Raw genomic sequence first — 71,314 nt, forward strand, 5'->3', positions numbered from 1 at the left:
AGCAGAAGTACAAAGCGGCCTTCTCAAGCAGAACCTTCATTCGGCTGCCGAGCCCTCGGACACCCTTAAGAGGGTCTGGACTACTCTCCAGTAGGAGATCTCAGCTCGTCAGGAGCTCGACTAGAAATCCGACCTCCGTCTCAGTCCCTATCAAGCGGTGGCCTGCGTGCTGCGCATACATAACCACGCACTCAAAATTCCATGGGCATCGACGGAGGCATAGCTAGCTTGTGATCCACGGCACGGCTCAACCGACATCAGATACAAACATACTTTCACTTTTGCTTGTTTTATTTCAGGTTTTAATCCCACATACCCCATCGGGTGGTCTGGTTATCGGTCCTCTTGAAGGATAAACACACCAAGATGGCGAGGAGCACAAATATAAAGGGACTTTTTAGGTGATTCCATTAACGATAACTCTACCTGTCTTCCAGGACCCACATGCAGCTCTTCCCTGGTTTCGGCATGTTAAATAGCCTGTTGCTTATTGCACTACTTGTATCAATGCGCCTTAACGTACTAATTACATTACAATGAAAATAGTTTGTAGCTGGAGTTGTAGGACCCCAGCTTTTTACCTTTACATCTTTTTTGTTTTCTTTCTCTCTTTTCTTTATTTTTTCAGTTTCCCTGTGGATAACCCCATCAGGTAGCACCCGTACACTTGGGTACGTTTTGATGTTTGCCAGGGGCTTTATAGCACCCCCACATTACGGCAACAAAAGTACGAACACTTCTTGTAAGTATAGTTCGGCACCCCGAATTTAGCATTATATGCATTGGCTCCGAATCATGTCTTTGGTCAATACTTGGGTTGCCCGGCTCCTGAGCTTGCTATCCTACGTTCCACGACATCAACTAGGGTAGTAAAAGGGAGAACTACTGTGATTGTGCCCTGGTCTAAACCGGATGAGCACCTCAGTAGAGAAAGCCAAAAACTGACTGTCATGATGCGGTGAAAGCCGGTCAGCTGTTTGGAGGTCTCAAATTGTTGGAGGTTTTTCCGCATTTCACGAAGGATCGGTACTTCCCAATCACACGCTGACAGCACCCTGGTTCGTATACCAGGGGCTGCGCCTATGTTTTATTATAGAACTCCTATGGCTAAGTGAGGGTGTTCAAGCTGTATAGTCTAGTTGCTTGGTTCGTTGCGCTAAACAACTCCTTCAAGGACCATATAATTGGATCAAGATTGTTTAGATACCATCCCGAACACCTCCGTACTACCTACGTGAGGGCAGAAGCCGACGACTGGCCAACCCTCATATTTCATACAACACGGCCGCACAGGAGGATACAATTAAAACATAATAAAAAATTATATTACAAAGCGGATTTGTTTTCATCATACAAGGCAAAATATGAATGTATTTATTCGAGAATAACATCCTTCTCGCACTGTGTTGCTACAAGTCAAGATCCCTCCAGGACATCCGCACGCTCGGGTGTGCGGTGTGCTCCTTGCCCTCCGGCGGCCCCCGGGCCACCTCGACGGCATCCATCTTCGCCCACCACATCTTGCAACGAGCGAAGGCCATGCGGGCACCCTTGATGCAGACTGATCGCTTGACGATGTCTAGCCGCGGACAAGCCTCCACCACCCGCTTCACGAGGCCAAAATAACTGCTAGGTATAGCTTCGGCTGGCCATAGTCGGATTATTAAATCCTTCATGGCCAGTTCGGCCATCCTATGCAGCTCGACCAACTGTTTCAGTTGATCGGCAAAGGCCACCGGATGTTCTGGCAGAGCATACTGCAACCAGAACAACTTCTCCGGAGAATCCCCTTCCCTGGCTCGGAAGAACTCCGCAGCATCGGATACACTGTGCGACAGATCCACAAAAGCCCCTGGGCTACTCCGAATCCGGGTTAGTAAAAGGTACTTCCTCTCCGCATACTTGTTTTGCATGTTAAACGCCTTACCCGCTGCGATCTTCTTCGCCTCCTAGATCTCCTGGAGAGCGTATCAGGCCTCATTCCGTGCGGCCTCCATGCTCTGACGAGCTTTGGTAAGTTCTGCCTCTCGAGCCGACGCCTCGCGCTCCAAGGCATCACACTTCTTCACCATGTCCTGGAGCTCCTGCTGGACCTCGCCGACCCAGTCCTTGAGCTTCTTACGGGCGGCTTGCTGTTGGACAGCCTTCCCCTCAGCTTCGTCCAGGGCCTTTCTCAGGGCCTCGACCTCGGTCGTCGCTTCTATACAAATCATGGCATTTTGGTCATCGCATATCATTTTCTTCTTTTCGAATATATAACAGATTATTGCTTACCTTGCTTCTTCTCGAGCTGCCACTTCACTTGGCTCAGCTCTCCCTCGGCCTCCGCCGGTTTCTGCTTCAGTCCAGAGACTTCGGCAGTATGTGAGGTCGCGGCCAGCAATGACGCCTGTAGTTAAGAAAATTTTAGTTAGTTCCCTGACGTCGGAGATTGATCCTCTGTCTGGTTTTTTCTTTCCGAACACCGGACAGTGTCTCAGGGGCTACTGTCTACATTGGGATTCTCTCCTGTTGGCATCACTTACCTCAAAACCTGTCAGCAGGTTGCCGCAGGCCTCGGTTAGTCCGCTCTTGGTGGAATGAAATTTTCAATCACCGTGCCCATAAGGACAGGGTGCTCATCCATAATGGAAGCGCCTCGCAGCACTCCCGGCAGATTGTCCGATGCCCCTGGTTGGACAGGGGCCACCGGCGGAACAGGCATCCCCCTTCTTTCAAAGGAGGGTGCGTGCTGGATTCCAGAGCCGCCTCGGTCTCCGGAATTGAGTCCGGTTGAGGGCCGAATTGTATACCGCCCTCCCCGCCAGTCTCCGGGGGATTGGTTCCCCTGGGTGTCCGGCGGCGGGGGTTACGCCTTCGGGCGCCTCCTGAGCCTCTCCCCCGCCGGGAACAGTCCTTCGGGACAACACCTCCGCATCATCCCTATTCTTAGGGGAGTGTGCGGCTGGAGGGGAGTCGCTGGCCATCGCCTTGGAATCCAGCGAGCCTCCTGACGAGGATCGCGGAGGGCTATTGTGGGCCGGACTACAATAACACAATCAATCGTCTCAGCACAATAAAGAGGGGAAATTCATGGGCAGATAAGGTGTTAGTACTTATGATGCGGCCCGAGACTTAGCGCGGGGGCGTCTCTCCAGACTGTCCTCGACGTCCCATGCGGAGTTATCCGTGAGGGAGCCCTTCCCCCTTTTGGGCGCCTCCGCCTCCAGAGTTGCGGAGGCTGCCCTCTTCTTCCTCCCCCTATCAGGGGGAGAGTCGCTCTCCTCCTCCTCCTCCGTGTTGTCTTCACCAGCAGGGGAATGGGCCTTGTCTTCGAACGTCGCGTCCGAGGTACCCTTGCGGCGGAGGCCGCTTCGGGCCCCCTTGGCCTTCCCTGTGGCCTTATTCTCTGGTGCCTTATAAGGTGCCAGCTCCAGCATCTTTGCTAAGCGTGGGATGACTGGCTCCTCGGGCAAGGGAGCCGGACACCGGATCTACTTCACCTTCTTCAACCAGTACTGAAAAAGCAATAGTAATGGAAGCTTAGATATCATCGTTGAAACAAGCAAGTAAGGGATGTGTTGAAGTCAACATACCTCATTGGGAGGGTGATTTATGTCGTGACCTCGGTCCGAGCCAGTGGCCGGCGGTATCTCGTTGCCCTTGAAAAGCAACTTCCAGGCATCTTCGTGAGTCATTTCGAAAAGCCTCATCAGGGTATGGTGTTTCTTAGGGTTGAAATCCCATAGAGGGCGGCTTCGGCTCTGGCAGGGAAGGATTTGACGCACCAACATCACTTGGATTATGTCGACAAGCTTGATGTCCTTATCGATCATACTTTGGATACGCGTTTGTAGTGCAATCAACTCGTACGACGAACACCAGTTTGGGCTCTTCTCGACCCAGGAGGTGAGTCGCACGAGGGCGCCGGAATTGAATTCGGCAGCCGCGGCCCAGGTGGCATCGCGGGGTTCGGTGATGTAGAACCATCACTTCTGCCATTCCTTGACAGATTCCACGAATGTGCCTTTTGGCCAGGAGACATTGGTGAGTTTGCTCACGATGGCGCCCCCGCACTCTGCGTGTTGTCCGTCCACCACCTTAGGCTTCACGTTGAAGGTTTTGAGCCACAGTCCGAAGTGGGGGTGGATGCGGAGGAAGGCCTCGCACACGACGATGAACGACGAGATATTGAGGAAGGAGTTCGGGGATAGATCGTGGAAGTATATCCCGTAGTAGAACATTATCCCGTGGACGAAGGGGTGGAGTGGAAACCCTAGCCCGCGGAGGAAATGAGGGATGAACACTACCCTCTCATTGGGCTTTGGTGTGGGGATGATTTGTCCCGGGGCTGGAAGACGGTGGGCGATTTCCTTCGCCAGGTACCCTGCCATCTGAAGCTCGGCGATTTCCTCCTCCTTAACTGAGGAGGCCATCCATTTGCCTTGACCTCCGGATCCGGACATGGTTGAGTGCTTTCTCGAGACAGGGAAATGAGAGCTTGGGCGTTGGAGCTCAAGAACGGAGAGGCAGGAAGAGAGCGTGGGAGAAGAAAGGGGAATCTTATCTCCTTATAAGGGCGGTGAATATCGAACGCCCCCCCCATTCGCCTTAAAATTCGCCTGCTCCCAAGGGCTATGTAAATGGCGCGGTTGGGTTACCCACGCCCGTATTGATGAGAATCCCGTAATAAGGGGACACGATCTCTGCTTTGACAAGATGTGCCAATGACAACCACATCTCGAAATGTGGGACGAAAAACGGTTCGAAATTATGACCGGACAGGCTTGACGCCGCATTACTAAAGTTGTCAGCAGATTGGACTTATGTGTTATTATATTCTCTCTGTGGTTGTGTGCGATGTGTGTTACAGGTCTGGACACGATCAATTCATCTGGAGACTATTCGGGAGTTCGGAAGGAGGAACCCGCCTTTGCAATGTCGAAGACAGCACTACACGTCGGATACCTTGTCATTGAAGCCAGGTTCAGGGGCTACTGAGGGAGTCCTGAACTAAGGGGTCCTCGGGCGTCCGGCCTGTTATCTATGGGCAGGACTGATGGGCTGTGAAGATATGAAAGACTGAAGATTGCACCCGTATCCGGATGAGACTCTCCGTGGCGTGGAAGGCAAGCTTGGCGAACAACTATGAAGATTCCCTCTTATGTAACCGACTCTATGTAACCCTAGATCCCCCCGGTGTCTATATAAACCGGAGGGTGTAGTCCGGAAAGGATATACTCAATACCTTAGTCATACGGGCTAGACTTTTAGGGTTTAGCCATTACGATCTCGTGGTAGATCAACTCTTGTAATACTCGTATTCATCAATATCAATCAAGCATGACGTAGGGTATTACCTCCATCAAGAGGGCCCGAACCTAGGTAAAACTTTGTGTCCCCTGTCTCCTGTTACCATCAACCTTAGACGCACGGTTCGGGACCCCCTACCCGAGATCCGCCGTTTTTGACACCGACACCCATTATATGTGAACGTAGAGCTTATCACACCCGATCATCATGTGGTGTCTCGACACGACGAACTTTGGCAACGGTGCATACTCAGGGAGAACACTTGTACCTTGAAATTTATAGTAAGGGATCATCTTATAAAGCTACCGCCGAACTAAGTAAAATAAGATGTATAAAAGATAAACATCACATGCAATCAAAAATATGTGACATGATATGGCCATCATCATCTTGTGCCTTTGATCTCTCCAAAGTACTGTCATGATCTCCATTGTTACTGGCTTGACACCATGATCTCCATCATCTTGATCTTTTATCAACGTGTCGTCACACAGTCGTCTCACCACCTATTGCTTTTGAAACAATTGCTATCGCATAGCGATAAAATAAAGCAATTACATGGCACTTGCATCTTATTCAATAAAGAGACAACCATAAGGCTCATGCCAGTTGCCGATAACTTTAACAAAAACATGATCATCTCATACAACAATTTATATCTCATCACGTCTTGACCATCTCACATCACAACATGCCCGGCAAAAACAAGTTAGACGTCCTCTACTTTGTTGTTGCAAGTTTTACGTGGCTGCTACAGGCTGAGCAAGAACCCTTCTTACCTACGCATCAAAACCACAACGATATTTCGTCAAGTTAGTTTTGTTTTAACCTTCAACAAGGACCGGGCGTAGTCACACTCAGTTCAACTAAAGTTGGAGAACCTGACACCCGCCAGCCATCTGTGTGCAAAGCACGTCGGTAGAACTAGTCCCGCGTAAGCATACGCATAATGTCGGTCTGGGCCGCTTCATCCAACAATACCGCTGAACCAAATTATGACATGCTGGTAAGCAGTATGACTTGTATCGCCCACAACTCACTTGTGTTCTACTCGAGCATATAACATCTACGCATAAACCTGGCTAGGATGCCATTGTTGGTGAACGTATTAATTTCAAAATTTTCCTACGCACACGCAAGATCATGGTGATGCATAGCAACGAGAGAGGAGAGTATCATCCACGTACCCTCGTAGACTGTAAGCGAACGCGGTTGATGTAGTCGTACGTCTTCACGATCCGACCGATCCAAGTACCGAATGTACGGCACCTCTGAGTTCAGCACACGTTCAGCTTGATGATGTCCCATGAACTCTGATCCAGCAGAGCTTCATGGGAGAGTTCCGTCAGCACGATGACGTGATGATGGTGATGACGTTGCTACCGACGCAGGGCTTCGCCTAAGCACCGCTACGATATGATCGAGGTGGATTATGGTGGAGGGGGCACCGCACACGGCTAAGGGGTCAATGATCAACTTGTGTGTCTATGGGGTGCCCCCTGGCCACATATATAAAGGAGTGGAGGAGGGGGAAGGGCCGGCCCTCCTACGGCGCGCCCTGGGGAGTCCTACTCCCACCAGGAGTAGGATTCCCCCCTTCCATGTAGTAGGAGTAGGAGAGAAGGAAAGGGAAAAGAGAAGAGAAGGAAGGAGGGGCGCCGCCTCTCCCCCTAGTCAAATTCGGACTAGGCCTTGGGGGGCAGCCTCCTCTCTCTCTTTCCCCTAAAGCCCAATAGTGGCATCCTAGCCTTCTCTCTATTTCCCCCTAGTCAAATTCGGACTAGGCCTTGGGGGGCAGCCTCCCCGGCGAATTCCCGTAACTTTCCGGTACTCCGAAAAATACCCGAATCACTCGGAACCTTTCCGATGTCCGAATATAGTCGTCCAATATATCGATCTTTACGTCTCAACCATTTTGAGACTCCTCGTCATGTCCCTGATCTCATCCGGGACTCCGAACTACCTTCGGTACATCAAAACACATAAACTCATAATATCGATCATCACCAAACGTTAAGCGTGCGGACCCTACGGGTTCGAGAACTATGTAGACATGACCGAGACTCATCTCCGGTCAATAACCAATAGCGGAACCTGGATGCTCATATTGGTTCCTACATATTCTACGAAGATCTTTAGCGGTCAAACCGCATAACAACATACGTTGTTCCCTTTGTCATCGGTATGTTACTTGCCCAAGATTCAATCGTCGGTATCTCAATACCTAGTTCAATATCGTTACCGGCAAGTCTCTTTACTCGATCTGTAATGCATCATCCCGCAACTAACGCATTAGTTACATTGCTTGCAAGGCTTATAGTGATGTGCATTACCGAGAGGGCCCAGAGATACCTGTCCGACAATCGGAGTGACAAATCCTAATCTCGATCTATGCCAACTCAACAAGTACCATCGGAGACACCTATAGAGCACCTTTATAATCACCCAGTTACGTTGTGATGTTTGGTAGCACACAAAGTGTTCCTCCGGTAATCGGGAGTTGCATAATCTCATAGTCATAGGAACATGTATAAGTCATGAAGAAAGCAATAGCAGTAAACTAAAACGATCAAGTGCTAAGCTAATGGAATAGGTCAAGTCAATCACATCATTCTCCTAATGATGTGATCTCGTTTATCAAATGACAACTCATGTCTATGGTTAGGAAACATAACCATCTTTGACCAACGAGCTAGTCAAGTAGAGGCATACTAGTGACGCTCTGTTTGTCTATGTATTCACACATGTATTATGTTTCCGATTAATACAATTCTAGCATGAATAATAAACATTTATCATGATATAAGGAAATAAATAATAACTTTATTATTGCCTCTAGGGCATATTTCCTTCAGAACAAGGCGTCAAGTGTCATTCTGAAGCAGAGCCTGAAACTCCTGTTCCATTGCGGCACGCCAATGAGGAATACCCAGTGCAGCCGGAAAATGGTGAGGCTCAGCCGTGGGATCCGCCTCAATATGAGCCATGCAAGCCGTGAGCCACGCGATAGTCCCGTGAGTGTGTTTCTTTGGCTGAAAAACACCTTTGTGGTTGCGTGTGCGAGGATGAAGAACAGCAGCAGCCGACTGTGCTGGCGAGGCCGGGCTCGGCACAGGCGACGGGATCAGAGGCGAGGCCGAAGGGGCCTGCGAGCCAGCGCCAGAGCCTCCTGGCACCGGGGAGACACGCGGCGTCGGGCCAGGTGTGGCCGGCCCATCCAGAGCCAGCAAACCGGGAGGCGTCAGGCCCTGCGAGGCCAGCCTATCTGGCGCAGGAGAGCCAGCTACTGGGCCGGACGAGGTGGCAGACGGCCCAGCCACCAGGTCAGGCAAGAGCGACGCCCGCGGGGCGGTGTCCACCGAGTCGGGCGAGGGCGACGCCCGCAGGGCGGCTACCGCTGAGCCGGGTGAGGGCGGCGCACGCGGGGCGGATGCACCCATTTTGCATGCCCCATGCAAAAGATCCACGTCCCGCTCCGGAGCATCATCTGGCACCTATTCATCAAGTAGTTCAAGACGAGCACCACGTCCAATACCTGCAGTATGATTAGGAAGCAACACAGGAGCATTTGCAACATCCACAAATTGATCAGGCGAAGATATGGTGGAGTGGACAGGTGGCATAGAAGTTTCAGAGTTGTTCGGAAGTGCATGGAAAGGGAACACATTCTCATCAAAAACAACGTCATGAGAGATGTAGACTTGATTGGTGGGAACGTGCAGGCATTTGTACCCTTTGTGAAGGGAACTATACCCAAGAAAAACACACTTTTTAGACCGAAACTCTAATTTATGTTTGTTGTATGGACGCAAATGGGGCCAACATGCACACCCAAATACTTTGAGAAAAGTGTAATTTGGGATTTCATTGAGCAAGATTTCAAGAGGAGTTTTCATGTTTAGAAGTCGTGAGGGTAGCCTGTTTATCAAGAAACAGGCGGTGGAGAAAGCATCACTCCAAAACTGAAACGGAACGGAGGCATGAGCTAGCAAAGTAAGGACATTTTCTACAAGATGACGATGCTTACGTTCAGTGGTTCCATTCTGCTGATGTGTATGAGGACAAGACACATGATGCGAAATCCCAAGCTTGTTGAAAAACATGTTGAGGTTGTGATACTCACCCCCCCCCAGTTGGATTGAACATGAATAATTTTCTGCTTAAGGAGATGCTCAACCTGTGCTTGAAACTGAATAAAAACATCAAACACATCAGATTTTCGCTTAATAAGATAAAGCCAAGTAAACCAGCTGTAAGCATCAATGAAACTGACATAATAATTATGGCCACTAACAGACGTTTGGGCATGACCCCATACATCAGAAAACACAAGCTCAAGAGGATGTTTCACAACATGACTAGACTCTGAAAACGGAAGTTGGTGACTCTTGCCCTGCTCACAGGCATCACAAATTGTTTCGGCAGTTTTATTGGACACAACTGGTAGTTCATGACGATGTAGCACATGACGAACTATAGGAATAGCAGGGTGACCAAGGCGGGCATGCCAAATGTGTAGGTGACACACGAACACCGCTGAACGCCTGAGGAGAAGACTGTAGAGGAGGTGTGGTCGGTGCGCCAAGTGCATATAAACCATGGCGAAGACGGCCACTAAGCAGAACGGCCCTCTTGTCCCGATCCTTGATAAAGAAACGAAAAGGGTGAAACTCAGCAAGGACATTATTATCATGAGTAAGTTGAGGAACAGATAACAAACTACGTGTAGCAGTGGGAACTCGAAGAACATTAGAAAGATGCAGTTTGTGAAAGTTGTGTGCAAGAAGTGAGGCCTGACCAACATGGGAGATGTGTATACCTTCTCCATTGGTTGTGTGCACCTGATCATGACCGGGATATGGTTCCTGAGTGGAAAGCTTGGCCATCTCGTTGGTGAGGTGGTTCGTGGCTCCCGTGTCTATATACCATGTAGGATCAATGGAGTAGGAAGGAGTGCGCCCATTATTGCCCAGGCCGAGGAAATCTTGCTTGTAGCGTCGATGACACCGGGAGGCGATGTGGCGCTCAATGCCACACAACTGACAGGCCTGCTGAGCACCGCAGCAGGGACAACAAGCCATTGGCCTGGAACCGCCAGTGATGGACGGCGGGGCGGCGCGGGCCTGCGAGGATGAGGCGGGCGGCTTCCCACCAGGCGACGGCGGCTTCTGTGGCTTGCCGCGGGTCGCGGCGTTGGCAGAGATGAAGCTCGGAGAAGCACGACGCGCTTTGATGCGCTGTTCACAACCAAGAAGACGCGCATATAGCTCTCGTGGCGGAAGTGGCGCCTCACGACCATAAATATTCTCGACGAGATTGTCATAATCATCATCAAGACCATTGAGCACGTGGGTGCTGAATTCCTTATCTCCAAGCGGCTGACCAATCGAGGCCAAGGTGTCGGCGAGACTAGACATCTTGGTGAAGTACTCAGTGATGGAGAGACCGCCAAGTTTAGTCTCCCCCAACTCGGTGCGTATAGCATGAGCACGCGTCGTAGACTGGGAGGCGAAGCTGCTGTGAAGTGCCGACCAAGCATCCCGAGATGTCGCGGCGAAGATGACCAACGACGACACGCTCGAAGTGAGCGATGACTGGATAGCGGAGAGAATCGCCTGATCCTGAGCCACCCACACGTGGTACGCCGGATGATACGACGGTGGACACGGGATGGAGCCATCAACGTACCCCTCCAGGTAACGGCTTCGGAAGAGAGGTAGCACCTGAGCCCGCCATGACAAGTAATTATCCGGCGTAAGCTTCACCGGAAGGAGGTGCAAGAAGTAGAACGACGACGGCGCAGCCATATGATCCGCATGAGGCTGTGCCGGTGGCACGTAGCAGCCCATCACAGGATCCGTCTCCGGGCTGGTGGCGAGCGCCAGGGGTGCACCAGCATACGGCGACGAGGGGTAGGCACCCGCAGCAGCGAAGCCGATGCCCAAGCCAGCCGGGGCTCCGAGGGGCACAGATGGTGCAACCCCGTAGACCAGCGAGGATGGCGGCACCCCATAAGGCTGAGGGTGCGACGGCCCGGCGTAGGCCGGCCAGGCAGACGAAGACGGCGGCGGGGCAACAAAGGTTGGAGCAGGGGCACCGTACTAGGGAGCGCCGTAGAGCGACGGGGGAGGCGCACCACGCGTGGGTGCAGGACCGCGAAACTCCGGCGGCCCAGAAGCGATGGTCAAGGAAGGCCCGCCAGATGCGATCGGCGGAGGCAGGTCACCCGTCCTGGTCGATCCAATCAGGGAGCTTGCGGGCGGCTGCCGCCAGGCCGTAGCTAGCAGGTAGGACGCGATGAAGGGCGACGAAGGGGCGACAGCGGAGGCTGGCGCTTGGGCCGACGCGGCGGCAACGTTGGAAGAGGCCGAGGCGGCGGCAAGGGCAGCGAAAGACATCGAAACCCTAATCTGATACCATGTAAAACATAGAGTTTGGGAAACTACTCAACACCCTAGACAGGGTGTGACTATCTCATTATACCAAAAAAGGGTTTCCCTCGCTTTATATTATAAAGCATCCCGAAGTTAAGCTATCTAATTATATAGGGGTATCAAAGGGTACAACACAATTACAGACGTATACAAGAGTCTACATATATATATAGTCTAAGAACTTCGAGAAATTTTCGCTTATGTAACACGTAGTTAATGAGAAGTAGTAACATAATATGTTACTGTAACATAGCGCTTTCCTAGACCAGGTGAGTCTACAAGTTATTAAATGAAGCCATATAGTATAACACTACTTCTATATTACTTTGCACTATGAAGGTTATAACTTATACAAGTGTCATATGCATGACACTAGTTTAAATTACTTCCCACTATTATCAGCCTAAGAGCATCTTCAACAGCCGCGCCAAAAGACGCGTGCGCGTGGTAAATTGGCTTTATAGCGCGCGCGGGACGTTTTCGCGCGCTCCAGCGATGGCGCGAAACTAGCGCGCGCGGGAAACGATTGTGCGCGCGGGGGAAAAGGCGGCCGCTCGCGCGCTACATTTGGCGCGCCGCGTCCGACGCGCCTATAAATTGCAGCGCCTCCGCCACTCTCTCCATCGCCCTTTGCTGCTCTCTCCGTCTCTCCATCGCCCCCTGCCGCGCTCTCCCGCCGACACGCCACCACCGCGCCACGATGCCGCCTCGGCGCCGGGGAGGTACGGGCTACCGCGGCGTCCGCGTGCATCCGTCCGGCACCTACTCCGCCGAGATTCGGTCGGGCGGCGGCATGCGGCTCCGTCTCTTCGACACCGCCCAGGAGGGCGCCCGCGTGTACAACGCTGTGGTGTGGCGCCTCCTGCGGTCCCGTCAGGACATGAACTTCGCCGACGTGGCGACGCGGGAGCGCGCACAGGAGTTGGCGCCTTTCCCGCGGCTTCTCACTGACGAGGATCATCGCAAGCACCGGAGGCGGGAGCATCGTCTCAGGCTGGCCGGGATGGATGAGCAAGCCATGGCGCTGTGGAGTCATCGCTTCCCGGAAGACACCAACTAGGAACAGTTCTTCGCCCAGAGGAGGGCGAGGAGGGCGAAGAAGAGAGAGGAGCGAGCCGACTATCGCGAGGACAAGCGAACGTGGAAGGCGGTCGCTAAATACAACCAAGCGCTAGGAGATGCATCCTCCTGGAACTCCGGCGACGAGCGGTTCCTTGACGCCTACGCTCCGACGTCGGAGAAGGACATCACTGAGACAGAGTCCGAGTCGGACGAGTAGTAGTAGGAGAACTATCTACGAAACCAAATATGTAGTAGGAGAACTATCTAGAAAATCAAATATGTAGTAGAAAAAACTGAAATATAGCGCGCCCGCTGTAACGGCGTGGGCGCGCTTAATTTGCAGCGGCCGCTGAAGCCAGCGCACCGCTGCGCGCAAAAGCTGGCTAACCCGGTGCTGTATCGCGACTTTTAGCGCGCGGCGCGTTGCGCGGCTGTTGAAGATGCTCTAACCACGGTTCTCCCCGGGCCGTGGCCGCGCCACCGTGACAACAGTGCAAGAAAGGACGAAGCTGTCGTCAACCAGGTCGCTGCTCACGGTCACCGGCGCAAGAAGTGTCCGGACTCGCTAGACAGGCACATGCAGCTAAGCCATCATGTAGTAGGAGGCAAGCCGCCAAAGACATTTCGTTCCCGTCGAACCCGACACGAGGCGGCATCGACGTAAACAGATCCGGTACCGATACACCGGTCGATCTGCCTGGCCCCGGCAACAGCGAGCCCTGTCCCCCGCGGCGGTCTGCGCCTGAAGAGACGCGCGTATGCACGCACATCCAACGACAGTGCAAGTTGCAGAGAAAGAGAGATCGTATAAATTTGTGTAACCATTTGGATCGCGACGTCGAGCTTGGGTTACGTGCATGCCGACCATGAGCCACGTCGTCCCAACCAAGCTCTGGCTCACGGGATGCCACTCATGTGAACCGCGAGCTCGAGCCGGCGATCTTTTCAGCTAGCGCGCGCCCATACGTGCCAGCCGTGCCCTTATCCCCTCGGCCGCGCGCCCGCACTATATAACCCCACAACCCCGCGCGCTCCACGAAAAAACTCGTACACACCGCGCCACACAGTTCGACACGTTGCCACATTTAGCCACGTACGTGCGCTCGTTCCGGAGCCATGGCGCGCACCGTTGGCTGCCTGTGGCTGCTCCTCTCGTGCTGGTGCGGCCTCGCCGCCGCGGCGCGGCCGGCGGCGCCGTCGGCCGCCGCGGGCGTGGGCGGCGGCAACAACGCGAGCTTCGTCAAGGCGTGGTGCGCGGGGACGGAGTACCCGGCGCTGTGCGACGCGACGCTCTCGCCGTACGCGGCCGCGGTGGGGGACAGCCCGGCGCGGCTGGCGTGCGCCGCGCTGAACGTGACGCTCGCCGGCGCGAGGAACGCGACGGCGGCCATGAGGGGCATGGCGGCGGCCAGGCGCCTGCCGACCGTGGCGGCGGAGGCGGCGGGGGACTGCGTGAGCATGCTCGGGGACGCCGTCGGCATGCTGAGGCAGTCGGTGGAGGCCATGGCGCAGGTCGGGGCGGAGGCGGAGCAGGGCCACCCGCAGGAGAGGACGGTGAGGTTCCAGGTGGACAGCGTGCGGACGTGGGCCAGCGCGGCCCTCACCGACGGCGACATGTGCATGGAAGGGTTCCGGGGAGAGGCCGCCGGCGGCGGCGGCGTCAGGGAGGCCGTGCGCGGCCACGTCGCGGGCCTCCTGCACCTCACGGCCAACGCGCTTTGCATCGTCGGCGCCATGGCCAACCAAACGGCGCCGCCATAGCCGCCGGGAAATATACATGCCTTGTGTGTGCTTCATCTCCTTTTTTTTTTTGCCATTGCCACGTGTTAGAAGCTCGAAGTGTGACATGTTTTCCCTTGTACACAGTACGTGCAAATATCTCGTGTACGTGTGACCTGTCGTCATGGACTCATGGTATGATCGTACGGCCACGGCCACGGCACACAAGGCCTCCGACATCATCTGCGTGCTCGTCCTGCGTTTTACTTGAACAAAAATGAAAGATCTAGCTTTGTTGGTCCAGCAAAGAAAGTATAGAGATTATAATAAGGAATGTAGAAAACAGGGGGATGATTCTTGGAATCAGGGTACACTGGAACTTACTTCATATTAGTCAATGTGTACGTGCAATGCACATTAATTTAAAAGTACTTCCTCCGTTACGGTTTAGAAAACACGCTTGAAAATTTTCTAGGACCTAGGTGGTTATCTATTGGTTGTGAGATGGGCTAAAAAATAGCATTCACACTACGCATGCATATAGAAATAGTATACGGAGTACTAATTAGCTACTAGAAATAAATGTAATGCGCCATAAACCTTGTCTATTGTGGAAACGCACGCAAATTTAACTGTGCCTTCTAAACCCTGACGGAGGGAGTATATTAAGTGCATGCGGATATTAAGTATGATATTATTCGCGTGTTATTATGTGATTAGTATTATTTTTTGCATGAAATTAACTGCACGCTAAATGTGTTGAGTGCTCGACATTGAAACAGTCTATGTCGTCGGATTGACATGATTTGATGGCCGAGATTAATTGGATATGTCCTTTTGGGTCTTTTTATATTGGTATATAGATAAAACTGAAAACATGTTCTATGTATTGAACATTTCCGAAAAGATCATGTACTCCCTTCGTTTTTTTAGTCCGCATATAAGGTTTGGTCAAAGTCAAGCTTTGTAGAGTTTGACTAACTTTATATTAAAAAATATAAACATTCATAATATAAAATCTATATTATCAGATGCACCATGAAATATATGTTCATTCTATATAGTTTTAGTATTGTAGATGTTCATATTTTTTATATAAATTTGATCAAACTTTGTGCAGTTTGACTTTGACCAAATCTTATTTGCGGAGTAAAAAGAAACGGAGGGAGTACATATGTATTGGTTTGAAACGTGCCCGTGTAAGCTTTCGTAAGATAATATGACTGTTTGCGACCTAGGTAAAAAAGAGAATGATATGGGTCAAGTCATTTTCATACATGTTGCAAATGATCATACATACTATTTTGTGAAAACTTACATGGGATAGTTTTAAGTGAAGACTTAAAAAACATTGTTTTTGCTATAAAAATTTAAACGAGGTAGAGAATGATATCATTTTGCATTAAAAGAAGTAAATTCATACAGCTCGGAATCATCATATCATTTTGTGAAAATTTACATGTGTAAGTTTTGACTCAATACTGATGTGCATTATTCTTTTCAACAAGAATTAATAATACTAAAATATATTGCATCGGTTAAGAAATAATTGGCGTGATTTTAGTTCAAAAGTTATTTCCTAAAGGGGGAGTATGTCTTTTGCCAAGTTTTGGAAAATGAGTACGTCGAATGATAATACCGACAACAAAGATCTACAATAAACTTGGCATTACATGTAAAAAAAAAATCAAAGCCAACATCTCTAAGCTTCATTTTTCGTATCTTGATATCTCTTATGATAAAACTGCAGAGTGAAGTGCACTGTAGGTCCTCGAACTATTTCAGGAGTGTCACGTAGGACCTCGAACTATGAAAATCGTCATCCAGGTCCTCGAAGTGCAATAAGTGTGTCATTTAGGTCCAAAATCTCCCTCACCCCCCCCCCCCCCTAACTGCCAAGCTGCCGCCGTTAACCGTGAACACTGAATAGTAAACCGTGAACACTAAAATAGCGTTCTAGTTCAAACATTATTTCTGTATGTGATGAACAGTAAAAAAAATTAAAAAAAATGAAATTCTTTGGCATCGAAGATACACTGGTGCGTGAACAATAAAAATGTTCATTAATTCAAAAAAATGTTCGCGAATATGGAAAAGTTATTCTTGACTTTAGAAAAATGTTCACAAACAATAAATTTTAAAATATCTTCGCGAACTACAAATATTGTTCGCGGGTATGGAAAAAATGTTCGCGACTTTAAAAAAATGTTCGCGACTTTAAAACAATGTTAACAAACTTTTTATTAAAGTCACAAATATTTTTCCCAAATTCATCGTTCGCAAACATTTTTTTGAAGTAGCGAATATTTTTTCCAAATTCATCGTTCGCGAATATTTTTCTAAGGTCACGTATATTTTTCCCAAATTCATCGTTCGCGAACATTTTATTAAAGTCACAAACATTTTATTAAAGTCGCAAATATTTTTTTCAAATTCATCATCCGCGAACATTTTGTAAAGTCACGAACATTTTATTAAAGTTGCGAATATTTTCTCCAAATTCATTGTGCGTGACCATTTTTTTAAAGTCGCAAACATTTCATTAAAGCCATGAATATTTTTTCCAAATTCATTGTTAGCGAACAGTTTTGGAATTAATGAACATTTTACTGTTCATGCACCAGGTTATCTTCGATGCCAAAGAATTTCAGATTTTTAATATGTTTTTTTTCTGTTCATCATGCCAAAGAATTAATGACCATTTTTTCACGTTTAACACCGCCAACTGGCGGTAGGGGAGATTTTGGACCTGGATGACACACTAACTGCACTTCGAGGACCTGGATAGCGATTTTCATAGTTCGAGGACCTATGTGATACCCCTGAAATAGTTCGAGGACCTACAGTGTACTTCACTCAAAACTGCAGAAGACCAACCTAAATAAGATGGGTCAATCTCATAGTTTTTGAAGAGGCCCATGATTCACTCACCCGGAAAAGGTGAAAACGCCTTGTGACATCCCTTACAAGGCAGGTCGATAACCGATGGTCAAAAACTCAAAAGTACAAACCATGAGAACCATAGTAGATTGCGACGACAACACCAAAGGCACGTCCGTGCAATAAATACTATGTGGCTACTTGGTTTGGTACCAAACATTGGCTTGCCAATATACAGGCAAGCCAAAAATTTGGTTGGCTGCCAACTTACTTTGTCCACTTTTTGGTAACCAACCAAAGCATGCCCTATCGGCCTACAAAGAGGGAAGAGAACCTACACGCCAGACGTTGATCCGTGATTCTTCTTCGGCAAACAAGTGCTCCTCTTGCCTCTCGCAGATTCCTCATGCAGCATGTGAGCCTGTGATATGACTGACGAAACTCACCTCGTCCACTTCAGTTGCAGTGCCTCTCTTGCCGTTTTACGACGAATACGAGGGCTAGCTGCCGAAAGAAAGAACTTGCTTCCGTGCAAGCAAGTGCTCCTCTGCGCATTTCCTCCAAGCAATAATTCCACTTTCCAGTCAACTTCTAATCCACAGGGCATGAAAACGCAACGCAATGAATGGGCAAGTTAGTTCCATGTCGCATTCAGAATCATCCACACAACGGTTAACTTGCGCCTTCAGTTGCTATTGCCGTCAGCATCCGAGAGAGCAGTGGCAACCATCGGCATCACAAACATTTATAGAAACACACAGCACACAGAAAACGAGACATAAAAGTTCTTCAATTAGCCTTTCAGCCACCACAAAAAATTCCTGACAAGTCAGAGAACAGAAGAGGGGCTAAAAACAAGTAAACACATGATCGTCATGGAGATTTTGCGCCAATTGCCGTTTCTTTAGAGGTCTACAGCATTCCATCCCACGGGTATGAAAACTCGGTCGGTATTCCTTTGTACTGATAGGGCACAGCTACGATGTCATGGCCTTCATGAAGTTCTCTTGGGAGGAGACATGTTTTGCAGGAGTCTGGTGGTTGTCGCGATGACCACCAATTGGAGCAGGACACCTAACCAAAGCAATGAAGGGTGATGGAAACCTGAAGTTAGCATCACATATATTGTCGTCAACAGATGAAAGGAGCAATCTATAACTTACCAAGTGCAACACGGACCACATCGAACATCTCATAGCTTGTAATGGCTGCTGTGTTTTGCTTCGTGATCTAGAAAGAACCGGATGCTAGTTAATGAATGTATTCATATTCTGGAGGAAGAATTTGACTAACTTGCTAAACAAAGACAAACACATGCAGCAAATTGCCAACATGGAACTGCAAAGTGCACAGAGAATGCATTGGCTGTATTGCTGCAAAGAAGTGAAGTGAAAGCATAATACTGGCCTTGATGATTTGGAGTTAGCAAATGAATGTCTTAAATTGCCATCCAAAATTTTACAAAAATTCAAATTCCAATGCAAACTCAGATTTAGCTCACAAGAAAAGCCAGTTAACGGATGAAAAAGAAAGGAAATGCCAAATGGATATACGTGAACCCGAGTGTTATTGTTGATTGGACTTATAAGGATTAAGCTATATATGTAAAATGATATCCCTTTAAGCTAGCTCAGCCATGTGGATAGTGGCAGTCACCTTTCACATGGGATGAGGGCAAATGGGCAATCCTACATAACATCTTTTTTCAACAGAAAAGGGAACTACTTAAATGTATTTTTTCTTCTGCCAGATAAGCTTAATTATCTCCTCACCTGATTATCAAACTTCTCAAATCTGCTGATGTTATTTATATGCTTTATATAGTCATTCTCATTCTATATTGAGGATAGTACATCTTTGTAGCTGAATCATCACAAAAGACTTAAATTCCCCTCAACTGTTCAGCTTCTAGCAGGTGATTGACGTTTCTGCCACATATATTGGATTCAAGTCTAGCGCATAAATTGTCAATTATGTGGGACTAGACAGCATATGCAGGGCCTACAAACTACGAGTAACAGTCTAGACAAAGCAGGTTCCTATCTCAATGAAGCTGAAGAAGATTGAATTCATGGGTTTAGAGGTACTCAAGTATGCAAAAAAGCAGAACCTTACATGAAACAACTTCACACATATTACTTGCAAAAATATTTAGGTACTAAATTACATAGTCCAAAGTTCAAACCTTCACGAACAAGTCTGAACGAATAATGCACGTCACAGAGAATGCAATAGCAATCGATGACAAGCTTGTGTACAACCGAAGAAACACTGCCACAGTCCGCCTCCGCCCTGTGACACACCAAACAACATGATCAGCTCAAACACCATCATCAACAAGATCAGCTAGAATGCAATCAACAATCTGACAAGGGTAGTTGGATCAAACAATGGCATAAAAGGATGCCCCACTGCGGAGAACCGAATGGAGTATTGAAGATTATTTCTTCAGATGTCCACTGACAAAGTACATTTGCAATTTGGCGGGAGTAAACTTAGGATACCTACAACCCCTTAATCATTTATTCAATATATGTCGAGAGACGGTAGGGGCTGGTCAAGAAAAAGGATCAGAAGCTCATACAGTGCTGCAATTTGCTTGTCGGTATGGAAGGCCTATAATAACGTGTGCTGTATACAGTCATACTTGTTTAGCCTAACATGATTGTCTTTGAAGCGTTCAAGTGGAACTGTGGGGATAGTACTATCTAAAAAATTACTAGGAAGGGTTTCATGCGATGGATGCCAATCAATATACAACTTGAAGGCTCTAAACGAAGCTCATGAGTTAAAACAACCACGAGAACAATCGAAGTACTGAAGTCTCCTAGTTTCCCTAGTCCTACACAAGGAGTGACCTGTGACCATCGTCGGCGACTTGGCAATGCTTTCTCTGGATTGTCTATAGACTTTTTAGTACAGTGACACCAATTATATAATTTTAACTCATAGTTTTAAGCTCCCCTTTTTAGCTCAGTGATACCAATTACACAATTTTTTAGACTTCCACTGAACTATGAAGTCCTTTCTTTAACTGAAACTAGTAAAGGCTTTGTAGGATCTCATGGCAATTTTGTCACTAAAACCAGATTCAGATCTAATGTTTTGGGCAAAAGACAAGGAAATCTGCAAACACAAGCTGAAAACAGTTATAATTGACTCATCACCAAATTCCCCCAGCAGAATGGCCAGCAGCCCGGCGGCCAAGGACAGCACGGCGAACTTGTTTATCTCCGTCCCCTTCGACAGCGACAGCAACAGCAACGCGCCCCCAGCGACCTGGTGCAGTGTCTACAGAAAGCAAGCCACGACGAGCACTTGTCAGATCAAGAACCGCAACGATGACAAGGATTATGAGCCAGCGCGCCGGTCCGTACCTGCACGAGCATGAGCCGGGCGAGGCGGGATCTGCCGTCGGCGACCCTCTGGTACCCTGCAATGGCGCGCGAGGATCGCGGATGTTTTTGGGCTGGATTAGGCCTCCCGAAGCGGACAAGAACAAGAAATATAGTGCGGGTTTGGGGTTTTGGGGCGCTGGACGCTTACGGGAGTCGACGACCATGCGGTAGGAGAAGTCGGAGCCATCCGTGCCGGACGGCCGGCCGCGCCGCTGCTGCATCGGGATGGACGACGACGACGGCGACGGCGGTGCTCGCGGGGAAGGAGAGGACTGTCCAGGCAGGAGGCGCCTCCTTGCCTGCGAGTCTTGTAGACGGAAAATACGCCTCCTACCAACAGACTCGTAAAAAAGGGGAATGCGCCTGCAGTGCTATTAAGCGTCACACGATCAGAGACGCGCACAAAACACGACGGCGCAGTCTCCGCCACACTCGCAAGTCGCAACCACCTGTCCACTCCGCCGCCGCCTGAGCTCCGGCGACGGAGGAAGCCGCCGCCATTCCCACAGAGACTGTCTCCATGCCTGCCCCGCCCGACCAGCCCGCAGCCACTAGCGCTGGGGATGCCTCGACTGATCCTACTGCCGCCGCTGTTTGCGACGACGTGCACGACTCCAAGGAGGTCGTCCTGCGGCGGTACTTCCTCCAGGAATGGGAGCTGGTCTCCGCCATCCTCCGCCGCATCGTCGCCGCTGGCGGCGTCGCGGAGCCCGCCGACGTCCACAGGATCCGCTCCATCGTAAGCTCTCTCCCCCACCCCTTCTCCGGATGTTGCCTGTCGCTGAACCACAGATCCCAACGAGAATAATGTCTAGCCCTGTAAGCAATGCTAGATTCTGCTTGTCTGATACGGGTCACGGAAGAGCTTAATCTGTTTCAACGTTGATTATTAATTGCATACACAAAATCCGAAGAGATTATGTAAATTTTCAAGCCTCGTGGTCTTGGTGAAATGGCAAACCCTCGTTTGGATGCCTTTGTTTCAATGAACACTCGATGAGTGCTGGATAGTATAGGATGCAGTTTAAGCTGTTTAGTGGACTAGCTAGCGAATTTGCACTGGAAATTGGTTGGGTTTGTCAATCTGTTAACTACAATTTATGCCAAACCCTTCATGTTTAAAAGCTTGTTACAAATTAATGCCATGGTTTTTGTTGGGAACCTTTATGTTTAAAAGCTTGATACAAATTAATGCCATGGTTTTTGTTGGGAACCTTCATATTTAAAAGCTTGATACAAATTAATGACATGGTCTTTGTTGGGAAATAGATGGACAAATATCAAGAAGAAGGTCAACTTCTCGAGCCATACCTAGAAGACATCATCTCACCACTTATGTCGTTGGTTCGATCAAAGATAATGGAACTTGGTGCTGCCACAGATGAGCTCCTTGAAATCATCAAGCCTCTGTGTATTATCATCTACACCCTGGTTACAGTCTGTGGGTATAAGAGCGTCATCAAGTTCTTCCCTCATCAGGTTTCAGATCTAGAGCTTGCGGTTGCTCTCCTTGAGAAGTGCCATACAATGAGCTCAGCGACGGCTCTTAGGCAAGAGAGCACAGGAGAAATGGAGACCAAGTGTGTCGTTCTGTTGTGGCTTTATATACTGATCTTAATTCCATTTGATATCTCCTCCGTTGACACGAGCATTGCTGCCACTGATCACGTGTCCGGGTCCGAGGTTGTTCCGCTTGTGACAAGGATATTGGACATCTGTAAGGATTATCTCTCCAACTCTGGTCCAATGAGAAGGATGTCCGGGTTGCTGCTTGCAAGGCTGTTGACTCGCCCAGACATGCTGAAGGCTTTCAGCAGGTTATCCTTTACAGCTTATAGCCATCATGCATAGACATTTCAAATTGCTAAATTACCTTCAAAAGTGTCCTGTCACCGGAGTACTGTCAAGTTTCTGTCACTACTAGGAACTTTTTATTGTCTGAATTGAATGCAAAAATGTTAATATATTTACCTAACCATGTCTTTGTAACTTATGACATATATAGTAGAGGAAAATGTAATGGATTGCCTCTATTTTGTCTTCAGTTTTATGGAATGGGCACACAAAATCTTGTTGTCTGTCACAGATGACTTTGTGGATCAATTTAGGTCCATTGGCATAGTGGAAGCTTTAGCATCAATATTTAAGGTTTGATGTTGCCGTTTTTTGTTTCTTTCTAACATCATACTGCATATGTTGTAGAGATATCTGTTCCCAACTTAACAATTCTATAAACACCATATGTTTCTTTTGGTTCCTCCTGTTGCAGATTGGTAACAGGAGAGTGCTACATGATGCCAATTCTGGTATTTGGAACGACTGTTCATTTGTGATGAAGACTAATATTGCCATCAGAAGTCCCCTCCTTAGGAAATTTCTGGTCAAACTGGCACAGCGAGTTGCTCTCATTAGCTTGGCTCCCCGTACGCCATCATGGCGCTATCAGGTTTGAAATCTTTAATTGTTAACCTTTGCTTAATCAATATTGTACAGGTTTTATTAATGCTTACTTGCTTAGATATTCCCTCCTTTTCTTTTTAGTTTGCATATAAAGTTAGTCTGAAGTCAAACTTTGTAAAGTTTGACCAACTTTATAGGGAAAAATATCAACATTCACAATACGAAATCAATATTATTAGATGCATCATGAAAATAATTTTCATAATATATAACTTAAGTATTGTAGATATTGATATTTTTGAATATAAATTTGATCAAACTTTGCATAGTTTGACTTCAAAAGAAAATTATATGCGGAATCAGAAGAAACGGGTGGAGTACATTTAGAATATATAGATTGTTTTGTGTGTGTGCAGGTTCTTTCTTGAGTAAAGTTCTAGGCACACTGTAAAAATTGTTTACTGCTGGTGTACCTGGTATTCTTACGTTCAATCTTCATTACCTGGTTTAAACAAAACATGTGTCCGATATGGGTGTGCAAGCTCATAAACTATATGCACAATCCAGAACTCCAAATCACATTTTTTTAGAGCAGTAGGGTGCAGAGCTACTGAAAATATATTTCAAAAAAAGGAATCGGTATTCCACAAGATGTACATGATACAAAAATTGCATGAAGGGCCAAAAACTATCAACCTACATCCTACATGATGTACCTAACATCTTTGCAGTGATCGCATCCTACTCATGGAATTCGTTTGTTAAATCTGGAATTCTGGATGTGTGAAGCGTCCATATGGTAGCAGTTGGGTAAGAGCTTGTCTAACATACTGGAGATCCAACATCTGCTCAGTTAAGACATAGCTTGCTACTAACTTAGCATCCAACTTTTGTGGGGTTCTGCTAACTCTGGGTAGTAAACAGTTTACAGGAAGGTGTGTTGATTTAACATTTTTTATTCAAAATACTGTATATTTCTTGGGGTTACTGGAAGTTCTTTCTGGGACAAAGCCTGTCAAAACTAATGTGGGGATTAACTAAGGACATATAAGCTAGTTAGCTGCAACATGTACCAAACTACACCACATCCCTTCTTTTCAAAATTGCTGAGTGCTGGCAGTGATTTAGCTTTTAGTTTCTGAGATGGCTAATGCAGAAGAATCATTTAATAATTGATATCATGCTTTACATCTATCTTTTATCGGATGCATTCTGTGAGAAATGTTTGCTATTATTTTGTATCTGTTCATCAGTTTGTTCTTCATTGTTCTACCATAGTGCTTACTGGTTTTCTGTTATGCAGTCAATAAGTAGTTCACTGGGTGCAAACCTTTTAAGTTCTACTGCTGCGTCTTCAAGTGGATCAACCCGACAAGTGAACATTGATCAAACAGACACATGTGGGTTGGAAGAAGATATGGATGTTCCAGAAATTGTGGAAGAGATAATCGACTTACTATTGACTGGCTTGAGGGATTCGGTATGTTCTCATCTAATATTATACTGTAAAACATTTAGTTTGCTCTCTGTGTCATGTTTAATAAATTTACGAATACTGTCTTCTTTGCTTTAGGTAGGTCCATCATCTCTACTGTGTTTCTTTCTTCCCACGTGCATGCATGCTGATTAATATCATTATTACGCCAGTATCTTTGCTGCAAATCTGCTGCCACTGAATATGCAACTGTACTCCAGATTATTTAGTATTTTGGAGAGACTGACCATCAATGCTACCCAATCTTGCTGATCTTTTTAATCATTTACATATAAGTGAAATATAATTTGATTCAGTGCAGCTTGTTTGGATGGGCTAGAATAGAGGTGATGAAACCGTTTCGTGGGCATTAATGTACATTAAAGTTTCATTATCATATGGAGTGTGAACATGCTTCAAACAGTCAATTTGCCTTCCTGCCACATAATTCTCTGCAGCAGCGATTGTTATAATGTCTCCTTCTTGCCACTATGCTTCTCTACATGCAAAAAGTAAATGTTTTCATACAAAATATTGATGTTTCGTTCGGATAGGTGTTGCAATGAGCACTGTAGCCTCTGATGAAATTTCTATACTGAAGGATACTTTGTGAACTATTCATCTTAAAAGCTTTTATTCTTCTCTGTCCAGGATACTATTGTGAGATGGTCTGCTGCCAAAGGTGTCGGTAGAATAACTGCACGTTTAACACCTGCACTGTCTGAAGAAGTTCTATCATCAATCTTGCAGCTTTTTTCTCCTGGTGAGGTCCGTTTATGACATACGAACTTTATAGTATCCTTTGTTCGTTTGAAGATATTCTCAGATTCATCTTCCAGCTTTCAAAATTGCATTTTTTCTTATTTAGTGAATTACTTTAGTAGATAACTCATGCATTTTGAATACTGAAGGGTGATGGTTCCTGGCATGGAGGCTGCTTGGCTTTGGCTGAACTTGCTCGGAGGGGGCTGTTGCTGCCTTCTAGCTTTCCTGATGTTATTCCCGTTATAACGAAGGTACGTAATAGAATAATACGGGATACCACCTCTATGTACCAATGAAGTTATCTCTTGACTGCTGGCAGCAAAGATGCTTATTATTTTTTTAACTCTCTTTTCTGCAAGATACTTACGTATCTCTATCTGATAACGAGAACTTTTCTGAATTATTTGTGCATGCTTCATTTTTCTGCATCAATTGCAATGTGGGTGTGCTGTTGCATGCCCCACATGGTCTTACCTATATTCTGATAAAATATTTAAGATACTTAAGTGTCGGCACCCTTGTATAGTTATAACTTATAACACAGCAGCCTACTGTCCCAATTGACTAAATGGCATATTTTTCTTTGCAGGCTTTACACTATGATGTGCGTAGAGGTCCACATAGCATTGGTTCACACGTAAGAGATGCCGCAGCATACGTTTGTTGGGCGTTTGGTCGTGCCTATACTAACTTAGATATGAAGGCGGTCTTGGAACAACTTGCTCCCGACCTTCTAACGGTTGCTTGTTATGATCGAGAGGCAAGGTTCATTTTGTGCTGCTTTCATTGGTGGAATGATATTTTGATAACTGTTTCTAATGTATCTTTTGCCGTATCTGATTTCAGGTTAATTGTAGAAGAGCTGCTTCTGCTGCCTTTCAAGAGAATGTTGGAAGACAGGGAACTTATCCGCATGGCATTGATATTGTGAATACAACAGACTACTTTGCACTAGCTTCACGATCAAACTCTTATCTGAGTGTCGCTGTTTCTGTTGCTCAGTATAAGGAGTATGTTTATCCCTTTGCAGAAGAGCTGCTGTGCAATAAAATAACTCACTGGGTACTGTACTACTGCGCAACTCTTTTTTTAGTTTGGGTGAAATTGCTATTTAACTGTTCCCTACTCCGGCAACATTTGCTTATTTGCTTATTTCCTGTGCTTCAATCCTGTCAACTTCTGCATGAATTATTTACATAGTAAATACAGATTTGTTATTTGCTTCTGAAATTATTGTAACAGCAACACCCATTGTTTAACATAATGTTAGTTTGATTATGATCCCTGTTAAGCATCCATGGCTTTTCATCAGTCACTTTTATATCCTTTTATTGCCATTTTTTTCTCTTGTTTTGTCTATCCATAGACCACATGATTTGGCTGAACTTTCTTTCTTCCTAGGAGAAAAGCTTGAGAGAGTTGACGGCGCAGGCCCTTGCTTTGCTTGTGCAATATGATATGGATTACTTCTCTGGGCATGCCCTTAAAAAGTTAATTCCCTGCACTCTATCATCAGATCTGTGCACTCGACATGGGGCCACTTTAGCTGCTGGCGAAATTGCTTTGAAGTTGCATCAGCTTGGTTTCATTTTTTCCACAGGTAAATGTCCATATCTGGATTATCTATGCAGTACTCTTCAGTGAATTTCTTACCCTAAAGGGGGCCTTGCATCTGTCTATATCTGTAGACATGCAGAGAGGTTTGTCAGGCATTGTCCCTGCAATTGAAAAGGCACGCCTTTATCGAGGTAAAGGAGGAGAGATTTTGCGCTCTGCTGTTTCTCGATTCATTGCATGTATTTCCATGGCTGCAATATCCTTGAATGAGAAGACGAAGAGAAGTTTAGTTGAAACCCTTAACGAGAATTTGAAGCATCCCAATTCTCAAATACAGGCGAGCATTCCTTTCTCTTGTACTAGCAATGCAATAGTTAAGATAGCAGTAAAGGCTTGTTGATGTCCATTTAGTGTCATTTGTTGTTGCTGCTGTTGTTTCATACTCCCTCCGTCCTGAATTACTTGTCTTAGATTTGTCTTAAGATATGGACGTATCTAGACATGCTTCAGTGTTAGATACGTCCGTATCTAGACAAATCTAAGACAAGTAATTTGGGGCGGAGATAATACTGTACAAGCATGACACTGTTGTCCCGCATTGTTTGACTGGGTGCTATTCACAATCTTTTCCAGTGTGCCGCTGTTGACGCTTTGAAGCATTTTATTCCAACATATCTGGTTTCTGCTGGTGAAAAGATTGCTAATGATGTCATTTCGAAGTATGTGACGCTTCTAGATGACCCGAATGTAGCTGCAAGACGAGGCGGGGCGCTGGCCCTTGGAATATTACCGTACGAGTTCTTGTTACTAAAATGGATGCCTGTCATGAGTAAGCTCTGTAGCTCATGCACAATAGAGGTAGTGAAATTTCCTATTGACATTTCACAGCAAAACATATATACGGAACAATAACTCGTGATGTTGATGTATTTCTTGAAATCTCTAACTGAAACTCTTATTTCGTATAATATGCAGGATAAGGCTGATGATCCTGACGCTGAAGCACGTGTGAATTCTGTTAGGGGGCTAATTCTGGTTTGCGAAACATTAACATCTAATGTTGATCAGAGCTCAGATATTGGAGAATCTGTATATGCATACATAAAAGTTGAGGTCATGCCAGCTTTATTCAGAGCACTTGATGATTATGCTGTAGATAACAGAGGAGATGTGGGTTCTTGGGTACGTGAAGCAGCAATGGATGCGCTAGAAAGATGCACGTTCATCCTCTGCAAGAGAGATGCTGTTGCAGTGAGAACAGCGCCAGCTGCTGAGGATAAGTCTGAGCCAAGCGACATGGATGCAAATGCAATTAGTACCACATGCCAACTATTTGATTCTTCTATTGCACAGGGTCTGGTCGCTGGCATTGCAAAGCAGGCAGTTGAGAAAATAGATAAGATAAGAGAAATAGCAGTCAGGACTCTGCACAGGATTCTGTACAACCAAGAACAGTTTGTCCCGTCTATACCTTACAGGAAGCTGTTGGAAGAAATTATTCCTAACAATTCTGATTTGGAGTGGGCAGTAAGTAATTTTTCACCAATTTCACTTCTAATTATTGTCAAACTCACTAGGATCTATCATATCTAATACTTGTATTGTGGTATGTTGTACAACTAGCTGTGCTGCCCTCAACTCTTATCTTTTTAATGCTCAGTTGCTCACCAACTTACTTTCTTTATTCCGAAATTGTAGTCATCTCGGAAATAAGTTCGTATGTGTTTAGTTTTGTAGTGACTGGCCCATAAGTACATCTGTTTTGTGAATAATTAATAGAACACATATATTGCCATTTTGTTGATGTTGACAATATTGCCTCAATAATAAATTGCACGCTGATTCATTTTGCACCATTATGTGCATTATATTAAGTATGGTCGTACTATCACTCAAGATTCAACTGATAGCCCTTTGCCTTGATTAGGTTCCTACAGTATCATATCCACGATTGGTGAAGATTCTTCAGGCTGGCTGTTACAGCAAGCCTGTGCTTTCAGGGCTTGTGATTTCTACCGGTGGGTTGCAGGAGTCTTTGAGGAAAGCTTCAACATCAGCTTTAGTAGGATACTTGCAAGATTCAAGTATTAATATAGATGATGAAGGGAAAAGTAGAGAGTATCTATTGAGTCATGACATTTTGTGGGTTCTCCAGCGTTACCAGAAGTGTGACCGTGTAATTACACCCACATTGAAGGTAAAATAGTGTATACATATATCTGAAGCTGGATGCATATTTTTTGTTTCTAAGATATGTCGTATATTTAAACTCATGCCTGTTCATGTTTAGACTGATGTGATTAACACCAGTTCTAGTAATTTAGTTTCAATTTGACTAGTTTAGTCTGAAAATTCACATGTTTCTACATTATTGTTCTGACATTTGTGCCATGCATTTTTCTTTACTCTTTTTGGTAAATCTAACGAGGTCCCTGTATTGCAGACCATCGAGACTCTGCTCAGTAAACAGGTTTTCTTGAACATGGAGGTGAGTTAATTTTAGCTATGTAAGAAGGATTTTTAGTAAGACACTTGTGTGCTTAGCATTGCGAGGCTGATCTGGAATGCTAAATTCCATTCTTTTGACCTTCATTTGTAGTGGCAGATGAACAAAGCTCATTTTGTTAAGCATTAATACTGTCAGGCAAAGAAGTTGAACTTGATGATCAGAGAAACCAAAACTATTACTATTATACTGCACATTTTTTATTAGTTGACAACGTAAAAACTCATAAAATAGGATATAACTTACAAAGTCCACACTTCATAGTATAAGGGCAATACGATGCATGATACTTGGTTATCTGATGTTGATTACGTTGTTTTCACATCTTAGCTATGTTTACAAAGCTGTATATCTTCTGGCCTTGTAACGTCCAACAGGGGCATGGCGACTTCTACAGTGAATTGGTAAATTTGCTAGGCCCTGAACTGAAGGGATCAAAGGACTTCACGAAGTTATGTGCAGGCCTCTCAATCCTGGGATATATTTCTTCACAATTGGACGGAACTGGCACCAGGGCATTCTCTCAACTTCTAGTGTTCCTAGGCCATAGATACCCCAAGGTAACATTTGATATATTTCTTGCCTGAAGTGCAGAACGCCAGTGGTGGACCGAACTCAGATACTCTCTGCCAACTTGCAGATCCGGAAGGCTGCGGCTGATCAGGTGTACCTTGTGCTGCTGCAAAATGACAGTCTGATCTCGGCGGAAGATATGTATAAAGCCCAGGAAGTGCTCGCGGAGACATGCTGGGAAGGAGACGTCGAGGAAGCGAGGCACAAGAGGTCTGAATTGAATGCGATGGCTGGTTTTGGCGTCGCCACTTCGCAGAAGTCCGAGAATAGACAGGGAGCAAGAGCTCCCGATGTTCGAAATGCTGCTTCAACTGATGAGAACACGTCGTATTCCTCACTGGTTGAATTCAGTGGGTACTAGGAAGCAGGGGGCCGTCGTTCTCCCCTTCTATAATGTACACCGTTGTGCACTACACTTGTACAATAGTTCGTTTCAGTGTTATCTCAATTTTGTATATTAGGCATTTGAGACATTTTTTGTTGGAAGAAACACATTACACGCAACAGCAGCAGCTTGGTTCATGATCAACAAGGTTTGCAAGAAGCTTTTCTGCTATGTGCCTTAAAATGGTGTAACCTGGGGTGTAAAATGTCACAAGTTGCACCTGAGGCTTGCGTTCCACTCAATATGAACCAACAGTCATACCAATTAGAGATGAAAAATGAAAACAGAGCGAAGTGGGCGGTATCTTTTAGGGGAAACGGAAAGAGAAGTTCTAGTGCAGAAACTGGTGTGAAAAGCGTGTTTTTACCAGAGCTAAAAATCTCCTTTGGGACATAGACAAAACCAACAAAATTGTTTAGTTACACAACAAGAATGCAATACAGAAATTCTGTTTGCACAAAAAATCTGCTGAAAACACTGTTCTGTTTCCCACCAGAAGCTCAAGTTGCCACTTCCATTTTGTGGATTCCCATTTTTGCGCTTCGTTTCCATTCTGTTCTCAGAACGGACAGAGTTTTCACTGCACTCGTATTTTTAATCTTATTATCACCACTCGTCCGTTGACTCTCATGACATAGCATAATGGGAGGACCTCATGTAACAATATAACTCGGCATGAATCTGCTCAAAATTGTATGAATCATCATATGTTGACTCTCACGACATAGCATAATGGGAGGACACCTCATGTGCCCAACACCACATTCAACTATATAAATCAGTTCAAATAGGCACAAATGATCGACATTCGGTAAAAAGAACAATGGTTACAGCAAGTTGTGACCCGAGGAAAATCCACATGGTTTGGACTCTGGAGAGTCCACGCCGTCTCAATGGCAAGTTGATCAAAAAGATGTGCTCGTATCACTTGCTATTTGCTGACGCCGGCTTCAACCATGGGTAGACGTCCGGTGATGAGGGCAGCCTTGCTGTCAAAACTTCAACTCCGGTTTCCGTCACCTAAGGGCATAGGAGAACAGAGAGAATGAGTTTGTGTATACCATCAAACAGCAGTGAGAATAGAGTTTTCTTCTTAGAGAAACTGGAGGCAGGCCGAAAAAGTGAAAACCCTGTTTGGTCTAAATGTCCAATTTTGACAAGATTAACCTACGGCGCATATTTTGAGGCGGCAAAAACTTTGGAAAGGATACCCACGTGGCCACAATGCCACATCCACACACTACATGAGCAAATTGGATCAATTCATCTAAACAAAACAACATACTCACCAAAAGGGTGTGCTCAAATTGAGCACTCCGTTTACCATCTGCAGTCACTGCAGTCCACTCGTCAGGCCATAGACAGTCACGCCAAAGTCCTGCAAAATATGAAAGCTTTCATTATAAAACAATGCAGCAGACCTAGGCAAAAGTAGCATCGAGACGTTCAACTGCACATTGTTTTTGCCACTGTCACAACTTGCCTGTGTTAATCATTGGCTCAATTGTAAATGTCTGACCAGCTTTCATGATACCAACAGCCTTGTTTCCTACATTATGAAGCAACCATATCTCATATTCAATGGTATTTTGTAGCATTTGGATATAAATATACTAAGGTAAAGCTTATACATCTTTAATAGAAGGAATGCAAATAAGAAATACAAGCTGCAAGAACCATACTTGAATAATGAGGGATGTTCGGGGCACAGTGGAACAATTCTCCTATGCCATGACCACAATAAGATTTCACCTGGAATAACAAGATACGGGAGTAAAGGTGCAATTATATAACGCAAAGATAACAAAAGAGCTAAGCTATTTCAGGATCAAGTCGGTGCCAATGCAATACTGACCACAGATAAACCTGACATCGATGCATGTCTACTTATGACTTCTCCAACTTCCCGAAACCTAACTCCAGGTTTAACTGTGCATCAAAATGGTAAATTTAAATGGCATGTCTCGTTTGCAGAGATGCTGTTTTCCAAAATCTTGCAGGAGTTTCAAACAGAAGAAAATTACATATCTTCCGGTAAGATATAATAACCGGAAGAGAAAATGACAAGAAACAAAGAAAGGTGAATTTACTAAATTACAAGAATTAAACCGAAGCATCACCTATTGCGATAGCTTTCTCCAAGCACTCATAGGTACAACGGACAAGCTGTTTCGAAGCTTCATCAACATTTCCAACAAAATATGTATCATTCAAATCACCTGCAGTTAATAGTTGCATCTTACAGGTTATATGTCCAGTCGAACACCAAATAACAATTTTAAGTGGTTAAATACAGCATCAGGCGCCTGAGACTTTACCATGAACACCTTTATAGTATACAGTAACGTCAATGTTTACAATGTCACCATCTTCAAGTTTTCTGTTAGAAACATTTAGATAGAAACCAATGGTTAACCTTACAGATGTAAATCAAAATTAGACAAAGCAACATCAGGTTCAAGCAAGAATGAGACGAATGATTAGCTCTATGTGTAAATATCAAGGGACCTGGCATCTGGAATTCCATGGCAAATGACTTCATTAACTGACCTGAATACAAATGACAACAATGAGAAACATCACTTGATGCTAAATACTCCCTCCGTTCCTAAATGCAAGTCTTTTTAGAGATTTCAATAAGTGACTACATACGGAACAAAATGAGTGAATCTATACTCTAAAATATGTCTATATACATCCGTATGTAGTCCATAGTGGAATCTTTAAAAAGACTTATATTTAGGAACGGAGGGAGTAATAAGCAACAAATAATACAATAACCTACGTGCAGCATGACTTCGGGAAGAAATGGTAATTCAACGGGGACGGGTATCCACCTGTAGATCAAGAATGGAAATTACGAAACAGATCGAGATGCATAATAAATATCTTGGGAATACATTTAATTCTCTGATGTACAACAAATGTTAGACATAGAAAACAAGTACAAGATTTTCTGAAACATTTCATGAGACATGATAGTGATTTAAAAGGTATTCGGCTGGTGATCAATTTGCTGCATTTCAAAATTTTCAAGAAGGTTAATCAGACCTCTGGCAATTGTCTCCTCATGAATCACTCTATCAATTTCATCTGTTGTAATTCCTGGCTTGATTATACGAGCGCCTGCATCTAAAACTTCTCTTGCAATCTAACAGTAACAGTTGGGAACAAAGTGGAATAGTCAGTACAATGCCACCATAACATTTCATTATTTAAGTACAAAACTGGATGTGCTGGGAGCTTACTCGGCATGTTTCCCTCATCCTTTCAATTTGCTCAGGGGTCTTGATCTACAGAAATAGCAGAAACAGATCCAGCAAAATAACATCAGATATCTATTTTTGGAACATATATGATACTTGCGTATCAGTGGAAAGCTCTACCTCTACTCTTTTCTGCAAATCACTGTCCGGCTCGATCTTGAGGATTCCCTAAAAAAGTTTATCAAACGTCAGGGGATATGTACTAGAGCAGATTACATGATAACAAAATACTGCCAACTTAATGATCCTCTCTTTTGGTACAGAGATCTATATCAGTCCAAATGGTAATGCTAAAAAGACACACAGAGGATGAAATGAAATAAACTTAGGGACTGTTGATACTTACATCAAGCGCCCAATCAGGTTTCTCGATTCCGTCTGGCACCAAACGCATCTTTGATATAGGAAATGGTCTCAATGGACTAAAACCACAATAAATACAAAGTAAAAAAATAGTGCTATGCTAGAGAATTAGCTCCAAATACAATAAAATCCAATTATATGAGAGAACTGCTTCTTTTGGTTTACCCAGACTAATATTGTCAAGGGAGTTGCTAATATATAGACATAACAGAAACTAAAAATAAAGTACCCATATGCCAGGCATGATCTCAATAAACTGTAATACATGATCAGTTAATATAAACTATAAAGTAAGAAATGCATTTTTAAGTAGTTTGCCCTAGAGGTACAATACAAAACCAAAATGCACTAGCAAGATACTTTATCTTGTTGGTTATAAGAAACAGAAGCATCGGCATAAACACAACAACGTAGATATAAATATGTGGTAAAAAAAATACCCTGTCCAATCAAAACGAGGAAGCTCCAGTGTCCGGGTCCGCCCTTTTTTCAAACAATATTTCCAGCCTTCTTGAGACAGCTGGGATGTCAGTGCATCTACCTTTGTGTGAACAGACTTGTGAGAGGCCCATGCTGCCTTGAAACAATCCTGCGAACTGTGGATGGTTTGCGCATTAGCATAAAATGTTTCCACTCAGAGGCAGAATTCTACCCTGTACTGGTATGTATGCTAACGCCTTCAAGAGATGCTTAAATATCAAAGGATCCATTTTCTTCAGCAGGTAACTCGATTGTCCTCACTACTGAAGGTCATCGAAAGACGTATTGGACAGAATGGTAGACTGGACCAAGGCCATACTTATTGGTGATGAAATTGGTAATACAGCATAGAATAAACATCTAGAAGGCTTTACTAAGATTAACTGGCAATCTAACAGGAGCAATTCTTACAAGTCCATTCAGAACTCTACTTAGAAGTATCGGTATCAAGGGCTCCAGGACAAACTATAATTCATATCAGCTGACTATCAAGGACAATCTAGCTGTGAAATGAGCAGCACCTATAGAACAGCTGAAAATCTTCACCGCCGCTATCGCAGTACAAAACTGTGGGAAGAAATAGGAGGTTGCAACTCACCAGAAAGCAGCAGCTTCACGGGGGAGCTTCAGTTGAGCGCACTTGGGGCATCTGAAAATATCAAACTGTTAGCAAAAACTTGAACATAATAGCTCGTCAGGTTCCTTCGTGCGCACTCCACACCATGAATCAAATGGGCAGGGGATGGAATAAATGCCCCTCATAACAAACTAAAGCAAGGATCCCACAACTAAAGATCCAACGACATAGCTTCCCTATTTATAGCGCCCTGCAAAGTTGCCCAGGACAATGACTACTTGCGCTAGATTGAGGATCCTAGAGCGTTTAATCTGTCGGGTGCTGAGAACTCGTATAATTGGTAGCAGCCGGAACCGAGACGGCGCCGTCTTTCAGCTATTTTGCGACTAACTGGTGGCGGCGGGAGGAAGATGGGCAAAAAAACGTACTGGAGAGACGCGGGCTTGCCGCAGCGAGCGCAGTCGAGCGGCGACGACTCCGACGCCCCCTTCTCCATCTCTCAGCTGCCTGCGCCGCACGGGTGGTAAGATGGCCAATAAGAGGGGTGAAATGAAAGCGAAGGGCGCGAAAAGATCAACTCACCTGCAGCGGGGCGGGGTGCGGCGCGGCGGGGCTAGGGTTCAGGCGGCGCCGGCTGTTGACGGGAAGGAGAGTCAGAGGATGGAGCAGAGGGGAGGAGGGTTTTATTGCGGACAGACAAGTGAGGTGAACTTGAGCCGGGCCGGGGCGGCGTCGGGTAATTACTAGTAGAGGCCTTAAATCCTCAAATTTCTAAAAATAACTGATTTTTTATAGTTTTCGTTGGAAAAAAACCGTAAATTAGAAGCTTTAACTTTTAAATCCTCAAATTTTTGTAAAGGTCCAACCCTCAAACCCTCTCCCAATCCTTAAAAGTAAGGGTTGGGGAGCAAAACCTACCTCAACCCTTATTTAGCGGTTATACTCGCGCGAGAGGGAAAAATCCTCCCAACTCCCGCGTCAACGCCCGCGACCGCCGCTGCTAGTCGCCCCCCGTCGCCGGCAGCCGCCCCGTCGACCTCCCGCGCGCAACGACAACGTCGTTCATGAGGAATATTCCGTTATAAGGGTTGGGTTTGAGGGCTCTAATCTTTGCCCCTGTTTTTCAACCCGTAAAAATGCATAAAAAGATCATTTTTGGACCCTTAAAACGCTAGTGAGGGTTTGAGGGTTTAAGGGTTCTACTAGTAATGCTCTAAGAAAAGTCTATCTTAAACTTTAACTTTTATTACCTCTTCTAAATATAATTTTTTTTGAGATTTCACTAGGACTACATACTGATGTATTCCCTCTGTTCTTAAATATAAGTCTTCTTAAAAATTCCAATATGAACTATATACAGATGTACATAGACATATTTTAGAGTGTAGATTCACTCATTTTGCGCTGTATGTAGTCTCTACTGGAATCTCTAGAAAAATGTATATTTAAAAACGGAGGGAGTATATAAATTTTAGAGTACGGATTCACTCATTTTACTTGGTATGTAGTCCATATTGAAAACTCTAATAGGGCTTATATTTAGGAATTACTTTTTTTATTCCCATGATTCTTAAGAAATGGAGAAGTAAAAAGAAAGTAGAACTAAACTCTTGAATTATATTTTTTTCCAATAAAGGATGGACTTTATTGACGTGAAATATTTGAAAACTATAAGTAAAGAAGTTTGATATAGCACATTATAACATTAAAAAGAGTGGAATACACAAAAAGGCCTGAGTGGATGAAATGTTCCTATATACAAAAGGATGGACTTTATTTAGCGGTTATACTCGCGCGAGAGGGAAAAATCCTCCCAACTCCCGCGTCAACGCCCGCGACCGCCGCTGCTAGTCGCCCCCCGTCGCCGGCAGCCGCCCCGTCGACCTCCCGCGCGCAACGACAACGTCGTTCATGGGGAATATTCCGTTATAAGGGTTGGGTTTGAGGGCTCTAATCTTTGCCCCTGTTTTTCAACCCGTAAAAATGCATAAAAAGATCATTTTTGGACCCTTAAAACGCTAGTGAGGGTTTGAGGGTTTAAGGGTTCTACTAGTAATGCTCTAAGAAAAGTCTATCTTAAACTTTAACTTTTATTACCTCTTCTAAATATAATTTTTTTTGAGATTTCACTAGGACTACATACTGATGTATTCCCTCTGTTCTTAAATATAAGTCTTCTTAAAAATTCCAATATGAACTATATACAGATGTACATAGACATATTTTAGAGTGTAGATTCACTCATTTTGCGCTGTATGTAGTCCCTACTGGAATCTCTAGAAAAATGTATATTTAAAAACGGAGGGAGTATATAAATTTTAGAGTACGGATTCACTCATTTTACTTGGTATGTAGTCCATATTGAAAACTCTAATAGGGCTTATATTTAGGAATTACTTTTTTTATTCCCATGATTCTTAAGAAATGGAGAAGTAAAAAGAAAGTAGAACTAAACTCTTGAATTATATTTTTTTCCAATAAAGGATGGACTTTATTGACGTGAAATATTTGAAAACTATAAGTAAAGAAGTTTGATATAGCACATTATAACATTAAAAAGAGTGGAATACACAAAAAGGCCTGAGTGGATGAAATGTTCCTGTAAAATAGAGTACAAATAAATCCTAAAAAAATCCTAAGAATTTCTATGGGCAATACGCGCCGGCTGTCACCGCTTTGCGAGCTATTGATTCAATGCGAGATGACCGTCAAATCTAGCTGTCAGCTTTTGCAATAGGGATGATGTTGCGCTCGGATGTTTGCAACTGAATTCATGTCGTAGAACTTTTGCAGCAGAGGTAGGAGTGAACTCCCATTGAATGGTGGTGATGGAGGAGCAGTGCTGCCCGTCCTGCCATCATCCTCTCCGGAGAGGGGTGCGCACCACGCGCGGTCGACGCTCGTGGTGGAGGCGAGGCAACGGCAGCCACCGCGCGTGACCCCGGCCGCAACCTCGCTGACAACAATACCTCCATTGCAAAAGTTATAGAACATGAACTCGGTTGCAAATGTCCGAGCGTAACATCATCCTTGTTGCAAAACTGGCAGACGAACCTGAAGGCCATCTCATGTTGGATCCGGTGGCTTGCGTAAAAGATCCATCACCCGACATATGTTTGTTGGCATTGGCCCAACACGTGGGTCCGTGTGTCAATGTGTTGGGTCGACGGCTCGCTTAAGTGAGGCCATTGGCCGGGGTGTTGCCATTTGGCACATCGGGTTAAAGTGCGTCCTTCAGCACTGCCTTTCTCCATGGTCACATCTTCTTGATTCTGGATTTTCTTTTCTCCCCGTCGCGGCACCTCGTTCACGTTCACCATGTCGCGTCTAACAAAGCTTGTCACCTCTTCCTTTTTCGCTCCCCTTGAATGGAGGGGTCATGTAACCTTCTTCTTCATCATCATGACAGCGTTCCCCTTGAATGTAGGTTCCTCCAGCTTCGCTCCCCTGGAATGGAAGGGGTTCGTTGAGCATTTCCATCGGTCCTCCTATTGGCTAGCTAAGTTGAGGTTCTGAAGGGAATATGCCCTAAAGGAAATAATAAAGTTGTTATTTATATTTCCTTATATCATGATAAATGTTTATTATTCATGCTAGAATTGTACTAACCAAAAACTTAGTACATGTGTGGATACATAGACAAACAGAGTGTCCCTAGTATGCCTCTACTTGACTAGCTCGTTAATCAAAGATGGTTAAGTTTCCTGACCATAGACATGTGTTGTCATTTGATGAATGGGATCACATCATTAGAGAATGATGTGATGGACAAGACCCATCCGTTAGCTTAGCATAATGATCGTTTAGTTTTTCTGCTATTGCTTTCTTCATGACTTATACATGTTCCTCAGACTATGAGATTATGCAACTCCCGAGTACCGGAGGAACACCTTGTGTGCTATCAAACGTCACAACGTAACTGGGTGATTATAAAGATGCTCTACAGGTGTCTCTAAAGGTGTTTGTTGAGTTGGCATAGATCAAGATTAGGATCTATCAGTCCGTGTATCGGAGAGGTATCTCTAGGCCCTCTCGGTAGTGCACATCACTATGAGCCTTGCAAGCAATGTGACTAATGATTTAGTCACGGGATGATGCATTATAAAACGAGTAAAGAGACTTGCCGGTGACGAAATTGAACTAGGTATGATGATACCAACGATCGAATCTCGAGCAAGTAACATACCGATGACAAAGGGAACAACGTATGTTGTTATGTGGTTTGACCGATAAAGATCTTCGTAGAATATGTAGGATACAATATGAGCATCCAGGTTCCACTATTGGTTATTGACCGGAGATATGTCTCGGTCATGTCTACATAGTTCTCGAACCCGTAGGGTCTACACGCTTAACGTTCGATGACGATTTGTGTTATGTGTTTTGTGTTTTGATGAACCGAAGTTTGTACGGAGTCCCGAATGAGATCACGGACACGACAAGGAGTCTCGAAATGGTCGATACATAAAGATTCATATATTGGAAGGCTACATTCGGACACCAAAAAAGTTCGGGTCGTTTCGAATAAATTTCGGAGTACCGGGGGTTACCGGACCCCCCCCCCCCCGGGAGGTTAATGGGCCACCATGGGCCTTAGTGGAGAAGAGAGAGGGGCCGGTCATAGGTGGTGCCCCCCTTGCCCAGTCCGAATTGGACAAGGGGAGGGGGCGGCGCCCCCCTCCTTCCTTTTCTCCTCTTCCTCCTTCCATTCTTCTCCTACTTGGAATAGGAAAGGTGGGGACTGAATCCTACTTGGACCGGGAGTCCAAGTAGGACTCCCCCCATGGCGCGCCCCCTAGGGCCGGCCACCTTTCCTCCCCCCTTTATATACGTGGGAGGGGGCACCCCAAAGGCACAACAAGTCTTCTCTTAGCCGTGTGCGGTGCCCCCCCCCCACAGTTACACACCTCGAACATATTTGTCGTAGTGCTTAGGCGAAGCCCTGCGCCGGTAACTTCATCATCACCGTCATCACGCCGTCGTGCTGACGGAACTCTCCCTCGTCCTCAACTGGATCAAGAGATCGAGGGACGTCATCAAGCTGAACGTGTGCTGAACACGAAGGTGTCGTACGTTCGGTGCTTGGATCGGTTGGATCGCGAAGACGTTCGACTACATCAACCGCGTTACTAAACGCTTCTGCTTTCGGTCTACGAGGGTACGTGGACACACTCTCCCCTCTCGTTGCTATGCATATCCTAGATAGATCTTGCGTGATCGTAGGAAATTTTTGAAATAATGCGTTCCCCAACAATGGCATCCGAGCCAGGTTTATGCGTAGATGTTATATGCACGAGTAGAACACAATGAGTTGTGGGTGATAATAGTCATACTGCTTACCAGCAACGTCTTACTTTGATTCGGCGGTATTGTTGGATGAAGCAGCCCGAACCGACATTACATGACTGCATTCATGAGACTGGTTCTACCGGCGTGCTTCGCACACAGGTGGCTAGCGGGTGCCTGTTTCTCCAGCTTTAGTTGAATCGAGTTTGACTACGCACGGTCCTTGTTGAAGGTTAAAACAACACACTTTACGAAAAATTGTTATGGTTTTGATGCATAGGTAAGAACGATTCTTGCTAAAAGCCCATAGCAGCCACGTAAAACTTGCAACAACAAAGTAGAGGACGTCTAACTTGTTTTTGCAGGGCATGTTGTGATGTGATATGGTCAAGACGTGATGATATAAATTGTTGTATGAGATGACCATGTTTTGTAACAGTTGTCGGCAACTGGCAGGAGCAATATGGTTGTCGCTTTATTGTATGAAATGCAATCGCCATGTAATTGCTTTACTTTATCACTAAGCGGTAGCGATAGTCATAGAAGCAATAGTTTGCAAGACGACAACGATGCTACAATGGAGATCAAGGTGTCAAGCCGGTGACGATGGTGATCATGTCAGTGCTTTAAAGATGGAGATCAAAGGCACAAGATGATGGTGGCCATATCATATCACTTATTTTGATTGCATGTGATGTTTAACTTTTATGCATCTTATTTTGCTTAGTACGGCAGTAGCATTATAAGATGATCTCTCACTAAATTTCAAGGTACAAGTGTTCTCCCTGAGTATGCACCGTTGCTATACTTCGTCGTGTCGAGACACCACGTGATGATCGGGTGTGATAAGCTCTACGTTCACATACAACAGGTGCAAGCCAGTTTTGCACAAGCAGAATACTCAAGTTAAACTTGACGAGGCTAGCATATGCAGATATGGCCTCAGAACACTGAGACCGAAAGGTCGAGCGTGAATCATATAGTAGATATGATCAACATAGTGATGTTCACCATTGAAAACTTCTTTATCTCACGTGATGATCGGACATGGTTTAGTTTATATGGATCACGTGATCATTTAGATGACTAGAGGGATGTCTATCTAAGTGGGAGTTCTTAAGTAATATGATTAATTGAACTTTAATTTATCTTGAACTTAGTACCTGATAGTATTTTGCATGTCTATGTTGTTGTAGATAAATGGCCCGTGCTACTGTTCCTTTGAATTTTAATGCGTTCCTAGAGAAAGCTAGGTTGAAATATGATGGTAGCAACTACATGGACTGGGTCCGTAACTTGAGGATTATCCTCATTGCTACACACAAGAATTACGTTCTGGAAGCACCGCTAGGTGCAAAGCCCGCTGCAGGAGCAACTCCAGATGTAAAGAATGTCTGGCAGAGCAAAGCTGGTGACTACTCGATAGTTTAGTGTGCCATGCTTTACGGCTTAGAATCGAGACTTCAATGACGTTTTGAACGTCATGGAGCATATGAGATGTTCCTGGAGTTGAAGTTAATATTTCAATCAAATGCCCGTATTGAGAGATATGAAGTCTCCAATAAGTTCTACAGCTGCAAAATGGAGGAGAATAGTTCTATCAGTGAACATATACTTAGAATGTCTGGCTACCACAACCACTTGACTCAACTGGGAGTTAATCTTCCTGATGATAGTGTCATTGACAGAGTTCTTCAATCACTTCCACCAAGCTACAAAAGCTCCGTGATGAACTATAATATGCAAGGAATGGATGAGACAATTCCCGAGCTCTTCGCAATGCTAAAGGCTGCGGAGGTAGAAATCAAGAAGGAGCATCAAGTGTTGATGGTCAACAAGACCACTAGTTTCAAGAAGAAGGGCAAAGGGAAGATGGGGAACTTCAAGAAGAACGACAAGGAAGTTGCCGCTCAAGTGAAGAAGCCCAAGTCTGGACCTAAGTCTGAGACTGAGTGCTTCTACTGCAAAGGGACTGGTCACTGGAAGCGAAACTGCCCCAAGTATTTAGCGGATAAGAAGGATGGCAAAGTGAAAGGTATATTTGATATACATGTTATTGATGTGTACCTTACTAATGCTCGTAGTAGCGCCTGGGTATTTGACACTGGTTGTGTTGCTCATATTTGCAACTTGAAATAGGGGCTATGGATTAAATGAGGATTGGCTAAGGACGAGGTGACAATGCGCGTGGGAAATGGTTCCAAAGTCGATGTGATCGCAGTCGGCACGCTACCTCTACATCTACCTTCGGGATTAGTTTTAGACCTGAATAATTGTTATTTGGTGCCAGCGTTAAGCATGAACATTATATCTGGATCTTGTTTGATGCGAGACGGTTATTCATTTAAATCAAAGAATCATGGTTGTTCTATTTACATGAGTAATATCTTTTATAGTCATGCACCCTTGATGAGTGGTCTATTTTTATTGAATCTCGATAGTAGTGATACACATATTCATAGTATTGAAGCCAAAAGGTACAAGTTTAATAGTGATAGTGCAACTTATTTATGGCACTACCGCTTAGGTCATATTGGTGTAAAGCACATGAAGAAACTCCATGCTGATGGGCTTTTGGAATCACTTCATTATGAATCACTTGATGCTTGCGAACCATGCCTCATGGGCAAGATGACTAAGACTCCGTTCTCCGGAACAATGGAGCGAGCAATAGACTTATTGGAAATAATACATACTGATGTATGCGGTCCGATGAGTGTTGATGCTCGTGGCGGGTATCGTTATTTTCCGACCTTCACAGATGATTTGAGTAGATATGGGCATATCTACTTAATGAAACATACGTCTGAAATATTTGAAAAGTTCAAAGAATTTCAGAGTGAAGTGGAAATCATCGTTACAAGAAAATAAAGTTTCTACGATCTGATCATGGAGGTGAATATTTGAGTTATGAGTTTGGTCTTCATTTGAAACAATGTGGAATAGTTTCGCAACTCACGCCACCCAGAATACCACAACGTAATGGTGTGTCCGAACATCGTAACCGCACCTTATTGGATATGGTGTGATCTATGATGTCTCTTACTGATTTACCACTATCGTTTTGGGGTTATTCTTTAGAGATGGTTGCATTCATGTTAAATAGGGCACCATCGAAATCCATTGAGACAACACTATATGAAGTGTTGTTTGGCAAGAAACCCAAGTTGTCGTTTCTTAAAGTTTGGGGCTGCGATGCTTACGTGAAAAAGCTTCAACCTGATAAGCTCGAACCCAAATCGGAGAAATGTGTCTTCATAGGATACCCAAAGGAGACTATCGGGTACACCTTCTATCACATATCCAAAGGCGAGATATTCATTTCTAAGAATGGATCCTTTCTAGAGAAGGAGTTTCTCTCGAAAGAAGTGAATTGGAGGAAAGTAGAACTTGATGAGGTAATTGTACCTTCTCCCTTATTGGAAAGTAGTTCATCACGGAAATCAGTTCCAGTGATTCCTACACCAATTAGTGAGGAAGCTAATGATGATGATCATGAAACTTCTGATCAAGTTACTACCGAACCGCGTAGGTCAACCAGAGTAAGATTCGCACTAGAGTGGTATCGTAATCCTATTCTGGAGGTCATGTTTCTTGACCATGACAAACCTACGAACTATGAGGAAGCAATGATGAGCCCAGATTCCGCAAAATGGCTTGAGGCCATGAAATCTGAGATGGGATCCATGTATGAGAACAAAGTATGGACTTTGGCTGACTTGCCCGATGATCGGCAAGAAATAGAGAATAAATGAATCTTCAAGAAGAAGACTGATGCTGACGGTAATGTTACTGTCTACAAAGCTCGACTTGTTGTGAAAGGTTTTCAACAAGTTCAAGGAGTTGACTACGATGAAACCTTCTCACCCGTAGCGATGCTTAAGTCTGTCTGAATCATGTTAGCAATTGCCGCATTTTATGATTATGAAATCTGGCAAATGGATGTCAAAAATGCATTCATTAATGGATATCTTAAAGAAGAGTTGTATATGATGCAACCAAAAGGTTTTGTCGATCCAAAAGGTGCTAACAAAGTGTGCAAGCTCCAGCGATCCATTTATGGACTGGTGCAAGCCTCTCAGAGTTGGAATATACGCTTTGATAGTGTGATCAAAGCATATGGTTTTATACAGACTTTTGGAGAAGCATGTATTTACAAGAAAGTGAGTGGGAGCTCCGTAGCATTTCTGATATCATATGTGGATGACATATTGTTGATCAGAAATGATACTAATTTTTTGAATGGCATAAAAGGATACTTGAATAAGAATTTTTTAATGAAAGACCTCGGTGAAGCTGCTTATATATTGGGCATCAAGATCTATAGAGATAGATCAAGACGCTTAATTGGACTTTCACAAAGCACATACCTTGATAAAGTTTTGAAGAAGTTCAAAATGGATCAGTCAAAGAAAGGGTTCTTGCCTGTGTTACAAGGTGTGAAGTTGAGTTAGACTCAATGCCCGACCACTACAGAAGATAGAGAGAAAATGAAAGCCATTCCCTATGCCTCAGCCATAGGTTCTATCATGTATGCAATGTTGTGTACCAGACTTGACGTGTGCCTTGCTATTAGTTTAGGAGGGATGTACCAAAGTAATCCAGGAGTGGATCACTGGACAACGCCCAAGAACATTCTGAAATACCTGAAAAGGACTAAGGATATGTTTCTCATTTATGGAGGTAACAAAGAGCTCGTCGTAAACGGTTACGTCGATGCAAGCTTTGACACTGATCCAGACGATTCTAAGTCGCAAACCGGATACGTATTTATATTGAATGGTGGAGCTGTCTGTTGGTGCAGTTCCAAGCATAGCGTCGTGGTGGGATCTACGTGTCAAGCGGAGTACATAGCTGCTTCGGAAGCAGCAAATGAAGGAGTCTGGATGAAGGAGTTCATATCCGATCTAGGTGTAATACCTGGTGCATCGGGTCCAATAAAAATCTTTTGTGACAATACTGGTGCAATTGCCTTGGCAAAGGAATCCAGATTTCACAAGAGAACCAAGCACATCAAGAGATGCTTCAATTCCATCCGCGGTCAAGTCAAGGAGGGAGACATAGAGATTTGCAAGATACATACGGATCTGAATGTTGCAGACCCGTTGACTAAGCCTCTCTCACGAGCAAAACATGATCAGCACCAAGACTCCATGGGTGTTAGAATCATTACTATGTAATCTAGATTATCGACTCTAGTGCAAGTGGGAGACTGAAGGAAATATGGCCTAGAGGCAATAATAAAGTTGTTATTTATATTTCCTTATATCATGATAAATGTTTATTATTCATGCTAGAATTGTATTAACCGGAAACTTAGTACATGTGTGGATACATAGACAAACAGAGTGTCCCTATGCCTCTACTTGACTAGCTCGTTAATCAAAGATGGTTATGTTTCCTGACCATAGACATGTGTTGTCATTTGATGAACGGGATCACATCATTAGAGAATGATGTGATGGACAAGACCCATCCGTTAGCTTAGCATAATGATCATTTAGTTTTTCTGCTATTGCTTTCTTCATGACTTATACATGTTCCTCAGACTATGAGATTATGCAACTCCCAAATACCGGATGAACACCTTGTGTGCTATCAAACGTCACAACGTAACTGGGTGATTATAAAGATGCTCTATAGGTGTCTCCGATGGTGTTTGTTGAGTTGGCATAGATCGAGATTAGGATTTGTCACTCCGTGTATGGGAGAGGTATCTCTAGGCCCTCTCGGTAATGCACATCACTATGAGCCTTGCAAGCAATGTGACTAATGAGTTAGTCATGGGATGATGCATTATGGAATGAGTAAAGAGACTTGCCGGCGACGAGAATGAACTAGGTATGATGATACCGACAATCGAATCTCGGGCAAGTAACATACCGATGACAAAGGGAACAACGTATGTTGTTATGCGGTTTGACCGATAAAGATCTTCGTAGAATAGGTAGGAGCCAATATGAGCATCCAGGTTCCTCCATTGGTTATTGACAAGAGATATGTCTCGGTCATGTCTACATAGTTCTCGAACCCGTAGGGTCCACACGCTTAACGTTCGATGACGATTTGTATTATGAGTTTCGTGTTTTGATGAACCGAAGTTTGTTCGGAGTCCGAGATGAGATAACGGACATGACGAGGAGTCTCGAAATGGTCAAGACATAAAGATTCATATATTGTAAGTCTACATTGGGACACCAGAATGGTGCGGGTCATTTCGGATAAGTTTCAGAGTACCAGGGGTTACCGGACCCCCCCCCCGGAGGTTAATGGGCCACCATGGGCCTTAGCGGAGAAGAGAGAGGGATGACCAGAGGTGGCGCCCCCCTTGCCCAGTCCGAATTGGACAAGGGGAGGGGGTGGCGCCCCCCTCCTTCGTTCTCTCATATTCCTCCTTCCCTTCTTCTCCTACTTGGAATAGGAAAGGGGGGGGGGACCGAATCCTACTTTGACCGGGAGTCCAAGTAGGACTCCCCCCATGGCGCGCCCCCTAGGTCTGGCCACCTCTCCTCCCCCTATATATACGTGGGAGGGGGCACCCCAAAGGCACACCAAGTCTTCTCTTATCCGTGTGCGGTGCCCCCCCCACAGTTACACACCTCAGTCATATCGTCATAGTGCTTAGGCAAAGCCCTGCACCGGTAACTTCATCATCACCGTCATCACGCCGTCGTGCTGACGGAACTCTCCCTTGTCCTCAACTGGATCAAGAGATCGAGGGATGTCATCGAGCTGAACGTGTGCTTAACGCGGAGGTGTCGTACGTTCGGTGCTTGGATCGGTTGGATCGCGAAGATGTTCGACTACATCAACCGCGTTACTAAACACTCCCGCTTTCGGTCTACGAGGGTACGTGGGCACACTCTCCCCTCTCATTGCTATGCATCTCCTAGATAGATCTTGCATGATCATAGGAAATTTTTGAAATACTGCGTTCCACAATAGGTTCATATGCCCTTTATTTTCTTTCTTGTGCGCGATATTTTTTACATGCTTACTGTCTGTTTTCTTTTCCCTCACCTTTGCAGGTGCTGCCATCTTCTTGTCGTTGCTATGATGCAATTGTTCTTGGACTTTTTGTTGTCGGACGTGGGTTGTCTCATAAGTTTGTTTGTGCTTGTCAGGTTCTTGATTATCCTTCTTTGTGGTTTTTGGTTGTAGTTCCTTGTTGCAACGTGTAGAATGCGTTCTGTTGTCGCCTTTGCAATCCGTGTTTTGGAGAGACTGCCGAAGGGGGGCTGTCGGTGTTTTGGGAACGGGGGTACCCAGACCTACCTACCTGTGGCCCACGACGTGGCTCCATCGACGGCCCGGTACGGCCCAGTTTCAGCAACAACGACCCAAGCCCCTCGCGAGGGGCCAAGCCTTGCGAGGCGGATGACACCAAGACCTCCCTGGGGGGGCGGCCTCACTAGGTTGGCTCCCGAGGAGCAGAGATATCAATGCAAGGTGCACCTCATGAGGTTCACATGACATGAGCCATGACGACCAAGGCCAGGCGGGCACCAGCAGGCGCAGTGTACCAGTTTCCCCTTTTATGCCAAGGAGGCAAGTGCAGGCGCGGAGTCCCGAGGAATCAAGCAAAGGTTTCCATATTGATGCAACGAGACCAAGACCGCGAGGATGACAGGACGGAGGTCATCATGGAGCCCACTGCAGCGTCACCACCAGAGCCTCTGCAGGCGAAGACTACTTTTGTCAGGATAACTTGTACTAGTTGTCTCCCTTTGAATTTGGCCGTTGTGGGATCCCTTCCCGCCTACATTTGGGAAGAGGACCAAGGCCACTATAAATAGGACCTAGCCACCACCATAGATGGGGACGGTGTTGGGGATCGTAGCAATAATTCAAAATTTTCCTACGTGTCACCAAGATCAATCTAGGAGATACTGGCAACGAGAGAGAGGGAGTGCATCTTCATACCCTTGAAGATCGCTAGCGGAAGCGTTCAAGTGAACGGGGTTGATGGAGTCGTACTCGTCGTGATCCAAATCACCGATGACCCAGCGCCGAACGGACGGCACCTCCGCGTTCAACACACGTATGGTTGGGAAGACGTCTCCTCCTTCTTGATCCAGCAAGGGGAGAGGAGAGGTTGATGGAGATCCAGCAGCATGACGGCGTGGTGGTGGAAGCAGCGGGATCTCGACAGGGCTTCGCCAAGCACCAACGAGAGGGAGAGGTGTCACGGGGGAGAGGGAGGCGCCAGGGACTTGGGTATGGCTGCCCTCCCTCCCCCCTACTATGTATAGGGCCCCTAGGGGTGCGCCGGCCCTAGGAGATCCCATCTCCAAGGGGGGCGGCGGCCAAGGGGGGACTTGCCCCCCAAGTCAGGTGGGGCGCCCCCACCCCTAGGGTTTCCAACCCTAGGCGCAGGGGGAGGCCCATGGGGGGCGCACCAGCCCATCAGGGGCTGGTTCCCCTCCCACTTCAGCCCATGGGGCCCTCCGGGATAGGTGGCCCCACCCGGTGGACCCCCGGGACCCTTCCGGTGGTCCCGGTACAATATCGATTACCCCCGAAACTTTCCCGATGGCCAAAATTGGACTTCCTATATATAAATCTTCACCTCTGGACCATTCCGGAACTCCTCGTGACATCCGGGATCTCATCCGGGACTCCGAACAACTTTTGGGTTACCGCATACTAATATCTCTACAACCCTAGCGTCACCGAACCTTAAGTGTGTAGACCCTACGGGTTCGGGAGACACGCAGACATGACAGAGACGACTCTCCGGTCAATAACCAACAGCGGGACCTAGATACCCATGTTGGCTCCCACATGTTCCACGATGATCTCATCGGATGAACCACGATGTCGAGGATTCAATCAATCCCGTATTCAATTCCCTTTGTCTATCGGTACTATACTTGCCTGAGATTCGATCGTCGGTATCCCGATACCTCGTTCAATCTCGTTACCGGCAAGTCTCTTTACTCGTTCCGTAACACATCATCCCGTGATCAACTCCTTGGTCACATTGCGCATATTATGATGATGTCCTACCGAGTGGGCCCAGAGATACCTCTCCGTTACACGGAGTGACAAATCCCAGTCTCGATTCGTGCCAACCCAACAGACACTTTCGGAGATACCCGCAGTGCACCTTTATAGCCACCCAGTTATGTTGTGACGTTTGGTACACCCAAAGCATTCCTATGGCATCCGGGAGTTGCACAATCTCATGGTCTAAGGAAATGATACTTGACATTAGAAAAGCTTTAGCATACGAACTACACGATCTTGTGCTAGGCTTAGGATTGGGTCTTGTCCATCACATCATTCTCCTAATGATGTGATCCCATCATCAACGACATCCAATGTCCATGGTCAGGAAACCGAAACCATCTATTGATCAACGAGCTAGTCAACTAGAGGCTTACTAGGGACATGGTGTTGTCTATGTATCCACACATGTATCTGAGTTTCCTATCAATACAATTCTAGCATGGATAATAAACGATTATCATGAACAAGGAAATATAATAATAACTAATTTATTATTGCCTCTAGGGCATATTTCCAACAGACGGGTCATTCAGACCATCCTAACATCCACTAGCTCATCGAGCTCAAGAACACCTCACCTCCTGAGGCTGTTCATCCACTGTACTAGTTCTTCCCCAGCCCCTTCGTCAGCACGGTACTGCGAGACACGCGAGCACACTACCCCATGTCGCAGAAGCTCTTGCTTGCACTTCTCATTGCCTTGCGCCAGATGCGTCACTAGTTCCAGGGCCACCCCATCAAGGTTATTTCGACTTACCCACTAGAGAGGGTGCTCTAGAGCCCCAATGCTGCAGGTAGGGTCACCGAATGGAACATCGAACTGCAGGAAATTCAGCTGGAGTTCAGCACCACCGGGGTCATCAAGGGAGCTACGCTCGCCGACTTCATGGCAGAATGGACTGATGCCCCCGGGTCAGGGGCAGGCGAGGACCGACCACTCTCGCTAGGGAGCGAAGCACCAGACGGCTGGGTCATGTACTTCAATGGCGCCTTCGCATGACAGGGTGCAGGGGCTGGAGTTGTGCTCGTTTCGCCTACTCAGGACAAGCTCTACTACGTCGTGCAGCTCTGCTTCCAACACGGCGAAAAGGTCTCCAACAACATCGCAAAGTACGAAGGCTTGATCGCCGGCCTCAAGGCTGCAGCCGCTTTGGGCGTAAAGCGCCTCTCCATCAAGGGCGACTCCCGGCTCCTCATCAACTTCTCCAACAAAGTGTACGAGCCGAAGGATGAACACATGGAGGCATACCTGGCGGAGGTACGCAAGATGAAGAAACAATTCTTGGGCCTGGAGTTGCAGCACGTGCCCCGTGACACGAACAAGGAAGCCCACGACATCGCCAAGAGAGCATCCAAGCGCCAGTCTTAGGAGCCTGGTGTCTTCGAGGAGCAGCTCTTCAAGCCTTCAGCAGCCCCTCTGGTTGTGGATCCAACACTGCCTTAGGAGGAGCTCCCGCCAGCACCAACCTTTGGAGCCCCCGCCTGCGGCCCGACCTCAGGATGACGCTTGCTCCTAGCGCTCGAGCCTCAGGAGGGGTGCTGGACTGAAGAATTCAAGGCATACCTACTTCAGGGGACCCTGCCACAGAAGGAACAAGACACTGAGCACGTGGCTCAGCAGGCCATAGTCAACTGCATTCAGGATGGTGAGCTTTACCGAAAACGACCAAACGATGTTTCCTTGCGATGCATCTCCAAGGAACAGGGGTGCGAGCTGTTAGCCGACATACATGGCGGAGACTGCGGGCATCACTCATCGCTGATACGTCTCCGTCGTATCTATAATTTTTGATTGTTCCATGCCAATATTATTCAACTTTCATATACTTTTTGGTAACTTTTTATACTATTTTTGGGACTAACATATTGATCCAGTGCCCAGTGCCAGTTCCTGTCTGTTGCATTTTTTTGGTTTCGCAGAATATCCATATCAAACAGAGTCCAAACGGGATAAAAATGGACAGAGCTTATTTTTGGAAAATATGGAAAACTCGGAAGGAAAAGCAACGCGAACCAGTGCCCGAGGTGGTCACGAGGCAGGGGGGCGCCCCCCTAGGGCGCGCCCCCTACCCTCGTGAGCCCACCATAAGGCGGTTGACGCTCTTCTTTTGCCGCAAGAAAGCTAATATTCGGAAAAAAAATCACGGCGAAGGTTTCAGGCCAATCGGAGTTACGGATCTCCATATATATACGAAACGGTGAAACGGAGCCAGAATAGAACGCAGAAACAGAGAGAGACAGAGAGACAGATCCAATCTCGGAGGGGCTCTCGCCCCTCCCATGCCATGGAGGCCATGGACCAGAGGGGAAACCCTTCTCCCATCTAGGGAGGAGGTTAAGGAAGAAGAAGAAGGAGGGGGGCTCTCTCCCCCTCGCTTCCGGTGGCACTCCGGTGCCACCGGGGGCCATCATCATCACCGCGATCTACACCAACACCTCCGCCATCTTCACCAACATCTCCATCACCTCCCCCCCTCTATCTACAGTGGTCCACTCTCCCGCAACCCGCTATACCCTCTACTTGAACATGGTGCTTTATGCTTCATATTATTATCCAATGATGTGTTGCCATCCTATGATGTCTGAGTAGATTTTTGTTGTCCTATCGGTGGTTGATGAATTGCTATGATTGATTTAATTTGCTTGTGGTTATGTTGCTGTCCTTTGGTGCCCATCATATGATTGCTCGTGTGGATCACACCATAGGGTTAGTTTGTATGTTGATAGGACTATGTATTGGAGGGCAAGAGTGACAGAAGCTTCAACCTAGCATAGAAATTGATGCATACGGGATTGAAGGGGGACCAATATATCTTAATGCTATGGTTGGGTTTTACCTTAATGAACATTAGTAGTTGCAGATGCTTGCTAATAGTTCCAATCATAAGTGCATAGAATTCCAAGTCAGGGATGACATGCTAGCAGTGGCCTCTCCCACATAATACTTGCTATCGGTCTAGTAAAGTAGTCAATTGCTTAAGGGGCAATTTCACAACTCCTACCACCACTTTTCCACACTCGCTATATTTACTTTATTGTTTCTTTTATCTAAACAGCCCCTACTTTTCATTTACGTAATCTTTATTATCTTGCAAACCTATCCAACAACACCTACAAAGTACTTCTAGTTTCATACTTGTTCTAGGTAAAGCGAACGTCAAGCGTGCGTAGAGTTGTATCGGTGGTCGATAGAACTTGAGGGAATATTTGTTCTACCTTCAGCTCCTCGTTGGGTTCGACACTCTTACTTATCGAAAACTGTTGCGATCCCCTATACTTGTGGGTTATCAAGACCTTTTTCTGGCGCCGTTGCCGGGGAGCAATAGCGTGGGGTGAATATTCTCGTGTGTGCTTGTTTGCTTTATCACTAAGTAATTTTTATTTGCTATTCTTAGTTGTTTTCTATCTTTAGTTATGGGTAGGAAACGCAAAATACCAAAAAAATTAGTTGTACCTACTAAACCAATGGTTGAAGAACCACTCAAAATCTATCACACTGCTGAAGCTTATTACTTGGATCATCTTCGATCCCTATGTGCTCGTGCTGAAACCCCAACTAGCTTAGTTGAGGGAAAATCTTTAGATGAGCATGCTTGTTATGTGCGACACCGAATATCTGAAAAAGGGAAAACTTTACTGGATCAAATTCATTGTTTGCAATGCCATGCTAGGAATTTATGTGAAATATATGATTATACTTGTTGTTCTGAAGACCCTAAGAAACACCTTCCCTACCAATGTTTGTTTAGTGATAATGGAATCATATCCTCTTATGCTAAGGGTGTTTATAGTTACTATGATGTTCAAGAAATTGAAGAATTTGTTGCTTTTAAGGGTGCTTACGAAATTGCTTCTTTGATTGAAAAGTATGATGCTACTCTTTAGAAATCTGAATTTTTTTTCCATATTTAAATGTTGCTATGATAATTATGCTTCTAATGCCTATGTTGAACCATATATTGAGTACTACTCCGCTGTCCAAGAAGAGACTAATATTTTGCAGGAGTCTATGGAAGAAGAAATTGATGAAACTGTGAGCTCATTGGATGAAAAAGATGATGAGGAGAGCGAAGAACAAAAGGAGGAAGAGCGGATTAGCTACCCGTGCCCACCTTCTAATGAGAGTAACCCTCCAACTCATACATTGTTTAATTTCCCTTCGCACTCACCGAAGGATGATTGCTATGATGACTGTTATGACCCCGTTGATTATCTTGAAATATCCCTTTTTGATGATGCTTGCTATGCTTGTGACCAAGATGCCAATATGAATTATGCTTATGGAGATGAACTTGCTATAGTTCCTTATGTTAAACATGAAATTGTTTCTATTGCACCCACGCATGATAGTCCTATTATCTTTTTGAATTCTCCCAATTACACTATATCGGAGAAGTTTGCTTTTATTAAGGATTATATTGATGGGTTGCCTTTTACCGTTGCACATGATGATTTTGATGAATATAATACGCATGTGCTTGCTGCTCCTACTTGCAATTATTATGAGAGAGGAACTATATCTCCACCTCTCTATGTTTCCAATATGATAAAATTGCAAGAAACTGTTTATACTATGCATTGGCCTTTACTATGTGTGCATGAATTGTTCTTTTATGACATGCCGATGCATAGGAAGAGAGTTAGACTTCGTTGTAGCATGATACATGTTACTCTGTGCTCACTACTAAATGCCAAATCATTGTTAATTAAAATTGGCTTTGATATACCTTGGGATCCGGGTGGATTCGCTACTTGAGCACTACATGCCTAGCTTAATGGCTTTAAAGAAAGCGCTGCCAGGGAGACAATCTGGAAGTTTTAGAGAGTCATTTATTTCTGTTGAGTGCTTTTATATAGTTTTAAAACAACAAAAATAAAGAGGGGAACCCAAAACTTTTTCAAAAAGGAAAGCGAAAGTGATAGAGACAAGCATTGTTGAAGTCGGAGCTAGCCTTGAACTTTGTTCATGCTCACGGAAACTTTGTGAATCTTGATTACAGAAACTTTCCAGTAAAAATAATTATCCCCTTGTACAATTCCTTTGTATAATAAAAATAATGTGCCAAGATTTGCCTTTAGGATGTTTACATTTGCTTGATGGTTTGTACGGTGCAGGACAGAAACTTTGGCTGTAGTGTGCGATTTTACATTTTTAGCTGGAATGTCAAATGGTTCTGATTCTTTTCGCACTGTCTTCCTATACAAATTTTTTATTTTTCCTAATTTTGGAAGAATTTTTCAAGTATCAGAAGTATGGTGAATGTTCAGATTGCTACAGACTGTTCTGTTTTAGACAGATTCTGTTTTTGATGCATAGTTTGCTTCTTTTGATGAAACTATCAACTTATATCAGTGGATTAAGCCATGTAAAAGTTATACTACAGTGGACACAATGCAAAAACAAAATATGAATTGGTTTGCAACAGTACTTAGAGTAGTGATTTGCTTTATTATACTAACGGATCTTACCGAGTTTTCTGTTGAAGTTTTGTGTGGATGAAGTGTTCGATGATGGAGAAGGTTTCGATGTGAGAAGAAGGAAGAGAGGAAAGAGCTCAAGCTTGGAGATTCCCGAGGCACCCCAAGTAAATATTCAAGGAGACTCAAGCATCTAAGCTTGGGGATGCTAGGAAGGCATCCCCTCTTTCTTCAACAAGTATCAGTATGTTTTCGGATTCGTTTCGTTCATGCGATATGTGCAATCTTGGAGCGTCTTTGCTTTAGTTTTCATGTTTCTTTTTTGCACCATGCTGGTATGAGATCGTCCTTGGTTGATTTATAGAATGCTCTTTGCACTTCACTTATATTCTTTGAGTATGGCTTTATAGAATGCTTCATGTGCTTCACTTATATCATTTGAAGTTTGGATTGTCTGTTTCTCTTCACTTAGACAACCGCCATTTGTAGAATGCTCTTTTGCTTCACTTATATTTGTTAGAGCGTGGGCATATCTTTTGTAGAAAGAATTAAACTCTCTTGCTTCACTTATATCTATTTAGAGAGATGACAGGAACTGGTCATTCACATGGTTAGTTATAAAATCCTACATAAACTTGTAGATCACTGAATATGATATGTTTGATTCCTTGCAATAGTTTTGGGATATAAAGATGGTGATATTAGAGTCATGCTAGTATAATAAAAAAAGGCCAAAAAAGAGAAAGGCCAAATAAAAAAAACAGAAAATAAATAAAAAGGGGCAATGCTACTATTCCTTTTTTCCACACTTGTGCTTCAAAATAGCACCATGTTCTTCATATAGAGAGTCTCTTGAGTTATCACTTTCATATACTAGTGGGAATTTTCATTATAGAACTTGGCTTGTATATTCCAACAATGGGCCTCCTCAAGTGCCCTAAGTCTTCGTGAGCAAGCAAGTTGGATGCACACCCACTTAGTTTCTTTTGTTGAGCTTTCATACATTTATAGCTCTAGTGCATCCGTTGCATGGCAATCCCTACTCACTCACATTGAGATCTATTGATGGGCATCTCCATAGCCCGTTGATACGCCTAGTTGATGTGAGACTATCTTCTCCTTTTTGTCTTCTCCACCATCATATTCTATTCCACCTATAGTGCTATGTCCATGGCTCACGCTCATGTATTGCGTGAAAGTTGAAAAGGTTTGAGCACGTCAAAAGTATGAAACAATTGCTTGGCTTGTCATCAGGGTTGTGCATGATGTCAATTTTTTGTGTGGTGAAGATGGAGCATAGCCAGACTATATGATTTTGTAGGGATAACTTTCTTTGGCCATGTTATTTTGAAAAGACATGATTGCTTTATTAGTAGGCTTGAAGTATTATTGTTTTTATGTCAAAAGATAGATTATCGCTTTGAATCACTCGTGTCTTAATATTCATGCCATGATTATACATATGATCAAGATTATGCTAGGTAGCATTCCACATCAAAAATTATCTTTTTTATCATTTACCTACTCGAGGACGAGCAATCACCGCGCACCCTCATGGGCAAGGCGTTCCGCAACGGGTTCTACTGGCCCATGGCGCTCAGCAATGCGACCGAGCTGGTGAGATCCTGTGAAGCCTGCTAGTTCCATGCCAAGCAAATCCACCAGCCTGCCCAGGGCCTCTAGACCATCCCGCTCTCGTGACCGTTTGCGGTCTGGGGGCTGGACATCTTGGGTCCGTTCCCTCGAGTGCTCAGGGGCTACCGCTACCTCTACATCACTATCGACAAGTTTACCAAATGCGCGGAGGTGGAAGCAGTCCGCATCATCCGGCCGGCTCGATGGTCAAGTTCATCAAGGGCCTCGTGAGCCGGTTCGGAGTCCCTAATCACATCATCACTGACAATGGCTTGCAGTTCACTAGCAATCTCTTCAAACCATATTGTGCTAACCTTGGAACACAGATATGCTATGCCTCAGTGGCACACCCAAGGAGCAATGGCCAAGCTAAGCGCGCCAACACGAAGGTCCTGAGAGGCCTCAAGACAATAACCTTCAAGAAGAAGCTCGAGGCCTACGGCAGGGGCTAGCTCGATGAGCTCCAGTCCGTGCTGTGGTGCGTCCGCACCATCGCGACCAAGCCGACCGGCGAAACTCCATTCTTCCTTGTCTATGGAGCTGAAGCGGTTCTCTCACATGAGTTCAGGCATCGCTCCGCGGGTCTTGGCGTTTCACGAGGCACGCCAGGACGCCACGCGGGGGATGGACCTTGTGCTAGGGGAGGAATGCCGCCATCAAGCCTCGCTCCGAGCGGCAAGGTACCAGCAGGCGCTGCGGTGGTATCACTGCCACAGCGTCCGCTCCATGACGCTCGAGGTGTGTGATCTCGTCCTACGACGGGTGCTCTCTAGGGAAGGACTGCATAAGATTTCACCCATGTGGGAGGGCCCGTTTAGGGTCGCCCGCGTCTCCAGGCCTAGCGCCGTGCGCCTGGAGACGCAGAACGCTTGGAACATCCAGTACCTCCGGAAGTTCTACCCATGAAGAAAGGCCCAGTGCATGTGAAGGTCTCCGCTCGTGACACTCTCACGTAATAATGAGTGGGGCTGTACACACCCCGGAGTCTCCGGAGAGCCGCCCTCGGGCCTCGGGGGCTCCCTCCCACGTCCTAGTGGCAGCACTTAGCTCCGCGCTGGTGAGAAGACTAGACTAGGTGCCGGACGCGGCTGTTCATTTGCTTGCTTTCTATAGTTGGTTTGTAATCCTTCTTAATGGAATTTGGAGTTCTTGCATTTTGGATGGCCAAGTTGGTTTCTCTCTTGTCTTTTCTCTTGACCGTCGGTCTCGGCCCAGGAGGGGCGACAGTTGCCCGCCACCTTTCCTCGTGCATCTCGCGCGCGAGGGCTGGGCAGGTATGTGCGTGCGCATCGGGCCCGCCCCGCACCACAAGCATACTTCACCACAGCCCTGTCCCCCAGGGCCTTGGCTTTTTCTATCCTCGCGATACGGTCTCGACCTAGCCTGTGGTTGGCGCATCTCCTCAAGTCCGTGCCCCCCGGGCACCGCGACGCGATGCACCAAGCCTCGACTAGCTCACGCCTGAGGACTCACACAAGGGAGAACATGACACCCGACAAAATTTTCTAACAATTCTGCAGCTTCACGATGCCTCCCGAGGCCAGCAACCCCTAAGTCAATGGTAAGGGGACCTCATGAGATGATGGAGGACGTGCCATCGCAAGACATAAGAATACCACGAGTATATCAAGCTAAGGTTATCCTACCCTACCCATTTGAAGCATGAACACCACAACATAACATCGAAACAATAAACATAGCATAGCAACATAAATGCCATGGTTCATGACATGCCCCTCCAGGGCCATCTGCTTTCTTTTTCAAATATAGGAAGAAAGGAAAGATTAAACAAAAGCGGCTCGAGCGACCATAGCAGCTCACGAGGCCTGATTCCAAGGGCCTCCCGGACTCAGCTCAGTCTGAGCCTTCCTCATGCTTCACCAAAGCATGGCGACGAGATGACCCGCCACCGTCCTCGAAGCGAGCCCGGTGGCGTGGAGGCTGGTCATAGCCACCGCTGCTGGTTCTCTCGTTGGAGAAGAAGCCGCCCCCGTTGGACGAACCGCGGCCGTCACCAAGGGCGAGCTCGCCCTTCGCATCGTCACGACCGTTGTCAAGGCCGAGTTCATCATCGCTGCTACTGTCTTCGGGGCAGCACCCTGCGCGGCGACCGTCTTCCTCAAACACCCTCACGAAGAGGGTCACGGTGCCGTCATACTTGAAGTGGAGGGTGCACCTCCTACTCGGGCTGCGCGTCCTGGCGAACGTCTGCCAGCCGCGGGTCAGGGCCACGCTGCCCATGGCGGAGACCCCGACCATAACCCATGAGGCCAGAGGCCTGCAGCAGCCAGAGGCCATCGAGACCCATGGCCGGTAGATCACCGGCAAAGGAGCGTGAAAGCTGGAGCCAGGTGCCGGCCGGCTTCTCCGACCACACGACAAACTCAGGGAGCACGCCGGCCGAGTGGAAGTGCGGCCTGGGAGGACGCACGACCATGGCATTTCTCCCTTCCTTGCAAGGGCTGCCTCGCCCCCGGCGGCACCTGCCACGAGAAGAAGCGCCGCCACGGCCGGCCAAGGCGCGCCCGCGCCCTCGAGGAGCCACCGCAGGGGTCGCGGCATGCTTGCGCGGGCGGCCTCGCCTTCTCTTGGGAGGTGGCGAGTTAGGTCCCTCCTTGGGGGCCTTCCCCTTCTCGGCAGCAGAGAACTTCCTCGTCGACGCCATGGGAGCTGCAGCAAGATGGAAAGGTGAGAAAGAAGAATGTGAAGCGGACTGTGAGAAGACAGAGATGAGCAAGGGGGCTCTGCCCCTCCCCTCATTTATAGCCAGGAGGAGGCCAACCGCCGGCCTCCATGATTGCACGTAATGATGGTTTTCCTTTGCATGCAGCAGAGTCTCATCAAATCAAACGGTTGCCAAGGCAGCATGGGGAAGCGGAGGCGCCCACGTCCCATCAATCGCCACGCGTTGACCGAGGCCACAGGCGGTTGGGGCCCGTGTCGCTCCGCACTTGCCCTTTGGCTTCGCCTCGAAGCCAAGTTCGAGCGCGCCTTGGGCCCGGGGGCTACTGTCGGCATCCTGGGAACAGGGGTACCCAGACCTGCCTGCCTGCGGCCCACGGCGTGGCTCCATCGACGGCCCGGTACGACCCAATTTCAGCAACAATGACCCAAGACCCTCGCGAGGCGGACGACACCAAGACCTCCCTGGGGGGTGGCCTCACTAGGCCAGCTCCCGAGGAGCGGAGATATCAATGCAAGGTGCACCTCATGAGGTTCACATGACGTGAGCCATGATGACCAAGGGTAGGCGGGCGCCAACAGGCGCAGTGTACCAGTTTTTCCCTTTGGTGCAAGGAGGCAAATGCAGGCGCGGAGTCCCAGGGAATCAAGCAAAGGTTTCCATATTGGTGTAACAAGACCAGGACCGCCAGGAGGAGAGGACAGAGGTCATCGCGGAGCCCACTGCAGTGTCACCACCAGAGCCTTTGCAGGCGAAGACTACTTTTGTCAAGATAACTTGTACTAGTTGTCTCCCTTTGAATTTGGCCGTTGTGGGATCCCTTCCCGCCTACATTTGGGAAGAGGACCAAGGCCACTATAAATAGGACCTAGCCACCACCATAGACAAGGATGGATCATTCAGACCATCCTCACACCCACTAGCTCATCGAGCTCAAGAACACCCCACCTCTTGAGGTTGTTCATCCATTGTACTAGTTCATCCTCAGCCCCTCGAGGCAATCCACCTCAAAGCTGGAGTAGGGTATTACACTGCAAGGTGGCCCGAACCAGGATAAACTGATGTGTCCCTTGTTCCTCAGGTTTGTCGAGCTAGGCTGTGGAATCATTGGGCCGGCAGGGAAGAGAGAGTCCTTCATATGCACCACAGTGTTCGAACCTCTCAAGGGTCTGCGAAGCCCCGAATCTGACAGGGGCCTTTGCTAGCCTTGGTAGCATGGAGCTACCTGCGGATATTGCTTCTTCCTAACCGAGGATCCTCGTGAGTGAGTGCCTCGTGGGCCATTCGGTTTCCAAGTGCCACCCATCGGTGGTTGTTGGACGTGTCACCACCATTTGGTTGGTCTCAGACATTCGTCACCATGCCTACCGCCACGGGGCTGATGAAGCGTGATCGGTGGGTGCATCCGTAGCCACCTCGTTCACCAACCGGTGCTCCGCCTGTGGGTGTGGCCTTTGTTCTATGTTTACAAGGGTCATTGTATTTGAAAGGTGAGTCATTTTTTTGCTTGGTTCAACAGCTATTGTTGTAGTGGGTTAGCTCTACCGAGGTTTTGTTCACATTTGTCATTTCCATCTGACGCAGGTTATTTCACCGCTGAGCTGCCCGTAAAAAATAATAAGTATTCTAAGTTGTAAGCAATAATAATCTTACATGGTCATTTTCGCTTTCCATTTCTGTGTTTATTCTTTATTGTTTGTCGCACCGTGCTTATAGATGTGCGTCTTTTGGTTTGTATAAAGCATTAGTTTAGAAGCTGCCATGGGATAAACCTTTCTCGTTCGAGCTTATATGCTTCTTTATCGTTTGAGCTTGTATGTCGTAGAGTGTGTTTGTATATGCAAGTGTATTAGGGTTAGTGTTTACCAACCTTCGTGAGCACCGACAGCGAGTTGTTTATGAATAACAATGAATCTATAAGTGGTCGAGCAATTAACTACACGCGGTCGAGCAAATTCATGAAGGCGCCCATACGAGCCGTCGCTCCAGTCCTACTCCTTATTTGTTTGTTCCACAACATCAGTGCCCTTCCAGTTCGGGTGGCCTTGACTTGCCCTATTTGAAGTCCGGGCAGTGAACGGGAATGATGTGTGTGGATGGCCAACATACAACCAGGATTGTCACGACCGTGCCTGGCCGGCTTTATTGTGTACTTCTTGCCCAGGTGGCCTTGGCTTGCCCTATTCAAAGTCCGGACAGCAACAAAGAATGATGTGTGTGAATGACCAACAACATCCAGCCAGGATTGGCAGGGCCTTGCCTGGCCGGCTTTGTTTGTGTATGCTTGGTCGCCTGGGTCAGCGTGTTGCATGCTCTATTTAATAGACCTAGGCCACTGAGGCTCCCCCATGAGGGGATACCCGAGGACCATGGAGTTCAGAGTCGACTTCTTCATGGGTGTTTCACTTATTTCCTTAAGACGGCTATGTTTTTCCATAAGTTTGTTGTTTTATGTTGCATGTTGGGCACCGCACACACTGTCCTCCCTCTCGTTTTGCTTTGGGTTCACCTGCCTTGTGTTTTGTTTGATAGAAATCCCGAGCCCTCCCAATTGGCTGCTCCCACCCGGAACCACATGAGTATAAGGAAACCAAGTGAACAAACGAGATGATTCCCGTGTAGGAAAAGAGTGCGGTGAGTGAGCACGTGCAATGCACACGACAATCAGCCAAAACACAACATCGATACGCCAGGCGGACATTCCAAAATATTTTCGACCGCAACACCAAGAGGCCGAGCGACAATTCCACAACACATCGTTTAACAAGGGGGCACGATGGCGAGAGGCCATGCCACAACCTGACACCCAACCGACATGACAAGCACAAAAGAGAGTTGAGCAAAACAATCAGAAAATCTAGCATCGTCATGATTTATTTTGACTGGGGGTTGCCTGGCTAGAAACATGCTATCGCAGGACTTGGCTAGCTTGCATCTCTGGGCAACTTTGCCGGGTAAGCAACACGAATGTTGCGGTTGGATGTTTAGCCTGTCGGTCCATCCAATTGTTGTACACTATTTGGGCTTGCTAGTCGGTGGAGTCTGCCTTTGTTGGGTGCCCGTCTCTAATGGGTAACGTCCTTTGCAATGTGTGTGTGAGTGGGGGGGGGGGTCACTATTGCAGGATGCTGCTATCGCGACACTACGATCAGAGACCCTTCGAGAAACTGTGTGCGATGCCATAATCACAAACAATGCTGTATGGAAACCGTCAGAAATGTGTAAAACATTTGCGATGATGGATGCATCAACACGGTTCAGGTTTTAGTTGCGTGTGCGATGAAGGGCATACGCTTCAGTTCAATGAACTGTTTGCGATGAGGAGGAACAAAAGAAAGGGGCAGCCAGATGGAGGCGGGTGCGATACACAACATACGGTTCACTCGAATGAACTATTTATGATTAGGCAACACAAAAGAAACGGTCAGTCAGATCAAAGGTGTGTGCGATATACGGCATGCGGTTCACTCGGATGAACTATTTGCGTTGAGACATGAGAACAGAAATGGTTCAACTTAACAAGATGTGTGTGATACGCGGCAAACAGGTCTATAATCAGAAATGTGTCTGAAGACCGATAAGAACACAAATGGTTGCTGCTAATAAGACGTGTGTGTTGTGCGATGGGATTGCATATAGAACAACAACATATATACACACACACTTATAAGGACATGCTTGCATAACCAAATTAAACATCCACTTACATAGGTGGCTACTACAGCCATGGCATTTGCACACACCAAAGTAAACTGTTACATGCATAATTACATAGGTGGCTACTACACACATGCCATTTACACACACACCAATAAAGTAAACTATATATTACATGCATGATTAACTAGCATAAATGATCATCTGATCATCATCTACTTCTTGTGATGCTTGCTCTTCTTGTGGCTCGATCCGGGCTCGTCGATTTGGGTAACGAGGCACTTCCTCATGTCAACGATCCGCCTGTGCATCTCATATCGTGTGTACACGCTCTTGGCCATGAACCTGAGGTGAGGTTCATCCAGTTGTCGCATCCAGGCCTTGTGGCAGGATACGAGACTTGTTCTCTGGGCATCCTGCTTCATCTTTTCGTAGTAGGGGTCGATGATGGCCGAGGCGAGTTCGACCAGGGAGTCCTGCTTCGTGCTACCCCAGACCCTGTAGTGGTCATGGATTTCGACAAGGTTCTTGCAGGCCAAGCCCGTAACACTGAGTGCTTTTACATTGTCTTTGGTATCCACCGTGGTGAACTTGTAGTCGGTGCTGTTGACAAACCTGTTGAAATGGTCGCAAGGCCCTGTGGCCATGCAGTAGTGGTAGATGAGGACATGATGGCGCACGCACAACTAGGCAACGACAACCTTCTGATCTATGACGGGACGACTGGCGGTGTACTGGAGGTCGATGTCGGCCACCTTGTACTTGTCTCCAGCAAGCAACTGCTCAATGCTGTTGATGTAGTCGTACACCACGGCCGGGTCGATGATGTACACCACCGAGAGATCTGTCTCCCTCGCGTGGGTCTCCACTCTACGCTCGCCGAACTCCATTGGAGCGCCGCCGGACATCCCCTCTCTATGTGTCATCGTGGGTGTGCTTGTTGTGTTGTGGGGCGCGATCGAAAGGTTGAAGAGACTAAGGTTATAATGGCCGCGGGAATTAAAGGGGAAGCCGGACGACCAGAAATATCGACAGGCCCTGATGGAAGTTCTAATTTGCAGTGTGTAACTCCATCGTGCCGCACGTAACTGCATCGCGTGGCAACGCGCTCGGCACAACCGCATGCATATGGGCCCCCCGACGTGATCGTGCGCATGCCCAACCGCTGGCAGAGCGCGCGCGGAGGGACACGAGCCGAGCGCTCCGCGGTCGCCTCAAGGAAAAGCTGTCCACAAGCCGAGCACGCTGATGGACGCGAGCGGAATGCGCCAACGGACGCGACTGAGCGCGCCGCGGCGCCTAACAGCGAGCACAACGTGCTGCGGCGCCTAACGGCGAGCAGAGCTTGCCGAGGGACGCGGGCAGAGGACAACATAGTGATACGTGGCAAATAAGACAAACTGTGCGAGCGATGTCGGAGACATCAAGCACGAATCAAATTAGAGTTGTGTGTGCGATACGTGGCAGACAGTTGATCCATCAGAGTTGTTTGTGATGGAATAAGCCATGTGTGTTGCGGGAAAACACTTGCTGGTGTATAACCTTAAATTTAACCAAAAAAGTGTTAACGCATGTTACAAAAATTGTATAGCTGGAAACTATGTTCAAATACGACTCCAACGATATAATCTATGGCAACATGCATTCGTATTTTATTAGTTAATAAATCCTACTTATAAACCAGAATGGGGGTATAGTAGGTAACTAAATCGCAAATGTTTTTTATTAACTGTATGTGTACGTGTCCTCTCATCCTCCTCACGCACGTCTTGTCACCCCGCTGCCGCAGACGGCTTACAGCGCAAGCTTGCGCATTACGCGGGGGCATTCTTTTGGCCAAATGGTGGCGCCAATGAATCGTCGGTGAGCCCGTTTGTCGTGGTTCTGAGCCTGACAGTAGAATGGGGGGTAGGTATGGAGAGGCAAGGTCCTAGCTATGGAGAGGTTGTAAACACAAGGGATGTACGAGTTCAGGCCCTTCTAGGGAGAAGTAATAGCCCTACGTCTCGGAGCCCGGAGGCGGTCGAGTAGATTATGAGTATAAGAGTTACAAGATGCCGAACCCCTCTACCTGTGGAGGGGGGCGGCTTATATAGAGTGCACCGGGACCCCAGTCAGCCCACGTAGGAGAGGGTTTAAGGTGAGTTAAGTCCGGGGCGTTACTGATAACGCCCCACATAAAGTGTCTTTACTACCATAAAGTCTACTTAATTACAGGCCATTGCAGTGCAGAGTGCCTCTTGACCTTCTGGTGGTCGAGTGAGTCTTCATGGTCGAGTCCTTCAAGTCAGTCGAGTGAGTCCCTCGTTGGTCGACTGGAAGGCGACCTCTTCTAAGGGTGTCCTTGGATAAGGTACTTAGATCAGGTCCATGACCCTACCCTAGGTACATGACCCCATCATTAGCCCCCGAATGGATTGAGGCTTCGAGTGAGGAAGGAGTTGATGTTGTTCCCGATTAACCTTTGCACTCTGGTCGTGCGTTGTTCTGGACCAAAGAATCTCTTCGTCGATAGTGAGCAACTTATCTTCGGTCGACTCGATCCATTCTCTTCTTTCGTCGAGTGATCTTTCGGGCTTCGACGATCTCCGAGCGACGGATCGCAGGAAACCCCGCGTCTGACAGACTGATCTGCTGTTCGCGGATTCCGCGGGATGCGAATTTTGGGGACGCGCGAGAAGCGGAGCGGACCGCGGCGTTCGGATGGGACGGGACATAGACGCCTCGATCTCCGCGCCGCTTTCTTCGCCACGTATCCCGTCTGCATAACTGTTCCTGGATATGATTAGATCGACCGGGCCCACCTGTCATCCACTCGGAAGGGACCTTATAAATGCGCCCGGCGAGGATTTTTGTACTGTGCCTCAGCATTCTCTATCTCTCTGCTCCCTTCGTCTCCGTCCAGCGCGCTCGCTTTCGCCCCCGCACAACTTCCCCTCGCGCATCTCACCGGCAACCATGGCCAAGGAGAAGACGGCGACGCTGGAACGTGCGAAGAAGGCGTCGGCGTCGGAGAAGGCGAAGGGGAGATCTACCAGCCGCGGCGGGTCTTCGTCCAGATCCCGCCTGCCGAAGGGCTGGGTCCAAGGAGACTGGATCCAGTCGACCATCACAGAAAAAGATCTCCTCGACATGGCCAACGAGGGCTTGATCCCTCATGGAGCTGCGAGGCTTCCGGGGAAGGAGTGGCAGCCCCAGCCAGAAGAGGGTGAGTGTGTGCTCTTGGCCACCCATGTTGATCGTGGATTTTCTTTGCCGCCGAGTATTTTCTTCCGTGGCTTCTTGAACTTCTTTGGAGCGCAGCTCCACCACTTTACCCCAAATTCTATCGCCTATCTTACCGCGTTCGTGTCCATGTGTGAGGGTTTCCTGGGCTGTCGACCGCACTGGGGTTTGTTCAAGCATATATTCACGTGTCGCTCTCAGACCATGAAGAAGGCGAGCCCAGGCGATGAAAGAACCCGAGTCGTCCAAATGTGTGGGGGCCTGGGGATCCAGGTGAGGAATAAGAGCACCTTCCCGCCCATGACCTTTCCCGAGTCAGTCAGAGGCTGGCAGTCGACCTGGTTCTACTGCCAGGACCAGTCAACGCCGGGGCAGTCGAGTGGACTCCCTCAGTTTACTATGGACCGAGTGAACAAGCCCTCCTCTCTGAAGTTGATTCCGGAGGAGAAAGCTAACGTGAAGATGTTGATGGAGCGCGTGGTGCAGTTGGTTCGGGAGGGAGTGACTGGCATGGATCTCCTGGAGGTCTTCCTTAGGCGTCGCATCCAGCCCCTTCAGTTCCGGAGCCACTGCATGTGGTTGTACTGTGGGACTGAAGACGAGACTCGAGTCCATCCAGAAGCAGTCGACGATGTCACTCTGGAAAGATGGATGGCAGCCGTTACCGGAAACAAGGATAACCCACGCGGAGCCAGAAGGATTCCTCCACTCGACCACAACAGCGATCCAAACAAGGTACGCTTGCTCCGCTCTCCACTGTGTCCTTGTCACATTCGTTTCTGTTTATCCTGCCGACTGGTCGATTGATCCTTGTCTTGATATCTACCAGGTCCTCACCGAGCTGTACTCGTTGCCCAACGGGGCACAAGCTCCGACTGAGGAGGGTGAGGCGAGTGGGGGCGAGAGCCAGGGGGAGGAGGAATGGGACTCGGACGTTGCTGAGGATGATGATGACGATGATGATGATGACGGTGATGAAGATGACGTTGAAGACGAGGAGGAAGAGGAGGAGGAGGTCGTACCACCGCGCTCAGAAAGGCGGTCGAAGCTTGTCCACGACCCTTCGACTGAACGTGGTAAGGGGGTTGCGACCGCTGCTCAGTCGACCAAACGCCCTCGGACCACCTCTCCAGTGCCGACTGAAAAGGCGCCGAAGCAGCCCAGGGCGGCCTCGTCGAAGCCGATCAAGCTCCTGCCGAAGATGAAGGTGTCCATCCCCACCATATCATGGTAATCGTGCTGCTTAAGTCTTCTTATTTTGTGTGAACTTTGTCTCTGGTTGACGCTGAAGTTAGTCGATTGATTCTTTGGAGTTGCAGTGCTGCTACTTCTGAGACCTCAGCCCGGGCTGATGACCATGAGATGGAAGACGCAGCAACTTCAAAACCAGGTACTATATTCTTAACGCCGTTTTTAGTCGACTGACTCGCGATCTCTGATCCTGATTCTTCTCCGTAGCTCCACCCAATGCTGTTATCAATCTCCCTGATGATGATGAGGATGAGGAACCGCTGAAGCGCAGGAGGAGTAGGAAAGCGTCCGCCAGCAAGGTGCCCCAGGATGTGACGGCGCCTGAGATTCTGATTGCGGAGGAAGAGAACACCACTCGACACACGGTGTCCTTCGTAGATCCATTGACGAGTGCTCAGCAGCCCTCCCTCTTCACGACGCACCACGTCCCAGAGGACCAAGCTGGCGCGGCGAAGGAGGCGATACGCCAGGCGGGAATCATGATGGAGCAGTTGAAGACCATCCGGGATGCGAGCCAGGCAGCTTATGACGCCAGTTCTGCCCTCCAAAGCAATGTTCAGGTCAGTCGACCACCGTTTGTTCTGTTGGATATGCTACCAAAAACTTTTCCTTTCCAGAATTTATAGTAGTCACCCACTGGGTGTGTCGATTAAACTCCGTGTTAGCGGGGGCACGCTGAGTGCACCCGCTGGGTGTAGTCCCCAAGGCTAAGGTCGACTGCTGGCAGTCGGCCTTAGGCTTTATGATGTCAATCTTTCTGTCAGTCGACTATGTCGACTGGATTTCACAAACCGGTGGGGGCACGCTGAGTGCACCCACTGGGTGTAGTCCCCGAGACTGTGGTCGACTGCTTGCAGTTGATTACAGTCTTAAAGAATACATCTCTCTCTCTCTTTTTTTGACGTCGACTGGTCGACTTTATCTTCAACAGGATTAGTGGGGGCACGCTGAGTGCACCCACTGGGTGTAGTCCCCGAGACTACGGTCGAATGCTTGTATTCGGCTGTAGTCTTAGAAACGTGTGATTTTTCCTTTTTCACTCGGAAGTGAATTATATTTGACATTTAGTCGATTGGTTCTTCGCAGAACTCCTGTGATCTTGTGGCTCGCTACTCTGAGCTGGAAAACAAGCACACTCAACTCGAGCTGAGCTTGAAGCTGGTTCAGGAGAAGCTGACGAAGGCAAAGGAGGAGACCGAAGGTATGTTTGGTGAGACCCTGACGACTGCTTTTCCCCTTGATTGTTTCAAAATCTGACCTTGCTGTAACTTGCAGGTAAGGTAAGGGAGGCCCAACAGAAGAAAGACCTCGAACTAGCTGAGAAGATCAAGCTTGCTGACGAGAAGTTAGCTTCAGTCACCAAGCTTGAACAAGACAATACCAATCTGAAAGCTGCTCTTGGGATCGCCAACAAGGAGGTCAGTCGACTGAAAACTGATAAAGCTGCCCTGACCGACCAAGTCAGCAAGTTGACTGGGAAGAAAAATGATCTGGAGGCCTTCCTGAGTGGTCTTGCCAAGAAGTTGTTTCTTATGCTTGAAGGTAAACCTCTATGCTCGGCAAACATTTCCAATCGTGGTTTTTCCATTCGACCATCCCCTTGACTCAGTGATCATCCTTGCAGAATTTTGTCAAAACTTTGAAGAAGAAACTAGCCGGCTGGAGCCAAACCTCGACCCCATCAATTCTCCGGTGAACGACGAAGTTGCCATGGATGTTTTCCGACTGGAGTCTCGTGTTGCAGCTGTCGTGGACTATCTCGCAAGGCTGAAGGCCGCCACATCTCGCATCGACTCGACGCTTTGGCCTGAGGAGACACTTCAGAACGACCTTGAGTCGCTGATGGCCCGCTTGAACACGATCCCTGGTCGAGTGCAGGAATGGAAGAAGTCCTCGGCTCGGTGTGGTGCAGATGTTGCTCTGTGTCTGGCCCGAGTTCACTATAAAGATGCGCGAGAAGAGAAGCTGGCGGCCCTTCGGGTGGCCAACACCAAGAAACACGACTTCAGGTCCTTTATGGAAACTTTCCTTGCGGCTGCCACTTGGATCGCCGACGGAATTGACCTTGATGAATTCGTTGCACCTTCCAGCCCTCCACAGGAGGGGTAAAAAACTTCTTCTGGCTCGACGCTTTTAAATTTGCCTCGGTATGCCGAGTGAAATTGTAACCGATAAACCTTAACAGGCTTAACGCCTGAGCACTTTCGGTTCTTTTAGATATCGATTCAAACTTGAATTTGGTGCTTGAATACGATTGCTTTTGGCTCGAAATGTCTTTTGCAGGTTCAAAGCAAGGCGCCTTTACTGCAATCGACTTATTCTTTAGTCCACTTAGGCGAGCACTGGGCTGCGGCTAAGCCTCCGAGTGGAAGCCCGGCTTACCACTCGGTAGGATTTCTATAACTTAGGCGAGCATTGAGCTGCAGCTAAGCCTCCGAGTGAGGGGTTTACTCTTCACTTGGTAGGATTTTTATAACTTAGGCGAGTGCTTGGACTGCAGCTAAGCCTCCGAGTGAGTGGGTTGCTCTTCACTCGGTAGGATTTTTGTAACTTAGGCGAGTACAGGGCTGCAGCTAAGCCCCCGAGTGAAAGTCTGGCTTACCACTCGGTAGGATTTTGATAACTTAGGCTAGCACTGGGCTGTGGCTAAGCCTCCGAGTGAGAGGTTTGCTCTTCACTCGGTAGGATTTTTATAACTTAGGCGAGTGCTTGGACTGCAGCTAAGCCTCCGAGTGAGAGGGTTGCTCTTCACTCGGTAGGATTTTTATAACTTAGGCGAGTGCTTGGACTGCAGCTAAGCCTCGAGTGAGAGGGTTGCTCTTCACTCGTAGGATTTTTATAACTTAGGCGAGTGCTTGGACTGCAGCTAAGCCTCCGAGCGAGAGGGTTGCTCTTCACTCGGTAGGATTTTTATAACTTAGGCGAGTGCTTGGACTGCAGCTAAGCCTCCGAGCGAGAGGGTTGCTCTTCACTCGGTAGGATTTTTGTAACTTAGGCGAGTGCTTGGACTGCAGCTAAGCCCCCGAGCGAGAGGGTTGCTCTTCACTCGGTAGGATTTTTATAACTTAGGCGAGTGCTTGGACTGCAGCTAAGCCTCCGAGCGAGAGGGTTGCTCTTCACTCGGTAGGATTTTTGTAACTTAGGCGAGTGCTTGGACTGCAGCTAAGCCCCCGAGTGAGAGGCTTGCTCTCCACTCGGTAGGATTTTGATAACTTAGGCGAAACGGATTCGCAGCTAAGCCTCCGAGTGGGAGTCTGGCTCACCACTCGGTAGGATTTTTATAACTTAGGCGAGTGCTTGGGCTGTAGCTAAGCCTCCGAGTGAGAGGTTTGCTCTCCACTCGGTAAGATTTTGACAAACTTAGGCGAGTCCTTGGACTGCAGCTAAGCCTCCGAGTGGAAGTCTGGCTTACCGCTCGGTAGGATTTTTGTAACTTAGGCGAGTCCTTGGACTGCAGCTAAGCCTCCGAGTGGAAGTCTGGCTTACCGCTTGGTAGGATTTTTGTAACTTAGGCGAGTGCTTGGACTGCAGCTAAGCCCCCGAGTGAGAGGCTTGCTCTTCACTCGGTAGGATTTTTTACAACTTAGGCGAGCACAGGGCTGCAGCTAAGCCCCCGAGTGAAAGTCTGGCTTACCACTCGGTAGGATTTTGATAACTTAGGCGAAACGGATTCGCAGCTAAGCCTCCGAGTGGGAGTCTGGCTCACCACTCGGTAGGATTTTGATAACTTAGGCGAAACGGATTCGCAGCTAAGCCTCCGAGTGGGAGTCTGGCTCACCACTCGGTAGGATTTTTACAAACTTAGGCGAAACGGATTCGCGGCTAAGTCACCCACTGAGGGGGAATTTTATTGGACAAAAATAAAAAGTGACAGAAATTATGGAGGAACTATGACACTATTATTTTGAGGTCCATGAACTACAGAAGTACTTTATTGCAACTCATCTGAGTGATAAAACTTAAGTATAAAATGGGCGGAGTAGTTCCGCGTTCCAAGCTCGGGGCTCGTCGATATT

The 71,314-nt window shown here is 46.8% G+C and overlaps 4 protein-coding genes across 4 annotated transcripts; 2 read left to right on the forward strand and 2 right to left on the reverse strand.

Annotated features, from left to right (window-relative positions):
• The first annotated feature begins 13,818 nt into the window (after window positions 1–13,818).
• LOC123048741 (21 kDa protein) lies at window positions 13,819–14,732 on the forward strand. Its single transcript, XM_044471787.1, has one exon. It carries the CDS (start codon window positions 13,905–13,907, stop codon window positions 14,547–14,549), a length of 645 nt encoding a protein of 214 aa, XP_044327722.1. The 5' UTR covers window positions 13,819–13,904; the 3' UTR covers window positions 14,550–14,732.
• Window positions 14,733–18,161: 3,429 nt separating this feature from the next.
• Window positions 18,162–21,143, reverse strand: LOC123048765 (uncharacterized). The gene is made up of 6 exons (XM_044471802.1): window positions 20,934–21,143; window positions 20,765–20,820; window positions 20,555–20,678; window positions 19,573–19,679; window positions 18,551–18,617; window positions 18,162–18,461 (listed from the first exon to the last, which is right to left on the reverse strand). The coding sequence occupies exons 1-6, from the start codon at window positions 21,004–21,006 to the stop codon at window positions 18,382–18,384; spliced, it is 507 nt and encodes a 168-aa protein (XP_044327737.1). The 5' UTR covers window positions 21,007–21,143; the 3' UTR covers window positions 18,162–18,381.
• Window positions 21,144–21,167: 24 nt separating this feature from the next.
• On the forward strand, window positions 21,168–30,616 carry LOC123048753 (tubulin-folding cofactor D). The gene is made up of 17 exons (XM_044471794.1): window positions 21,168–21,524; window positions 22,055–22,602; window positions 22,831–22,933; window positions 23,055–23,231; window positions 24,489–24,665; window positions 25,311–25,427; window positions 25,571–25,675; window positions 26,014–26,184; window positions 26,271–26,486; window positions 26,826–27,024; window positions 27,113–27,318; window positions 27,615–27,839; window positions 27,957–28,508; window positions 28,909–29,178; window positions 29,425–29,469; window positions 29,865–30,047; window positions 30,128–30,616. The coding sequence occupies exons 1-17, from the start codon at window positions 21,306–21,308 to the stop codon at window positions 30,419–30,421; spliced, it is 3,807 nt and encodes a 1,268-aa protein (XP_044327729.1). The 5' UTR covers window positions 21,168–21,305; the 3' UTR covers window positions 30,422–30,616.
• Window positions 30,617–31,103: 487 nt separating this feature from the next.
• LOC123048775 (methionine aminopeptidase 1A) lies at window positions 31,104–35,885 on the reverse strand. The gene is made up of 17 exons (XM_044471810.1): window positions 35,714–35,885; window positions 35,560–35,638; window positions 35,153–35,203; window positions 34,515–34,670; window positions 34,058–34,133; window positions 33,832–33,879; window positions 33,694–33,738; window positions 33,497–33,596; window positions 33,231–33,282; window positions 32,954–32,995; window positions 32,764–32,825; window positions 32,566–32,664; window positions 32,301–32,374; window positions 32,128–32,197; window positions 31,929–31,994; window positions 31,735–31,823; window positions 31,104–31,465 (listed from the first exon to the last, which is right to left on the reverse strand). Exons 2-17 carry the CDS (start codon window positions 35,625–35,627, stop codon window positions 31,370–31,372), a joined length of 1,194 nt encoding a protein of 397 aa, XP_044327745.1. The 5' UTR covers window positions 35,628–35,638; window positions 35,714–35,885; the 3' UTR covers window positions 31,104–31,369.
• Window positions 35,886–71,314: the final 35,429 nt, after the last annotated feature.

This window comes from Triticum aestivum, chromosome 1A (assembly GCF_018294505.1).
Source record: "Triticum aestivum cultivar Chinese Spring chromosome 1A, IWGSC CS RefSeq v2.1, whole genome shotgun sequence".
NCBI lineage: Eukaryota > Viridiplantae > Streptophyta > Magnoliopsida > Poales > Poaceae > Triticum > Triticum aestivum.

Coding starts and splice junctions, on each gene's coding strand:
- LOC123048741 (XM_044471787.1), top strand. CDS start 13,905: ATGGCGCGCACCGTTGGCTGCCTGTGGCTGCTCCTCTCGTGCTGGTGC.
- LOC123048765 (XM_044471802.1), bottom strand. CDS start 21,006: ATGCAGCAGCGGCGCGGCCGGCCGTCCGGCACGGATGGCTCCGACTTC. Junction 20,821..20,933: donor CCGCATGGTCGTCGACTCCC/GTAAGCGTCCAG, acceptor GCGCCATTGCAG/GGTACCAGAGGGTCGCCGAC. Junction 20,679..20,764: donor CCCGGCTCATGCTCGTGCAG/GTACGGACCGGC, acceptor TGCTTTCTGTAG/ACACTGCACCAGGTCGCTGG.
- LOC123048753 (XM_044471794.1), top strand. CDS start 21,306: ATGCCTGCCCCGCCCGACCAGCCCGCAGCCACTAGCGCTGGGGATGCC. Junction 22,603..22,830: donor ATGCTGAAGGCTTTCAGCAG/GTTATCCTTTAC, acceptor TTTTGTCTTCAG/TTTTATGGAATGGGCACACA. Junction 29,179..29,424: donor TAATTACACCCACATTGAAG/GTAAAATAGTGT, acceptor CCTGTATTGCAG/ACCATCGAGACTCTGCTCAG.
- LOC123048775 (XM_044471810.1), bottom strand. CDS start 35,627: ATGGAGAAGGGGGCGTCGGAGTCGTCGCCGCTCGACTGCGCTCGCTGC. Junction 33,880..34,057: donor AACCTGATTGGGCGCTTGAT/GTAAGTATCAAC, acceptor AAACTTTTTTAG/GGAATCCTCAAGATCGAGCC. Junction 32,996..33,230: donor TTCCCGAAGTCATGCTGCAC/GTAGGTTATTGT, acceptor ATTTGTATTCAG/GTCAGTTAATGAAGTCATTT.